Genomic DNA, 72,089 nt, shown 5'->3' on the forward strand with positions numbered 1-72,089 from the left:
ACTGTTCTGCTATTATTTTTGTAAATAATTTGTAGTCTACGTTCAGTAGCGATATTGTGCGAAAAGAAGCAGGCAAGGTTGAATCTCTATCCGGTTTAGGTAGTACTTTTATGATAGCATCCTTGAAATAGGCAGGCTGGGGATTGCCAGAAAGAATGGAGTTGTAGAGATTTGTTAAGGGGATGATTACCAAAGATTGGAGAATTTTGTAAAATTCTCCAGAATAGCCATCAGGGCCCGGAGATTTACTTTTTTTAAGACCCTTCATGGCTGTAGTTACTTCTAATTCAGTTATGGGTTGGGTTAGAATTAATCGATGATCGTCTGTCAGTTGCGGAAGGACAATTTTGTCCCAAAAAGCCTGTTTATTTGCCATATCAATATGCTCCTGAGTATACAGCTTAGAGTAAAAAGTGTGAAGTATGTTCAAAATGGCTGGACCCTCAGTGTGCAAGGAACCCTAGTCATCAGTTAGGGCCAAAATGGCAGAACTAGTTCTCTCTCCACAAAGTCGGTTAGATAAATGTCTGCCATTTTTGTTGCCATGCATGTTAAATGTGTATTTGTTAGTATGAACTTTTCGATCACCTACCTGCTGCATTAGCGCATCAAAGATCACCTTACATTCCTCAAACTGCCGTCTATTTGGGGGTCGAGGGAGTTTGTTGAAAAGTTATAAAGGCCTGGGTCAAAGCAGCCTGAGCCGACTGAGTTTTCTCCGACTGGTTCCTGTTGTGAGAGACAAAAGACAGAATCCTCCCCCTGAGCACCGCTTTCGCGGATTGCCAATATAGAGAGGGGTCATCAAGATGTTGAGAATTAGAAAAGCATAATCATTCCAAGCAGTCTGCAGTATATCTTTGAATTTATTAGATGAGGCTAAAAAGGAGGGGAATCGCCATAGTCTGCAATTGCCTGAGGATACCATAGGCCAAAGCGTAAACCATATCAAGGCGTAGTCAGTCAGACTTAGCGTTTCAATAACAGAGGTGGGAATTCTAGATGCCAAAAGGGCGGAGGTTAAAAAATAATCTATTCTAGAGAATGTGGGGCTGAAAAAAATTTAAAGTTTTTGTCAATAGGGTGTTGAAGACGCCAAATATCAACCAATTGTAAGTGTTGCATAATATAGTGAATACCTATTTTTCGTTGTCTATAGGGATTGGTGGTGCTAGATTGGCGGTCCATAAGATGTGAGGCAAGAAGGTTAAAATCTCCTCCTAATATAAGTTGTGTCTAAATAGGGATATAACAAATTGACTAGAGAGGTAATAAATGAGCTATTATAGACAGTTGGGGCATATATATTACAGAAGGTATATGACATTCCATATAGTTCAGCTGTGACTAAGACATACCGCCCGCTTGGGTCCGACCTCTGCTGAGCAAGCTTAATAGGGGTAATTTTCCGCACTAGAATGGTGACTCCGCGTGACTTTGAGTTAAACAAGTCAAAAGCCACTATGTGTTGTCCCAACATAGTAAGCTTCTGATGTTCAGAATCAGTCAAATGCGTTTCCTGTAAAAAGGTGATGTCTGCATTTTGAATATTTAAATAAGAAATAAGTTTGCATCTTTTTGCTGGTGAGTTAACGCCCTGAACATTCCAGGAACAGATTTTAATATCAGGCATAGAGCCAAGGTAAACAAGAATGTTAGATTGAAACACTTAACTTGAGCGACAATAAAAGACATCCAATATACATGATGGGGTGTGGAGGACATGTGAGTAGGAAGGGATTGTGGGAAGGGAAATAGGATAAGATAGAAAAAAAAGAATAAGAAAACCTGTACAAAAAAAGGGAAAAAATATAGATAGGGTTAAGAGTCCCCAAAAACCATTTGGGAAAAAATTTGTCCATGATGCAGACATTTCGCACCAAAACTAAATAGATTGAGATCAATAATAGTAAGAGTTGGCTATTATACAAACAGGAGAACATAATATATAACAAATCTAATGATAAAAATGAAACACTTCCAGAGAAATAAATCATTTTCCATCAGAATAATAAATCGCAATAGATATACAAACAGTTAAAGGATATGTAAATATATCGAGTTGCTGCACTCTCCATCGCCTCTTTCTCCAAGAATGAAGTTGCGTCTTCAGCATTGAGAAAGTCTTTATATTCTTTACCCTGAAAAATTCTCAGCCTAGCTGAGAACAGTAGTGCAAATTTCCTCTGTGCCTGAATTAATTTGGAGCAGACTGGTGACATTCTCCTTATAGGCCCGGGACACCTCTGCCAAGTATTCCTGAAAAAGTAATAATCGGCAGTTCTGCCATTCAGTGCGTCCCATCTTACGGGTGCTGTCCAGATTGTCGCTTTGTAAGCAGAATTGAGGCAGCGAAAAATTACAGTGCGGGGTCGTTTGGAATCGCTGAACGGACCCAGCCTATGCGTCCTTTCTATGGCAAAGTTAGGAAGTTCGTCAGCCAAACCGAGAATCTGTAGCAGGTCAGTAAGGAGGGATTTGGTTAAGTCAGGGCCTTTTAAACTTTCAGGCAGTCCAACTATTCTCAAATTATTTCTGCTAGAGCGATTCTCTAGGTCGTCTACCTTACTTAAGAGTTGGTAATTTTGCTTCTGTATTATTTGCATCTGCTGTTGTAGATCGTATAAAGCTTGCTCATGCTCCCCAATTTTTGTTTAATTAGTGACCACTTGTAGGTCTGTGGAGGCCAAATGTGCGTTAATATCTTTAAGTGCTTCGGCGAATTTGTTCGCTTGTTGTTCCATGATAGGGACCCTAATTGCTCGAACCATGTCATAATACAATAATGGATATGCTGGTGTAGCAACGGAATTGCCTTTCATTGAAGAGGAAGTGGAACCTGACGAAATGGGTGTGATAGAACAGGCAGAGTCTGTTGACTCTGTCTCCGAGTGATCAGGCACTGCAGAGTTATCCCATTTCTTGCAAGCCTTTACACGTTGAGATCTTGCTGGGGTGGATGGCATGACAAATTTATCCATGTCACCACTAGGTGGTGTAAAAGTATTAGAAATGGAGCCGAACAAGCTAGAAAAAATAAAAATGTTGACTATATGATAGACAATGGTGAGCCATATAGTGCCATATCCCCCATAAGAGAACCACACACTGAAAACAGCAGAATAGGTGTCAATAGATTTACAGTGATTTAGTAGCCAGCTTCATGAAGATAATATGGTAATAGAGTCGGGGATTTTCAAAAAGTCATTCCATCCCTCTTTGATTCTCCGGGGGACAGAGAAGATAAAACGAGTGTTAGGCATAGAGAGGAGAGGGAGAGGCTTGCCTGTGTAGTAGGAGCAGGCAGGCTGTAGTATTGTACTTCAATTCCACTGGACATCTGCTTCCCAAGAAGGTCGCCGGTGTCTCCCCCAGCATGGATTGAGGAGGAAGAAGCATGTCACTTCAGCCGGGAGCCGTCCAGTACAGAAGCTGGAGGTCAGTGCAGAAGGAGCAGACAGCCGGTAAGGTGAGTGTGTGTCCCAGCGTCTTAGCGGGTAAGCGATTCAGCGCTCCCCACTCAGTAAGAGACTCCTGCGCAGGGGGACAATGGTGGCCAGGAGCCTGGGAGAGGTCTGATGGACTAAGGCTCATTTCTTTTTAAAGTGACCATATATATTAGTCAGTCCTCTGTGTTTGCATGCAAGGGCATAACTAGAAATTTGGGGGCCACATAGCAACATCTTAAAAGGGCCAACCCAGAGGTAAACACATACATTCGACCCCACACAGAGCCATTCAAGTTATGCCACACAGTAGTACCCCTTATACATTATGCCACAAAGTAATGCCCTTTAGAGATTATGCCACATGTTAGTAGTGCCCCATATAACACATTATTCCACACAATAGTACCCCTTAAACATTATGCCACCGTAATGTCCCTTAAAACATTATGCCACACAGTAATGCCTCTTACACATTATTCCCCCTCCCCAGCAACTCACCTTCCTGTGTCCTTCCAGCAGCCTCTTGCTGCCCCATGTGTGTCATCAACAGCCAGCAGGTGTGGATTTTGTGCCGGGATGCCAGCTAATTACAGCTGGCACACTGGCAGGTAGCGTCAGACATGGAAAGAGAGCACCAGCGCAGTTTGAATCTGGCGCCGGTCGGGAACCAATCAGAGCTCACGGACCGGCAGACAATTAGGAGCCTCCACTGCTGATTGGCTGCCAGTCCACGAGCTGATTGCCTTGCAACAGGCAGCGAGTGTCTCTCCATCTCTGCCAGCTGTAATCAGATGGTGGGCCAACACCAAATCAACACCGCTGCCACCCGGGCCCCCATCGGCACCTCTGACTGGACAAGCCTACCTTGTGTGCGTAACTAGGTGCAGGAGGAGTGGTGGGCCACAGGGGCAGCTCGGGCATTATAGCAGCCGCACGCCTTGCACCCATGGTAGTAACGCCACTGTTTACATGCATGTTAGCAAACAGTGGGGTTCTTTTCAGGATCAATGGAATGGTGTTATAGGCGAGGACAGTGTAAACAAATAAAGGCTGCAGGTGTACTTCAGGGTTCAATCTATAATTCAGGCAACACCGAGTATCCCAGCAAGTAATAAATAATAAAATATCTGTATAAAAATAAATCAGTCAAAAATCCAAGTATAATATCCTTTGTGGAAAAGACAAGTGTCATCATAGATTAAAACATATATTATGCCCAAAAAATAAGTAAAATAAATTTTAAACCCCAACTGTAACGGACAATATTGAAAATAAATATTGCTATGTACTTTGAATTAAAGACTGCGGGCCTGATTCAGAGCCGGATGCAATTAGCGCTTGCTCATCAAGAAAATAGGGGTGGCTATTCTAATGAACCGTTCGCTCTTTGCGGTCTGTTCACGCCTCTAGGTCTGAACGAGCGTACAAAACTTGCGGTCGTTTTTTGGAAAACTACGCCCCCTGGCCGCTCGCATCCTACATCATGTCCGCTATTTATTAGATTAATCAAGTACATCGACCAGGGTATGAACTGCTCGCTATTCTTGTGGTTGGTTTTTGCTACCACAATCTTGCGAGCAGTTCTGGCTCTAGAATAACCCAGTGACGTGGTCAATGACGCTGCTGTTTTAATTATGCACACCCATAAAACGCCCGTTTTGACCTTTAAGCACGCCTGCGTTCGGATCTCCACTCCCCGTTTTCATCCACCTACCCCTGTTACTACCCACATTCGCCTCTTTCTGTCACTCAAATTTTCAGGCATTCGCTATTTTGCGAGCACATGAATTTCGACCGAACTGACTGGTTTGCGCATGCGTATAACGATCCGTACGCATGCGCAGTTGGGCAAACATCGCTCGGAGCGAACGAGCGGCTCTGAATCAGGCCCTGCATTCAGTAGCAGGTTGATTGTAGTTTCTCTGTTGTCAAGGTAGGGATAAAAAAAAATTGTGTGTGAAAGAAAAGTTTATTTAAAAAAACCTGAACAGTTTTGTGAGTAGTCAGGCCTAAAGGGACAGTATCTCTTTAATAAACAACATCATAGTATGTAGGCTTTTGCAACTCTGCCCACTTAAATAATTGTACAAAGCCTTGACACAAGTAGTTTTTATTGTATGGGGACAGGCATTGTTCCCACTGACCCAGGAATACAGAAAAGCTGCTATCACCAATTGCTTAACTTTCAGCCAACTTCTTGCTGAGCCCACAAAAGAGCCTCTGTCCCTAACTACTATGTGGAGGAGAGTACTGTTTATTGTTTCTCTAAGACATGCAATGGAATTAGTTGAAGCACTGAACAAGAAAATGGTCAGATTGCTGCCAAATAGATCAAGGAAATGCTTTAAACAGCACAAGAGATGCAAAGAAAAATGGATGTAAATATAGCTATTTGACACATAACATAGTTTGATTTCCATTGTCCCTGGAACATTTAATAAATTATGATTTTTTTTCTTTTTCTGGAACATTATGGACTTGCACAAGGAATAGGTAGGTCTTGCAATATTAATACTTCTAAAATTCTTCCATTAGGAGGCAAATCTATGTTGGAAATTATTATTTAGCCATCCCTCAGATGCTAAGAAATAACAAGTAATTAGGTGTCTGCTCCCTCTGATTCACATATTTACTAATGCACCCAATTTATAAATAATACACACATGCACACACCCATATGCAGAGACACACACATAAGCAAGGACAGAGATAGGGCTATTTCACAAATGCCGGTTTTGACCAGGCAGCAAAAAGCCGCCCGGTATTTAACTGGCTGTGAAATATAGTACTGCAGGGAAAGGACAGGCTCTTTTCACACAGCACGGTCGCCGTGATATGGCCTGAAAAAACTACTATGCAGGACCGTGCCGTGCCGTCCCTGCACGCCAGTAGTATGACGGACACAATGTTTCCTTTCACACACACTGGCTTCTGCCGGCCGGGTTGTGCAGCAGTAGCTGCTGCTGCACATGCCCAATAGGAAAAAAAAACCCTGACATAAAAAGAGGCTCAAAGCCGCTGCTTATGAAAGGCACTGAGTGCCTGAAAAAAACCGGCCGGCTACCGCCCGCTTCTTGCCTGGCCGGCCAAAACCGGCATGTGTGAAATAGCCCATACACAGAATCATACCATGTTAAAGAAAAGAACAGATAGGTGCGCTAACTGTTCAGCTGCTGTCTAATATAAAAACCTGCAGCTGACACCAGAGGGACTTCTGCAATATGCCCTCAAAATAAAGTAGAAAAAAAGGAGAAAAGGTATCTGTGCTTGTAATTATATATATATATGACACATTAATAGTAAAACAAATGTAAATTGAATTTATTCATAAATATGAACTGCAGTTCAATAAAACATACACACATGTAACAAATAATTGTTAAAAAACGCTACCATGAGTGATACACATGAACAGATGTATTAAGTGGCTACTTGAGAAAAATTATCTCCAAATGTTCCCAGCAGCTAACTAGTATCCAATGCAGCAAAAGTCTAGAATGGGCAATTGCCAATAATGTTGGTTCAAAAAGGGCTGCCCAATATTTAGTATATGGATATGCGGCTTGTCAGTGTCATAAGTCACTCTCACATCCCAAAATGTAAAGTCCGTAGACTAAGACTCCTTACCCCATATTGTTCAATTTTACGAATATTGAGATTTTTTGTCTGTATCTAATACTCCTGGTCAGTTAGGGATACTCTTTATACCTTCTCCATACTTATCGTATAGATTAGTTGCTATATTTATATACATCTATGCTTGCAGTCATGCTTATAGTCCGGTTTTTATACAGGTCCTTAAGTGATATTTATTAATGAATATGTTTTTTTGTTAAGTAGCAGAGTAGTTTACATATTTTACAGGTGAGGGACCCCGTGTGAGATATATATATATATTTTCTCTTTCTCTAGGATGTGTCTTTAGGTCTTTATATATGCAAATATCTGTAGATCTACTTTATTTATTTATCCATCTCATTATTTAATGGTTATCATTTTTAATTGTCTCCTTTTGTGTCTACACAATAAATAATTGTGTCTATGTAATAAAACGATCTATTTTTTGTGGTGAGCGGACTGTGTCTATCAGTATTGGAGGGCTGTATTAAGTCAGCCCCACAGATGGACACAATGATCACTAATTGCATAATTAGATTGAGTTTAAAAGGTTTTCCTCACAGAGGATTGACATGCCATTTGCCTTTTGAGAAAACCCCTGTATAGGGGAGAAACGCGTCAAGGATTCAGTGAACTGCCGACCAAATCATACACTCCTGCCTTATATTTTGCAAAAGTGTGCAAGCTACCTGGGTTCCCCATGTGCACAGCTCCCGGCAGCCGCCAATACAGCACCTAGTGGCTATCTGACTCCATCTCCATCAACCACCGGGCCCTTACGTCTGTTGGGACGGACATGTGCTTACCTATTGCTGCTGGTTTCAGCCTCTCCTTTGGGGCCCGTATGCCGTGTTGTGCTTTTTGTGCGGGTGCCCTCCCGCCTGTGGTGTGGACAGGAGCCGCTCTACTGGTACCATCCAGCTTCACATCAATACCATTTGTGCATTACGTTGCACCCTTCACCAACGGATCTCTGTCTATCCACCCACAGTGCGGATAGGAGTTGCTTGAGTGGCGCGACTCAGCTGAACACCACTGTCGGTATATTTTCTCCTGTGAGCCTTATGGGGTAAGGAGTTTTAGTCTACGGACTTTACATTTTGGGATGTGAGAGTGACTTATGACACTGACAAGCCGCATATTCATATACTAAATATTGGGCAGCCCTTTTTGAACCAACATTATTGGCAATTGCCCATTCTAGACTTTTGCCGCATTGGATACTAGTTAGCTGCTGGGAACATTTGGAGATAATTTTTCTCAAGTAGCCACTTAATACATCTGTTCATGTGTATCACTCATGGTAGCGTTTTTTAACAATTATTTGTTACATGTGTGTATGTTTTATTGAACTGCAGTTCATATTTATGAATAAATTCAATTTACATTTGTTTTACTATTAATGTGTCATATATATATATATATATATATATATATATATATATAATTACCAGCGCAGATACCTTTTCCCCTTTTTTTCTACAGGATCATACCATACCTTCCATCTGTTACAAATCAAGGAGACTGCATGCAGATCATACTTGCCTACTTTTAAAAAAGCATTTCAGGGAGAAAGCAACACCTATGAGCGCAGCGGTAAAGTGTGCGTGTACTGCTACATCTGAGAGGCGTGTCATAAAATTGACTTACATCCTAATGTAAATGAGCCCCAAAGCAGTCAGTAAGATCTACATCAGTGGTCTCCAACCTGTAGCTCGCAGTTTTAATTTTGGTAGCTCACCTAGCTGCAGTACTGCAGAGTCAGCTAGGAGTCAACTAGGTGGAAGTGACCTCTGATGCACTCTCCCCTGTGGCATCAACGCCATGGTGGGAGTCACGGGGAAGCGCATTAAGTGATTGCCATAGCCGCTGCGGCAATCATCTGATGTGCTTCCCCGTGTTTCCACCCATGGCGTCTATGCCATGGAGGAGCGGCACAATACCTGACAAACACCACAAGTGACCCCTGCCCTGCCCTTCCTACATCTTGTGCTCCTCTACTGCACTTACCTCCTTGGAGATGGTAATTAACAGTGAAATGTGCCTGTTCTTAAACTTTATTTACAAATTGCAACAATATCACTAATAATTAAATGCATTGTTGTTTTCTATGAAACATTTTTTTCATTTTCATTAAATGACCTTAAATTGTTCGGTTATTAGCTAGATTTTTTTTTCTATAATTTAAGTAGCTCTTCAGGAGGTTTAATTTTTCTCGAGTAGCTCACTCCCCAGTTAAGACTGGCGACCACTGATCTACATGTATTGTGTTTTACAAGTAGTTCCATATAAGTAGCCACAGGAAATCTTATATGAAAATGCATGTACAGTAGCCATAGGGTTTATTGTGCAAGAAAATGTCAGTGATTATACCATTTGAATGCATATATCTCTATAATTCCAAGTAAATGATAGCTACATAATGGTGGTAAGGTGCAACTAGTGAGATTACTAGATATTTCAGGGAGTCAGGGAGATTGCTAGTATTTCAGGGAGTCTCCCTGACGATGAGGGAGAGTTTGCAAGTATGATTCAGATGTGTCCTAGCTCCAGTCAGCCATTTGCAATGGCGAGGGTGTGATGTGTGCACCTACCTCTGATGCATGCAGCGATTCAAGGTGGTGTTTTCATGTCCCGTTAATCTGGTTCTAGAGCACAGGTTCTCAAACTCGGTCCTCAAGACCCCACACAGTGAATGTTTTCCAGGTCTCCTCACAATCACACGTCAAATAATTAACTCCACCTGTGGATCTTTTAAAATGTGTCAGTGAGTAATGGGAAATGTGAACTATGTGGGGTCCTGAGGACTGAGTTTGAGAACGACTGTTCTAGAGCATGCCCAAGTGCTGTCCAGTATACAGTCCCCTCATGCACATCTCTCCCCTCCAGTAAACAAACCAACACCTAAACCCACAAAAGCCCCACCCTTAAAGCAGGCCTGTCATGTACACCAGAGATGACCAAACCGGTACTCAAGGACCCCTAACAGTTCATGTTTCCAGGCCACCTGTGGATTTCTAAAATGTGACTGTTAGTAATGACTACACCTATGCTCCAGCCAGGAGGTCTGGAAAACTTGAACTGTTAGGACTTGAAGGACCAGTTTGGCCACCCCTGTTCTTCACATAGGGTTGCTAGAATATCCCTTTAATCAGGGACACATGATTCTGTGGATGATTAATACCAGGTGAAATGCCAGACTTGAAGTCAGCCAGTCACAGAACCTGTCTAATTCATGTGTTCCTGCTTAAAGGGATAGTATAGCAACACTTTCTACAACACTATCTGCACTTTAACTAGATCTGAGCATATTGCATAACAAAAGATTTGTTTACATTTTCTGTGTGTTATGGTGGGTACACACTGGGCGATATTAGTGAGCGACTGTACGATTACGACATCGTAATCGTGCAGTCGCTCAGTAATCGTGCACAAATCGTGCACTTTTATGTCGGAAACGACCAGCGATGCGCACTCCCTCTGGTCGTTTCCGACATTGTCCATCGCCTGAACATGCAGCACAACCTGACGACCTCGTCAGGTTGCTGCATGTCAGGGAATGGGGGAGAGAGCCCGGCGCTGAACGATATCGTTAATGATATCGTTCAGCGGCTGTGCTCAATGTCATGAACGACATTGAGCACACCCTGCCGGGGACACACTACACGATATCGCTCAGGGAGCATATCGTGTAGTGTGTACGCACCTTTACACTCATATAACTTCTTCAGTATGTTACCTTTATAAAGGCCTGTGTAAAGGCAGCCATCTTCTGGGCAGGTGTAAATCTTCATGAATATTTAAGAATGTCAATATTTTAAGGGTGGATGGGCCATAAGCTGTTCCGGGACTTTTTCTGTCTTCCCCTGACTTCATTTTAATTTCTTTCAAGCAATGGGGGATACTTTGGCTGTCCGATATCATCAGGGCCTGAAGAAAGCATCCCCATCAGAGCGTGCCATAAGAGACAGCCATGCAGTCAGGCTGTCATCATTGCAGAGCGAGGCCGTGGATCTGCAGAGCTGTCTCACAAGATGATCAGGAATCATTCACTCTGATATATGTCTGTGGTGCTTAGTTAGCAGTTGATGTGATTGCTCCGCAAATGACTTTTAGAGAGTGGCACAGCTTTAATTAGATAATTAAGTAAGAGTACAGCACTGGGGTGGATGTTATCCAAAAGAAAACACATCCACTGCACCCGATGTAGAAAATAGTCTGGATTACATATCCACCAGAACTGCCTTGGAAAAAAAACAAATCTGCAGAGATTTGATTGATAGCCTTGCTTAGAATTACTGCCTCAGCTGTACTGGGCAGTGTGAAGGTAGATAAGGCCCCGATTCATCTGCAATGCATTGGGGCAATTCCCCCGTTGTGTAGATGATTGGGGGGAAATCAATATATGGGGTACACCAATTGCCGATTCAAACCCACAGTGATCAGAATCTGTAAATCAAGATGTCCAACATGTTGTATTTCATTGACCAATCAAGGCTGTAGACTGCTAGCGTATGGTAATGATCAGCCAATTTGTCGAACGTCACTAGTAAAATTATGAACCTTTCAAGATTGCAGATCATTTTCAGGAGAGAAAGATCTACTAAATCACTGAAAAATATCTGTAATGAGTGGGCACAGATTGGCGAATTGGGGAATCTTTAAAATTGAGGGGGAAAAAAAAAATCTGAATCTGTGAATAGTTTTTTTTGTGATTGCAGATGTATGGGCCCCTTCACTCGCTGAACCCTACAGGTCTGCTGTGACAGTTTAGCTGTCTTTCTAGTTGGTTAATCTGTTAAGTGTTTTCAGGGGCGTAGGGAGGGTGGTTCCACTGGAGCGTGAGCTCCAAGCGCCTTACTTACCAGAGGGCGCCCTGAAGTCGGACTTCGGAGCAGCTGTCAAGTTGCTGACAGCCTGTGCCGGGTCCACAGCAGTGTCCTGTCCTGCCTTCCTGTTCTAGTGAGAAACTCCTGGTCACTAGAGGAGCTTGTGCTGAACCCTGATTGGTGGAGCTCAGCACATGTTCATCTGACCCCAGCAGGGGGTGGGGCTACAGCAGCATGTCAAGGAAGAAGCTGCAGGATCCACACAAAGGTAAGAGAGAGGTTATACCCCAGTACTTATGTCTATCACCCTCCCTCCCTGTATGTACTGTATGTGTGAACCTTCCTGCCTGTATGTACTGTATGTGTGACCCTTCCTGCCTGTATGTATTGTATGTGTGACCCTTTCTGTGTGTATGTATGTATGTATGTGTGATCCTTCCTGTCTGTATGTGTGTGTATATATGTATGTGACCCTGTATGTCTATGAATGTGTGACCCAGCCTGCATGTGTATGTATGAATGAATGTGACCCTGCCTGTATGTATGTATGTGACACCATTCCTGTGTGTGTATATGTTTGTATGTATGTGTGACCCTGTATGTATGTATGACCCTGCCATGTAAGTATGTGGCGGTTATATTATGTAGCACACGCTTTGTTTTGTGGAGGGGGGGGCGCGGTAGCACGCTCGTGCTCCGGGCACCCTGGCCACATGCTACACCTCTGAGTGATTTAAATATGGCCAGGGGCTGATTTAGACATTGCAACTTGTCTTCTACAGTACATAAACATCCAGCCCAAGATGTGTAGGGGTGGGGGTTGGGGGGGGGGGGGTGTTTGTGTCAATACTGAGGCCCTTCCAGGTGGAAGGTGGAGACTGAGGTGACCCAGGTCCGTTATTTTTAGATGTTATAACAACAATCCTTTGCTTTTGGCTTCTCAAATTTAATTGGTGTAAAAATAAAGCTGTCCAGCATTTGTGGGCTTCATTAAAAAATATAAAATGTATTTGCACCCCTTGCATTGCAAAATGGTTTGTCCGGTGCACAGAATGAGACCCTTAAGCTTCTCCTGTCATTCTGAATTCAGCTCAACATTGTAAAATTTTAATTAGATGTTGACATTCTTCTCTCACAGAATTTAGGAAGGAGGGGGGAGATTCAATTAGTTGCAATAACCCGTTTACACAGGTTAAATGCAGGTACATCCAACTTAGTCACAAATTTTGCTATTCAATTAGCTGCATTAAGTTTCTATACATAGCATAGGTTCCAAAACTCTGTCATTACAGTCCAGGGTTTAAGGATATCCATGCTTGATCCAGATGGTTAAATCAAATTGACTGAGGTACTAATTAAGTTCCCTGTGTTTAAGCATGGATATCCTTAAAACATGGACTGTAATGGCGGAGTTTGGAACCTCTCGACCAGAGGTTCCCAAACTTGTCATTACATTCCAATACAATTGTTGCATTGGGGAATTTAATTGTTTAGCGCTGCCGTAGCTCCCGTCTAAAGTGACGGTGAGCAGTTCACTGACTCATAAGAAAACACATTCAAAGAAAGATAAAAGTAAGTTTAGCCCCAAGGAGACCTGTTCAGGTGTCATTCCCCCATTCCCTGGGATTGTCTGTACCAGACATGATAGTGCTCGGAGCAAGCACAAAACCCCTGCCCGTAACTGGCAAAATACCTCTGTCTGTAGCCGGCAGCATAAAGGTACCAGCTTTCAGTATGTGGGGTCACCTGCCAGACAGTTGCACATTTCCCCTATGGAACGCGGTCAGTCTACCTCCGTGGACTGGGAATCAGAGTAAATTACCAGAACCTCTGTCTCATCCCAGCGTGGGACATTTAGCGAGATTCAGATGGCCAGGGTGGCTTTAGCGGGCAAAACCCCTCCAACTAAATTATACGCCATACACTGGGCTTATTCTGAGGTCCAAAAATTTGCGCAGTTGGCATTTAAAGCAACCATCATCAAAGAAGATGAATTGGTGTTACCAGACGTACCCGCACTATTCGCCCCCAATATTGACCCAACCTAGCCTCCATAGTGGGAGAAAAGAGGCACAACGATTCCACAGACCGTACTCTGAGGAAGATTCAATACAAAATAGATAAAGCAGAGAGGGGAGTTGAGCATTTCTTAGGACTCTCTGGTGGTGTCCAAGCTTGCTCTCCTTAAGGCCATTAGCAGAGCAACTATATCACCAACACCAGCAGGTCTAGAAGGTAGCGCAGGACTTGCAGATCTAGTCCCCAAATCCTTACAATTTCCTAACCTTATGGATGCTGACCTCTTTGGTCAGTTCATAGAAGAGATCAAAACGAGACATAAGGCATGAAAATCCTTCTGAGGCCTCAAAAAAAGTAAATGAGCCCTTCATGAGACTCTTTCTTCAAGGGGGTCGGACTTCGCAAGCCACAGGTCCAACCCAAGACTTCCAAGGCAAGCCCAGAGGGGTGGTTTCACGCACAGATCCAATGATGCCCCAAGAGGATCATCCTCAAACACTTGGAACAGTGCCAAAAGAGGCCGCAAGTACGGTAAGTTCACCCACATACCCTTCCCCTCCACAAAACTCTCAATCCTACTTAGAGTGGTGCAAGATTACTACAGACAGGTGGTTGCTGAATGCAATCCAGTCTGGGTTAAACCTCCACACAAACCTCCGCACAAGGGAATGCTTCTGTATAAAGATAGCTTCTTTTTGGGCTTTCCATTCCATATCGGTTTATCCAATTCACAGGCGTCTCCTCAGATTCTTTTGGAAAGACACCTTATTTTAGTGGACAGTTATGATGTTTGGCCTTTCTTCCGCTCCTTACACTTTTACACAGGTCATGAAAGCTGTAGTGTACCATTTGCGCCAGCAGAGCCTCAAATACATTATTTACCTAGATGACATACTACTGGTAAACTCAGACCACAATATCCTTCTGAGACACAGAGAATCAACCCTTTTCGTGTTAAACCTTTCTAGACACAGAGACACAATCATTTCCCTGTTACCAGACCTGGGATTCATAGTGAACACTCAAGGCAGTTTTAACACCGTCCAAAACCCTAACATTTCTTTGTTTTGACTTAGATACCCATTGTTTCTCTCTGGCAGTCCCACTAGAAAATGGCTAGATAGATACAAAGGAATACATACAAAGAACTTCTCAGAAGCACAGATTATCCCTTCGAACTTTAGCAAGGATTATTGGAAAGATGATTGCAATGTCTCATGGTTTCCGACACATGCCTGTCATGCAGAGAGTTGCAAGGTCTCCTAAGAACTCTGCTTCATGCCCACTATTCCTGAACAGACACTATTTTTCTCTCAAAAAGAGTAAAAACAGAACTGTCCAAATGGAAGTCTCCTTGTACCTCCTCCTCACCCCTTTCTAGACCCCAACTCCCTGTATGACAATTACTACAGATGCATCGCTAACAGGTTGGGGATGTTTCTCTCAGGAAAAGCAGTAGGGGGCACCTAGTCACCCGAAGAAACCAAGTTATTCATAAATGTACTAGAATTACGTGCAGCAAAACGGTCTCTAAAAGCCCTAGTTCCCAAGCACACAAGAGGGGTCTGTATCCAGCTATGCTTGGACAATACGACCGCAGTGTTATATATAAACAGAATGGGGGACACCAAGTCAATATCCCTATGCAAAGAAGCATTACAGGTCTGGGATTGGGCAGTCCATAGAGACATAATCTTAATTGCAAACCTCCATCCCAGGAGATCTCAACAAACACACAGACTCCCTGTCCCAAAAAGAATCTCCCTAGAATCTGCGGTGTTGAGAAGCCAGGTCTTCCTAAAAATACTCCAAACCTTCAGAAACCTAGAAACAGACCTCTTTGCCTGCCCCATGAATGCTCAAGTTCCATGTTGTGTCCAGTATATGAATGAAAGGGGTATGGAGAATGCATTCAATATCCTTCCTTTGGACAGCCCTGGCTTGCCCCTACGCCTTCCCTCCCCCTGCCCTCCTCCTAAATGTCCTACAGAAAATCAGGGAGGACATAGTACCCCATATTGTGATAGTACACCCGGTATGGCCATCCAGGGTATGGTTCCCTCTCATCAAATACGCGGACCCAAGATGCCTCTGGGGTTATCCGTGGAATGCTTCCAGGGAACCCCAGACATACTGGAAACACTTCCCCATTGCATGTGAATGGCAACATTACTAGGCTGCTAACATCCAGCCCTAGCATACTCCAAAAAAGCAAAAATCAATGCTTCCTTAAGACCCTGGATTAGAGCCAGGTACACAGCGATGACATCCATGAAAGAAGCTGGGATAGATACTGACCACTTCAAGAGCCATTCCCTACGAAGAGTAGCAACGACAAGAGCGGCAGCTAAAGGCATACCTTTACAGTTGATCATACTAACAGCAAGGTGATCCTCTGCTCGTACCTTCGCAAAACACTTTTGGAAACCAATCGATCTACAAAAGCAACTTTCTCAGAGCAACCACCTGGTATGTGGTTGTCTGCCCACCTGCTGTTGCTAGGTGCAAGCCTCCCGAAGAACAAAACACTAATTTGCAGGAATCTATGACCTGCAAACTGATTTATTCTAGGGAACAGGATTGCCACCTAGCAACAACTCCCACCCTACCCACCCTTCTTCTGCATGGTCTCTATTGTTTCCTCTGGAGATCCTTTCTTTAGTGCTAATAACCTTAACCTCATCATCCCTCAAGGCACAGTAAGGGACCCAAAGAAGCCTCAAGCAGCCACTAATAAGGAACAGAAGTAACCTACTACCCAGCACCAGATTCCCAGCCTAAAGTTCAGAGCCGTCATTACCTGTCCAGTTCGGATTCCAACATACAAATCGTTTTTTCCTTCCGAAAAGTTATCAGTTACAGTTCAATAAAATTCTTCTTTATAAGATAGGGATTAAACCGTGAATGCTTCACAACAATCAAAGGCGACAGGGCTCATCCGGTATAAAGGTTTATTTTCCCTTCCATCATTACTCTCTGGGGTTTCTAGGTGGCAATCCTGTTCCATTGAAGCCATAATGGATAAAGCTTTACTCAAAGAAAATCATGAGCAAAGCACTTTGACACGCTTTCAGCAGTAGGTTCTCTGGTCACAGACTTTCCCAGGAAAATAATCATAACATGTACCTGCTTACCCTAGTACACTGTTCTTCGGAAGGCTTGCCACCTAGCAGCAGCAGGTGGGTTAGACAGCAAGCCTCCCGAAAACGCTGAGACAGAGGAGAGTGAAAGAATTTTCACTACCTCTGCCTCTATACAGTGCAGCTTGCGGGCACAGGGAGGCTTGCTACCTAACCCACCTGCTGTTGCTAGGTGGTAGTTCTGTTCCCTAGAACAAATCCAGTTTGCAGGTCACAGATTTCTGCAAACTCAGTCCTCATGGCCCACACACTGCATGATCACAGGTGGCTTAATTATTACCTCAGACAGTTATATTTACCCACCTATGCTGAAGCATTAGGAAATCACTGTCTGCATTGTGAGTGGGCAATTAGGACCGGGTTTAGGAAACATTTCCCTAGCACAGCAGGGTATATATAAACAGATAACATCTAAGGCAGGGGTTCCCAACCACGGTCCTCAAGGCACACTAACAGTCCAGGTTTTAGGGATAGCCATCCTTGAGCACAAGTGACTTAATTAATACCTCAGTTATTTTGATTTAACCATCTGTGCACAATCATGGATATCACTAAAACCAGGACTGTTAGTGTGCCTTGAGGACCAAGGTTGGGAATCACTGATCTAAGGGGTATATTTGCTTAAATGCAGTTTTTAGAAATTGAGATGTTACCCATAGCAACGAATCAGATTCTACTTAACATTTATCTAGCACCTTCTAGAAGATAATAGCTAGAATCTGATTGGTTGCTATTGGCAACATCGCCATGTCTAAAAACCCCTTTAGTAAATATACCCCTAAATATCTAAATTTAAGTGTCCCTGAAGTAATGTGTCAAATTTAGGGGCCTTGGTTAAGTCAAAAATCAAGGAACAAATAGCTAGTGCAACACTGGAATGTTAGTTCTGTAATTAGGGCTCTAGTTTCAACTGAAAGATAATTTCTGACCACTGGAACATACAAACTGCCTGTCACGACCAGGGTTTCCCGGCATAGGGGACGACGGGTATTACCTGTGAGAGCGCTGTGGCGTGGTCCTTTCGGCGGAGGAGCTGGTGTCTGGCGGCAGGCGTTGGCTGTGTGAGGTGTTCCACAGGAACTGTATCATTCTGTCTAGGGTAAGCCTGGTGGTGTTTCCTTTCCGTTCTAATATGGGCGCCGCCATCTTGCTTCTGGTCATGTGACTTAGTTGCTCCAATCCTGGCGTGTCACATGCTCTCTCCGACCATTCACGATCCTGCACTGAGTACTTAAAGGAGTTCAGAGCTCCCCATAGTTGCCAGTGCAATGCGTTTCTGTGCTCCTGAGACCTGCCTGTTCCGTGCTCACCTGTGCTCTTGCTGGATCCCAGCTTCCAAGCAGCCTGCATTGCTCTGCCTGCTCCCAGTCTCCTGCTGGAACCACCCTGCACCTTCCATTAACCCTCTCCCTACCTAAAGACCGGAGTGTGCAGTTAACCCTGTCCCTACACTGCCTCCAGTTACCTAGCTCTCTGCAGCTATCCTGTTTCTACACTGAGCCATCTCAGTGCTACTCATCAGTTATTCAACTACTGCAGAACCTCTCTGGATTTCATCACACCTGTATCAATTTGTAACCTGATATCCTGTCTGCAGCCTCGCAGTAACCATTTGGATTACAAATACTTTTATTATTTCTGTCACTACCTGGACATTACCCACTCTTGATTCACTTCAGTTTCAAGTCATCACCTCTCCATCTATATTCTGGACTTTATATTATCAGTGTACATGTCAAGTTCACCCATTTAAAAAAATGGGATTTTGGTACCTACCCGTAAATCCTTTTCTCTGATTCCACAGGGGACACTGGAGGTGCTTACGCTGGGGGTATAGAGACGAGGATAACTGGAGCTGGCACTTTAAATAATTTAGACGTGTGAAGCTCCTCCCCCTCTATGCCCCATCAGCCCTCAGTTTAGAAAATGAAGACCGAGAGGAGATGGAGAACAAGCGGAGTAAAAAAAAAGGGAGAAAACATGCAGATATGCCCAGCTATATCCTTGACGCTGATTCGACAAATCGCGCCACGCATAGTGCAAGACGCATACCCGCGAGTGGATACGTGCATTTCGTACGCGACTGCGCCTCCATAAGAATGCATGGTGCGATCGCCATAGCATACCGTAGCGTATACAGGCGTGGGGAATTGCATGGCACGATGGGTGCGCACGTTTGTGTTGCGACCAGCCACAGTGTAACTGGGCGCATCTGTACAACAAACTGAACAGGCAGGCGGAGAACGCTGTGTGGGTGTCCAGTGTCCCCTGTGGAATCAGAGAAAAGGATTTACCGGTAGGTATCAAAATCCCATTTTCTCTTTCATCCACTAGGGGACACTGGAGGTGCTTACGCTGGGGACGTTCCAAAGTTTTCCCCACAGGCGGGAGCGCTCTGCGGCACCTGCAGAACAAGGCGACCGAAACGGGATGCCGAAACAGCGAATGTATCAAATTTGTAAAACGACAAACGTGTGAACTGAAAACCAAGTAGCTGCACGGCACAATTGTGACGTGGAGGCTCCCTTACCGGCTGCCCATGACGCACCCACTGAACGTGTGGAATGAGCCGTAATGGACGAAGGAGCCCGGCGATCGGCACTAACATAAGCCTGATGAATAGTCAGCCGGATCCAACGTGCCAAAGTCTGCTTAGACGTTAGCCAACCCCTCTGAACCGCATCATAGAGGACAAAAAGCGACTCAGATTTACGGAGAGAAGCAGTCCTGTCAACATAGATGCGAAGAGCTCTAACCACATCCAAGGTAGAGGAACCAGTGTCCTCCAGCAAAGACGGTACCACAATAGGCTGATTAATATGAAAAGCCGATACTACCTTGGGAAGGAAGGCGGCTACTGTCCGGATTTCCGCCCTATCAGCATGAAACACAAGGTGGCTTATAGGACAGAGCACCCAATTCCGAAACTCTACGAGCCGAAGCTAGCGCCAGGAGGAGGACAGTCTTCCAAGACAAGTACTTAATATCAACCTCTTCCAAAGGTTCAAATATGGGTGACTGAAGAAACCGAAGTACTAAGTTAAAGTCCCAGGGAGCTATCGGAGGTACAAAAGGAGGCTGCACATGCAAGACCCCCTGAAGAAACGTCTGCACCTCAGGAATGAGGGCCGATTTCCGTTGAAAGAAAATGGAAAGGGCAGAAACCTGCACCTTCAAAGTTCCAAGACGAAGGCCAGAATCCAGACCCGTCTGAAGAAAAAGCAGAAACCGGGACAACCGAAAAGTCCTAGAGGGAAGATCGCGACTGGAACATCACGAGATAGAAGAATGCCAGATGCGATCATAATGCGCAGCCGAAACGGGTTTCCTGGCACATAGCATGGTGGGAATAACAGAGTCTGGGATTCCTCTGTGTCTTAGGATATCGGTTTCAGGAGCCACCCCGTTAAACGGAGTTGCGCTAGGTTGGGGTGAACGAAAAGACCCTGCTGTAGCAGATCTGGGCGCAGAGGAAGGGGCCATGGATTGTCTGACAATAGGGACCGAAGGTCCGAGAACCAACTTCTCCGAGGCCAGTTCGGAGCCACGAGAATGACAGAGGCTGACTCGTGTTTTATCCTTTTTAGCAGTCGAGGAAGAAGTGGAATCGGAGGAAAGAGGTAAACGAAGTCGTAGATCCACGGAACTGTCATAGCATCTACTGCCTCTGCCTGTGGAGCTCGAGTTCTTGACACGTATAACGGAAGCTGACGATTCAATCGTGACGCCATGAGGTCCTCCTGAGGACACCCCCATTGACGTATTGAACACCTCTGGATGAAGCTTCCATTTTCCGGGATGGATATCCTGGCGTCTTAGGTAATCTGCATCCCAGTTGTCCACACCCGGGATGAATACCACCGACAGGATTACCGACTGGCTCTCGGCCCACCAGAGGATCTGAGTTACTTCTCGCATGGCCATGCGACTCAGAGTCCCTCCTTGGCGGTTGATGTACGCGACAGCCGTCGCGTTGTCGGACTGCACTCTTACCGGACGAGTCCTCAGAAACTCTGTTGCTTCTATCAGAGCATTGTAAATCGCTCTGAGTTCCAACACATTTATGGGCCACCTTTGTTCTAAAGGGGACCATCAACCCTGAAAGGGATAGTCGAGGACTACTGCTCCCCATCCTCGAAGGCTGGCATCCGTTGTTACAATGATCCAGTCCCACACTCCGAATCTCCGGCCCGCTAAAAGATTGTTGGATTGAGTCCACCAGAGATGGGCCACTCCGGTAGCTGGGCTCAGACGGATCTGTCGATGTAGAAGCAGATGAGACCCTGATCCCTGTGTTAGTAGGTCCAGCTGAAACACCCTGGAGTGAAACCGGCCAAACTGTAGTGCCTCGAAGGCAGCTACCATCTTCCCCAGGAGACGCAGACAAAGAAGCAAGGACACCTTCCTTGGTCTGAGGACCAGCTGAACTAACAAACGGATATCCTGGGCTTTGTCTATTGGAAGAAAGATCTTCTGTGATGCCGTATCTAAGATCATGCCCAGAAACAGCAGCTTCTGGGATGATTGAGATTTGATTTCTTGAAGTTGATAATCCAACCGTGTTGTATCAGAGTCTGATATGTCAGTAAGGCATGACTTGTTAGAAGGGATACCAATTGCGCCTTGAGTAACAGGTCGTCCAAGTAAGGGATTATGTTCACTCCTGATGACCGAAGAGCAATCATGACTGACATGAGTTTGGTGAAGATGCGGGGAGCCGACGATAACCCGAACGGCAATGCCCGAAACTGATAATGATCCTTCAATATGGCGAAACGCAGAAAAGCTTGGTGTGGTTCCCAGATGGGAACATGGAGATAGGCATCCTTGATATCCAGGGATAATAGGAACTCTCCTGGTTCCAAGCTTGCAATAACAGACTGCAGAGACTCCATTTTGAACCGATACATCTTCAGATACAGGTTCAATTACTTGAGGTTCAAGATGGGCCTGACCGATCCATCCGGTTTGGGTACTACAAAACAGGTTTGAGTAAAACCCCATACCCCGTTGATGTTCTGGAACTATCACAGATGATACTACTAGAGACTGGATAGCCTCCTGAAGAACCCTGGCCTTGTCTGCAGGAATTGGCAAACTTGTAGTGAAGAACCGATGTGGAGGGGGGATCTCGAAATCGATACGATACCCCAGTGAAATTACTTTGTGGATCCACGGTTCTGGAGAGGTCTGGTTCCAAACTTATTTATATCCTTGCAGGCGGGCTCCCACTGTAGGAGGTCCCAGGTGGGCCGGAAGACCGTCATGCCACCTGTTTCTCAGCTGGTTTAGGTTCCTGTCTACGTGCAACCGTGTGTGGGCGACCTCTACCTCTGCCGCCTCTTGCTTGGGAGGGAGCACCTCTGGCTCAACCACGAAATGGAATGTGGCGCACGAAAGGAATGAAAGGAAGGTCCAGTGTAAGAACTTCTGGGAGCCGATGCAGTTGACGGGAGGAAGGAAGATTTACCCCCCGTGGCCTGGGATATCCATTTGTCTAATTCCGGGCCAAACAGCATGTCACCATTGAATGGCAAACCCTCCGCCGCACGCTTGGATTCAGCGTCCACATGCCAGGCGCGCAACCAGAGGGCTCTGTGGCCCGAAATAGCAGAAGCAGATATGCGAGCACTAATTTGACTGATATCTTTTGACGCTTCTCCCAGGTAAACTGCAGACTCACGGATGTGTTCTCTTAGTAGGCGTAACTCTGCTCTGGAAGTACCGGAGCCCAAACCTGTAATCAATTGGTCAGCCCAGCAAACCACCGCCTTGTTAACCCAAGCAGTAACAAGAGTGAGCCTAAGTTGAGCACCCGCTGCAGTATAAATAGATTTTAGCTTTGTCTTCAATTTACGATCCGAAAGATCTTTTAGTACTGTAGCTCCCGGTACAGGGAGTGCAGTCTTCTTAGAGAGACGGGAGCATCTACTGGAGGAGGCATTTCCCACTTCTCCATCATGGAGAAGGGTAGCTAGAAAAGGGTAGCTAGACGGAAACCGGTGCTGTATTTGGAACAGTTTATCCAGAGGAGTGTCGTCCTGTAATGCCTCCTCCAATTCCCCTTCCTCAGTATCCTCCGTAGCGAGGAATTCCTCGTCAGATTCTTCTGACTGGAGAACAGTCGATAAAGGACGCTTTTGTGTTGGTCCCTGTAAGGAAGTGGAGGGTGCAGACACAGCTGTACCCATTACCTGTACCAGGGTATCAAGAGACTTGGTTATCCCAGCAACCCAGGGAGGCTGAGACTTACGTGCCTCAGCTAACTCTGACATTAAATCCGTCATTACTCCTACCATGTCAGCAGCCCATGTTGGCGCAAGCGAAGGATTAGCCAGAGATGGTTCAATTGCTATACAAGCATCACATAACTTGGACCCAGCAGCATGCGGCTTGGTTAGTTTGCCGTTATACCTAGAACAGACAAACATCTTTTGAGAAGTCGTCGTTCTGTTTGACATGGATACACACAGTCACCACACAGAGAGGGACATAGGGCCTGATTCAGAGCCAGACGCTATTTGCAGACGGCCGTTCCAAAAAAGGGGCTGGCTATTTAAATTGAGAGCTCGCTCTTTGCGGTTTGTTGACGCCTCTATGTCTGAGCGAGCGAACGAAAAATGCGCTCGCTATTTTGTAAAGACGCCCCTTTGCCGTTCGCAACACACGTCATCTCCGGTATTTTTATATTCCTACCGCAATCACTGCGAGCAGTTCAGGCTCAAAGACAACCAAGTGACGTGGTCGATGACGCTCCTTTACTAATTATGCACTCCCATTAAACGCCCTTTTGACCGTTTGGCACGCCTGCGTTCGGATCTCCACTCCCCCGTTTTCAAGCACCTTCCCGTTACCACCCACAAACGGTACATTCTGTCAATCACATTAGCAGCCCCTCGCTGTTTTACGAGTGCACGATTTCCGACCGCAATGACTGGTTTGCGCATGCGCATTACGACCCATACGCATGCGCAGTTGTGCGAACATCGCTCAGAGCGAACGAGCGGCCATTACGAGCGGCTCTGAATCAGGCCCAGAGTACAAACAGAAGTAATGAATAAAACAGAAGGGTGGCTTGGGACACAGAGGAGGAGAAACACCCCACTCCCTTCCCACAGATTGGATTCCCTGCACTTACAACCCCAGTGTATTATGCACAGCCTCTGTACCAGAGTCTTCTGTGCTTATCACTTGTTCTGTAGCCGGGAATGGGGAGCAAGAGAATCCAGCCTTCTGTATGTCTGCAGCACTCTTCCTGTATAAGGGAGAGATGCAGGCATTTTACAGTTAAAAACGGCAGCCACGCTGTTACTACAGCCACTTGCCGCCTAGAGTAGAGAGAGCGCGGGAGAGCCCGTGCTGATTAGGCTCCGCCCCCTTCATGCCCTAAGGGCTCAGATTATGGCTGCTATGTGGCCATTACCTCCCCCTCCGCGTGTATCAGCGGGGAGAGGGGAGAAGCAGGGAGCTGGTTGTAGCGCTGTTTCAACAGCGCTATGATAAACAACACAGCGCAGCCTGTGCTAGCGCTGGTCAGCGGGGAGAAGCAGGGAGCCCCGTGTAGTGATTACACACAGCTTCCCTGACACAGCGGGACATGAGCGACATGGGTAGGAGCCGGGGGATGCGCAGCATGTTACTCACTGCATGTCCCCTGTAGTCTCTCTCTCTCTGCAGTACAGCACAGTCTTCTCTTCTTCTGTGTGAAGACTTGCTCTGGCTGTAAGGAGCTGTCAGGAGCTCTTTGGTAAGGAGCCCTGTGCACTCCTTCCTGGTATTTGCTAAAACACCAGGGCGCCAGGTACCCGGACCCCACCTTTTAGATAGGTGGCAAAGGGTACCTATAGGAATGTAAAAGATGCTTTAAAAAGATAAAATAAATGTATTTGCTGGAGCACAGCATAATGTGACCAGCTCCTAGAGGCACATTTTCTAAACTAAACTGAGGGCTGATGGTGCATAGAGGGGGAGGAGCTTCACATGTCTAAATTATTTTAAGTGCCAGCTCCAGTTATCCACGCCTCTATACCCCCAGTGTAAGCACCTCCAGTGTCCCCTAGTGGATGAAAGAGAAAACCCACTTTTCAGTTTAAGTCAGTTCAGATGTCTGCTCCTGTTACTACCCTGGGTCCACAACAAACTCAGATCCTAACACTGCCACTCTATGATCAACTTTTCACACTGCATTAGATGTGTAACTATGATAAAAGGTACTGTATTTTATTACAGCATTTTGTTTCATGCACATTATTTAATACCAGTTAATTATATAGAGCACATATTCCACAATGCTTTACAGAGCATATTCAGTCATTCACATCAGTCCCTATATTCCTTATTGCATAGACACACACATACACAATAGGGTTAACTTTTGTCGAGAGCCAATGTATACCACTTTTCCACCAAAGTCCCGGGTCTGAGCTGGGATTTGGAACACAGCTACCCCGGGACAGACCCATTTTCTACGGCAGTACCAATCCAGGTTATTCCCAGATCAGCAACTTCACATGGCACATTTGTGCAGCACTGTCGCTTGGAGAGGACACCTCCTTGCACCAGAATGCGGCTCTCCCCGTGCTGTAAACAGGACCCAGTTCCAACTACCCGAGTTACCCGTTTACACTGCAGCTCACCCAGGTCCTCCCGTGAAAAAACACAGCTAGGGACCCAGGTGGAGCAGTTTCCACTGACAAAAATCCTGGGTTGTTGTGCGTTCATGTGCAATAACCTGGGAATTTCAAGTCAGTAGAAAAGGGGAATAACCTATCAGTATATTTTGGATTGTGGGAGGAAACTGGAGTATCTGGAGGAAACCCATGCAAGCACAGGTAGAATATACAAACTCCACACAGTTAGGGCCCTGTTGGGAATCAAATCCAAGTAATGTTAACCATTGCACTAACCAACATCTTTACATAGATGTGAGTATTTGATTAATATAAGAGGATAGTCTTATGTATTCAAAGAGTAGGTAAATGGACAGTTCAAGACAGCTTTAACTTTTCAAATTGGGTCTGCACAATTCAAAGGCTATTGACAAAATAATCAAGACTGTAAGCAGCAGCCAAGGAAATTTGTGTTTGATTGGTAGCAGTCCAACTTTAGGTGGCAATGCAGTTTTAATATTTAAAGATTATTTGGAGGCTCACTTTCCCTGAAACTCATGAAAATTTAACATTAGTTCTAGACACTGACACACACATGGACAAGTCCTAAAAAAAATAAAATAAACCATAACAATAGAGCTGTGTGGAAGATAAAATTCCAAGTTTCAAGCTTCTACAAATTCATACGTAGCTGCAGAGGCCAGATGTGTAGCTGGCGATCCGACAGCCAACATATCGGGCGGTCCCCACACGGAGCAATCTGCTGCCGCACTGGCTGATATGTGGGATCCCCCCCCCCTGCATGGGATCATACAGCGCATCTCCAGGTCGCTTGTGCAGCTCGAAAGATCTGGAGGAGCGCGCACTGGCCGATATCATACCCACACACGGAACGATATAGCAGTGATATTGTTCCAATCCGTGGTTCGGCCACTATATTGCTCCGTGTGTGAGGCCATTTAGACGTACATTCTGACACAGCATAGGGTTGCTCATATGTACGATGTGCAAACAGTGTGTTTATTGTCTTTTGTACGTAAGTGTGGAGTCTCTGTGCACAAGACAAAGCTAAATCATATGCATATATTTTGCACAACCACTGCATACGGAATCGCTGTCGCAACAGGATTTGCATGCAACTCAGAAACAGGCCCTTTGTACCTCGACAAACCATGTTACAATACAAGGGCTGCAAATAAATGTATTTTTTTTGCATGCAGGGAAAATACTGGCTGATTTTGCATGTAACGAACAAATACTGGGAGCGATTCAATTGTTTTAACGCGCCCAATCTCCCATCTAAGTAGGCAGAGATCTGGGGCCATATTCAATTGTTTTTGGCGCCCATTCCCAAATTGACCAGGTTTAACCGTGTAAACCAGCTAAACTCGTCTAAAGTCCTGGTAAGCACACCCAAACAGAAGTTTGGGCACCCAAAACCAGGACTTTTTGCTGACTTCTGTTCGCCAGATCAGGAGGATGCGAGCAGAAATCTGTGTGCCCGATAGAAGCAACAATTGAATTGCTTTGTCAGGCGCCCATTAGTAACAGCCGCAGGCGCAAATAATTGAATCGCCCCCTTACACTACAATTTAGATTTGAGTTTGCACACACATCTCCAAATTTAAATCTCTGCACATTTTCCACCCCCTGCATGTACAAAGTCACTTGCTATTTTTTGCTTTACTCCCAACTCACAATCAGGCTGTCAGTGAATTTACTAATTTCTTGAATTTCATTCTATATGTAGAATACATTTTGTCATAATCGAAACAACATTGCTTGGTTTTGGGGTGACAGAATTTAATATTCCGGAAATGTAAAATAATACGGTGCTATACATAATGTGGACTATTTTACGGAGAGCATTGGGGCTCAAACCTTCAACACTGAATATGATTCAACAACCTAGACATACGTACATTACAGCCACCCATACCATTTTTTTTATTTGTTAAATAACACACATTTTGCTTTTCCACCCCTTTATTGAACACAATGAAGTAACATCTGTTGTCTTTGTTGAACAAAATGAGATGTGCTGTCCACCTCAAGATGGTCAGCGACTACCTAAGAGACCCAGGTTACTGAAACATTTCTGTACAAATATAAGACTGAAGTTGAAGAAAACATAAATTAAATGTGCTATGTTTGAAGAGAACAAAAACCCTGCACATCAATAAATAAACTTCCTCCCAACCATAAATAACGGCAGTGGGAGCACCGTGATCTAGGCCGGCTTTACAGCACAAGGACCCGGAGTCTGGACGCCCAATAAGTAACACAAATCTGTTACAGTCATTTTAAGGAGATATTGCAAATGTTGAAAAAATAGTTACTCCATAATTAGTACTCACATTTAGCTGTGGACAAAAATGTATCACTCATCTATTTCAGTGAATGGAGAATATTAAACTGTCACCGGTCAGAGGTGAAAACTTGATTCTTTAGATCAAAGTTGGGCAGCTTATATTTGCTGAAACAATTACAGTAAATACCAAACTCCAATGTTCATACTGTAGAGGGACCAAAGCAGTAAATGTACAGGGACTTCCCAAAGACTATTACATTTTAAACACTTTTATGTTGTAACAGATCATTGTAAACTTGAGTTACAGAGAAGGATATAAAGAGGATGCAAAGTGGTAGTTTGCTTTAATTAGACATGTCATCTTTTCTATAATCCAGGGCAGTATACAATTGTTTTAGCCTGCCAGTCTAAAGTGACGGGAGATCACTGGACGCTATTCAATTGATGCCGATTATCGCAGTGATCGCACCCATAGAGGTCAGGTTTAGCCGCGTAAAACAGCTACACCCGACCAAAGTGCTGGGCGCAATTGCAAAAAGTACCGTTTAGGCGCCCAAATGGGTCACACTTCACGCATTTCAGGTCGCACCCCCCTGAAATAATGGGGCAGGCAGGTGATCGCGCCCGACAAGGACAAAAATTGAATAGCTCCGTTGGGCGCGAAGGGGAGCTCAAAACCATTTAGGTGTTATTTCGCGAAGCTGGACGTGTCACGAGACTTTAGTGGTAAAGGACACAAGCTATATAAATATGTTGAGAATATGTCATAGCAATGATCTATGAACTGTATTTGAATGCCAAAGTGTACATCCAATTTGTATCTTTATTTTCAGGACTCTGGTTTAAATTATTAAAGTATTCTAAAACCGGGGTCTCGAATTAATCAAATGGCATTTATGTTGGAATGTATCAGAGCACCAAAAAAGGTTGGGAACCATTAATTTAGCCAATGAATCTCATCTATCAGAAAATTACTGCATATTGAGGCCACAAATTAGGAATTATTGGACCAACAGAATACAAGGAAATATATCTTCCTCTAAAATACTGTAATAAGATTACATTACGGGATGGGAGACCAGAACGTAAATTATTAATATCATGTACTTTAGAACATAAAATACATTTACTAATAAAATGGTTTATATATTTGTTATATACCTTTGCAGATATTTTAATTATTGTTTTTTAAAAGCCAATAATAAAAATGTAGAAGACATAATTTAGTAGGAGAGAAAATAAAGGGCAAATAGAACATATGATGCAGTAAAACACTCGTAGGTTCCCTTAAATAACCCTAAAAAATAAAAAACACTTTCTGCTTCAAGCTCAGTTGTTTCCTTTTGTAAGTGAAAAGCGAGCCAGTTTTATAAAAACAAACAGAAAACCAAAATTTTATGCAAAATGCCATTTTAAATATTGAACAACAAATTCCATTTGTTGCTCAGTATATACAGTTCTTCAGTCAAAGTTTCATCATCCTAGTGATACTAGGTATAAAAGTTTCTCTTTCAGGCCTTGTAGCTGTGTATAGGAGCAGAAAGTGCCAGCTGGCCATTCGGGGCGATTTCATTTCCATTGTCTTCCAGAAGTCCAGAGACATCAGCATTGGGAATGCTATCATGGTAACTGCTGAAACTGATGTTGTCCTCTTTCAGTTCAATGGTCCAAAATGGAGCATTAAGTTTCCGACTTTGATATCCCCTATACATGTACACAGCTCCCACAAATCCCATTAAGAGCACCACTACAATTATAATGACAGCCAGGATGATGATATTGAATTGAGTCCAAGACATATCCGCTACGGAAGATGTACTATTATCAGAGGAGCTGGTTATATAAAATGTCTGCAATGTTGTAGATATTATACTTTTACTTGAGAGAAGAATTTCCACCGTTGTAACTGTAGCCGTTGTACTTGTGACATTTTCATCCAAAGTAGCAGTTGCAGAACTGTCTGAAATTATAAATTAAAAAAAAAAATTACAATGTCAGTTGAAGGACATAACATATTAATTATAAACAGGTTAATAGAATCTATTGACTCAAATCACTATGGGGCTGCCACAGTTAGCCACGGAAGACACCAGGCTTCGTGCGTTACGTCTCAAAAAGCAGATTTTGGAGGTGCGACAGAATCAGCCTGCAATAACCTGAGCTGTTGATAGCAGCTCACATGTAATTGAATTGGCCCTATATGTTTTTACACTGAGAAGAATAACATTACAGATGAGCGTCCATCTGCAAATATTACTAATGCAATCAAGCACAGAAGTAGTAGAATTAAATGCACCACATTCATTTCCTCTGCCTACTCTCTTGAGCATTGCAACTAGCACATAGGGCGCATACTGGAAAAAACACAACATTTAAAGAAGCATAATCTGTATTATCTCATAAAACAGAAATAGAAACAGTAAACACATACCAAGGGCTAATACAGAAAATAACAGACAGATTTTTCAAGGCTCAAATAGTTTCTTGGTGAAGAAAAAAACCCATCAAGAAATATACAGAGAAGTGTGTACACAAGAACAGTGCATCACACATTCACTACACATCAGGTCTAATTTCTCCAAGATAAATCAAAGACTGAATGACACGTAAATTAAAGCAACCGGAAATTTGTTTTAGTTGTTTAAGCAGACATAATAAGTCATTACCTTTTTCGGATAACTATAATAAGCATTGTGGTAGCAATGGAAATAACACAAAATATGAAGGCTCCTACCACAGAATGCAAAAGAGGCAACCTCACTTGTGATATTACTAGGCTGCCTTTAGACGGTATACTATATGAACTGAATGCTACAGTATTAAGCAGTTAGGTTAATTGAACTGTATCGGGCTCTTCCTTATTTAAAATAAGAGTGTTATTTACTAGCAATGTTTAAATATAAAATAATATAGCAATTCATTTTACTTGACATAGGTGCTAGTTAGTCAATGAGGTTAACACTCTGCGTCAGTGGATTTGTATGGTTAGTAAATAACGTGCAATGAAATAATTCAGTTATATATAATGTATCAAGCAACAAATGGAATGCATGAACTTCCTTTCATATAGTGGACTTCCCATACCAGTTTGATGGGACTCTCACATTACTAGGTGTAAATTTACTAAAGTGAGACTTTTTAGAAGTGAGTTTTAAAAGTGATCTTGCCAATAGCAACCAATCAGATTCTAGCTATTATCTTCTAGGAGGTGCTAGTTAAATGTTAAGTAGAATCTGATTGGTTGCTATGGGCAACATCACGTTTAAAACTTTCACTTCTAAAAACTCTCACTTTAGTAACTTTACCCCCTAGTCTGTGCCGTTACAGGAGTTTGCATTCGCCACCATCTCACACTGTGTCCTACCTTGTTTACAGTAAATGCCTTACATAACATCAGCAAAAGGGAATCTCTACATCAACTACTGAGATCTTTCAGAATTGACAGCTTAGTTTTTTATTTCACCCATAATAGACATAATATTCTGATGCATTCATATAAAAGTTATTTAAAATCGCCCAAAAATCAATGTGAGCACCAAGGTATTCAGGAGGACGGCTTTCATTCACTTGTTCCTCACATAAATAATGGCCAGTGTTCTTGTACCCACTTTATTACACAGGCAATACCTAGGGGGGAATTCAACTAGACTCAATATTTTGGTTTTTCGGGTGTGAAAAAGGGGTGTTCTTTTGTTAACACCCAATTCAATTGGTTCCAGTTCTATTACCCACATTTTTTTCCGGTTGCGAAAACACATGGATCCATCTTAATGGACCTATGAGTATTCATGGTCCCCCTTTGATTTGCCCCTGGCTGAGGGGCTCACAGCACCCCCGTCCCCTCCTCTCATCCCCCTCAGCGTGCTGCGCAGCTTCTTTTTCTCTTTATTTATAGAAACTGCTGCTCCATACGTACACAAGGATTTTCTCTGGGAATTTCTCAGCATGTGTCTGGATATAGAGGGGAATTTTCTGTGTGTGTAGTTTTCTATATTTGCACCTGGTTTTTTGTTTGCAAGATTTTTTTTTGTTGTGAATCAATGGCAGCCCAACCCCAATAATATCTAATGCTTTCTCACTTTGTAGTGTTCTCGGTGGAACAAGATTAGATTCTTGGATACAAAGAAATCAAGCCAAACAAATCTCAGTTAAAAAGATATATTTATTACAAAGTATATTATTAAATATCACTTAACTTGCTGGTTAGCGCCACTGCTTAGAATATAAATGGTTCATTTCCAGGAGCCCCCTCCAACATCTGTGCAGCTGGAATCTCGCACTGTCTGCAGGTCAGCATCGAGAGAAAGGCTGATGAATTTGCTTTGTCTTGAACTCTTCTACCAGCCTGCCATCAGGCTCCAAACACCACTCACAAATATGGGTATAACTCTGTTTCCAACTACACTATTGGTTAAATACGGATAAGAATGCTTTAACAAACTAGCGCATGTGTGGACAGTAAAAGACAACGCCTTGGAGATATAGGACGTGTCTAATTTTAAGTCTTTTGTACCACCTTGTGCATGACCACTTAATGCCTGATACATTCATATAAGCATAGCGTTCCCACTAGGCTATTTTAGCGGGGCACTGCGCCCTGCCCTCCTTCTGGAGGGCAATAAGCGCCCTGCCCTCACCGCCCTGCTAAGACAGCCTGTGGGTGCCGTCTTCACCCACGGGTCACAGTGTCCCGCGAGTTGGAAAATGTGCGGTGACCCGGTCAGCTCGCGGGTGAATAGAAGGTGGGCGCATACGCCCGGCATCTATTCTACCTGTCAGCAGCGCTTGGGGGTTGCCCGGCTTGTCCGTAAGTGCCAGACACGCCCCAAGAGTGACGAAAAGGGGACGCGTCTTATAGACACGCCCCTTTTCAATGACCACGGCCCTATGCGGATGTGCACCTTAGGCACTCGCGGAAGTGCCCTCTCTAGCTCCGGCGCCCTGCTTGCCGCCGAAGCTAGAGTGAACACTATAAGCACAGAATAAAACATGTCTTTCAGCAGTCATTTTTGCTCTCCCATTACAATAGTCCAGGCTACATAAACCTACATTTATCAGCAATTTCGCCAACTCCACACTAAAACTTTCTGACATAGCAAGATTACTGGGTTTTTGTTGGGGCTCGGACAAACTACCTGGGTCTCGCCTATGTCTGAAAGGCACCAACCCGGGAACACCTGAGCCCTGGTGAAAGACCACATAGCATATGAGTAAAATAATAAAGCCAACCAAGAATCACCTGAGCCCTGGTGAAAGACCGCCTAGCATATGAGTAAAATAATACAGCGAGTTATGAGATTACAAGAAACTCATACCACCCCCGGGAGAACATACAAACACCACAAGGATTAGGAACATTTGTCCCCATGAGAAATATTATATTATATATATATTTTTTTTTATTTAATTTTATTTTTTTACACACACGCATAAGAAGCCTTCAGAATACGAAGGCTTACTGAAAGGAGCATGAGTCCCAGCGGGATGTATGGAGAATTGCAGACTCAGAGCTAAGTAGCTGCTTGTAGCTCTGAGAACTAAGCCCTGTCTGAAAAAATAGTACATATAACTATACTCTCTGTATAGGAGGCTGTAGCTACAAAGAGTATTTCATGCTTTAGAATGCAGAGTTGTGCGCAGGCAAAGAGGGTTAACGGCTCTAGGCAGTCCACATACATATACACACATTCCCACTAAGGACTGCAATGTATTGCTGGCATTAGTATTACCGCCTCAGTCAGGGGGAGGAAGCATCCTCCCGAGACCGCTGACAGAAGGGAAGCTCATGTACCGCGCGAGGACGGCTGTCATTTTGCCGCGCTGATGTAAGCCCCCCCCCCCCCCCCCCCATGTTCCTGCTGGCCGCGGCCGTTAGTCCCTTTGCCGGCAAGGTGTACAACTAACACACTAAATTGACGCCATATGGCTATGTCTGGTGGGTCTGGGGCAAGAGCTGTCTGCCGCAGACAATAAGAGGCAGAGTCTGGGCAGAAAAGCATCTCCATACTTACTAGTCAGCGCATCCACCAGAACACCATTCAGCTGACCTCCCCCACTCACTGTCGGGTGGGAATGTCACTCCCGGTCCACACGATAAGCCGGAAGTCCGGGGACTATGCTGGTCGTAACTATGTGTAATTCCCCAACTGTACAGCTGGTACTAATGTACTGGGCCCGCAGCAGTGTCAATTAATAAATTGAGCACTGTAGACACACAGGATTAGATCCCGGGTCTACATGCTGTTAAACAAATGCTCATATTACCTAACAAGCCCACAGGTGCAGGGAATTCCCTGGGACCCCCACACTATATCACCCACCCCGTTTGCTAATAAGGGAGTTGGGGCATAGTTACTAGTTCTGCCGCCGATGCGTGGGTGGTAACGGAGACCCGGACACGAGCGAGTGCGCTGTGGCGGGTCTCCACTCTGATAGTGGCCAGTGGTGTGGCCCGGGACCTGGACACGAGCTTGTGCACTGTGGCGGGTCCTCAGAGTCTGGTGGCTTCCAACGTTGCAGGCAGACTGTGGTCATACAGGCTGCCTGTAGAATAGAATAAATAGAAAGAAAGCTAAAATAAACTAAAAGTAAAAAGGGCTGGAGCCCTCTGTGCACCCGCTCCTCTCGGGCACATAATCTAAACCGAAATCAGGGGAGGAGCCAACTATACTTCTGAAATATTTAAAGTGCCAGGCTCCACTCTCACACCCATCTATACCCCACTGTATATGCTCCAGTGTCCCCTAGTGGATGAAGGAGAAAGTGCACTTTAGAAACAAATATATGCTAGCACCCATTTTCTAGTACCCCAAATTTGACTGCACTATTTATTTTCCCCAAAAAATACTGTTTTATATCATTTTTCACCATGTGTCTAGAAAGGTTTAACACAAATTAAGGACACAAAGTACTTTTATTAGGGCTAATAGTACACTTCTGTAATGATTTCCAGTGTCCGTGCGTCTTATTTTGGGGTACAGACTGATTTCCCCAATCTATTCAGTACTTTCCGCCTGTTATGCATTCGCCTGTTCTGCAATTGAATACGATGAATCGCGGGGACGTGCATGCTGCGAATTCGCGTCTCAAACAGGCGAATGCGGCGGAAAGTACATCTAATTGGATACGGGCCTAAGTATCCTAGTCCTGACGGAGCCATGTTTATAAACGTATTCGATCCAGTTAATTTATCAACAGTCAAATTTATTAAGCAAACAAATACAAATAAAGGTCAGACAGAAGGGTTACAAATTATGTTCATTTTTTTTTTAATGGACTTAAGTTGATATTAAGATTTTTGTATCTTTCATAAGTCAAAAGAATTAATGAAAGAATGGGGAGAGAAATACAATTTCCTTCAAAATATATTAACACTAGAGCTTTCTGTAGGATTTCCAGTGTTCAGAGAGAACTGAAAGTCAGGTGGTCAGCAGGAAGAACCAAGGAGGGTAAGAGATGGGCCTAACCAAGGGGGACAGTGGGGGGGCTACCTGGCCAAAACAAGTAGGCATATGTAGTATAAAGTATGCAGAGTCACTGTTAAAGAAAGCTCTCACCGAAATAATGCGTAATGTAAGTGGTGAAATTGTGATTAATCATCCTTCCACTCCAGAAAGCAGAACAATAATAGGAAGAATATGTGGCTCAGCCTTGTTACCCTATTTGGTCCTCTCTGATGAGGCAGTATTGTGACAGGGAGAGAGCAATAACTGTGCAATGAATAATTGAAATTGGGAGTTACTGTATATGCAACATACCCTGCAAGAGAAGGTGGAGTGAGCACAGCAATCACGTCACTTATGCTCGCTGACGTACATCTAGAAGGTATTGAAACAATGCATTTTTTTAATGGACTTTGATCTGCTAGCAAGTTTTCTGTATAAGTCATGTGGTTTATATTTAGATTTACCTTTCATCACTACACAGTTTCAAGCTATGCAACTCAGAGTTGGGCACAAGACCAAATGGAAGCACAGAATGTGGTTTTCTGTAATGTGTACGCACAGAAATAAGGAGCATTCTCAATATCTGCCAATAGAACCTATCTACACGTAGAGGTGGAACACAGAACGGAAGGAGCAGCTTGCATAGTCCATATGCATGCTCCTTACATAGTATGTAGGTTTGGAAACAAGTGTATACATGCCTCTGAGGCATTCCTGTTGCACCTTCTTTACCCTTGTGCAAGATGAAGATGATCATCAGCACATATTTTATATTGGCTGTTACACAAGTAATAGCAGCGGTCGTGCTGCCAGCCCAGGCCGGTACTAGCAAAACTGAGGGGACAAAAAGCGTGTGTTCCCCCTAAAACATACACTAATGTCATCCAGGGCTGGTGGCACTATAGAAGGACAACCCACAGTGTGACGTCCCCCTTCCATAGTATTAACCTGCCCCGGGGCTACTCAGCACATTTCTGCATTCTCTAGACGGATGGGGCCAGCAAAAAATGTAGTCCCCACCCAGGACAAGCCAGCTGATAACCCACCACACCCCTGGGTGTGGGTTAAAAAATTAGATTAATGTTGATGTTGTTAACTACAAATTCAGCAAGTCCTTTTATTAGAAATAAAGACACCACCCCAAAAACACTTGTCCACTAATTTATAGCACTTTCTGAGGCCGTTGAAACACGCAACTAACCTTTAGTGCAATTTATGACAAATTATTTTGGTTTTTTTACATATTATGCAGCCATAGGCATCTCAAGATACATATGGCTCTGCATATTGTGCAAATTGCTTATTTTCAATGGAAGCTATTTATGCCTATATTTTCTGATGTATATTGCATTAAATACTACATCAGACCCTGTAAAAAGTATCGTCATCAGTGACTGTAAAAAGGCATTTTCAGATTTTCTATTCTTACATCATAGGATCAAAATTCTGAAATCATTACCACAAAATGCTCTCCAATATCAAATACAAAGAAAACAAACTTTTAACGGTTAGATTTACAAAGCAGCAGTTCTAGCCGCAGGATTTAAAAGGGAAATAATATTAGATGTAAAATCAGGATTGTTTTGCATTTAATATTATTGTCCTTTTAATCCTGCAGCCTGGATCACCGACAAGCAGCGTCTGTGAAAAGCATCAGCTTAGTAAATATAAGAAGTATTCACCTCCCTTACTGTAATACTTTGTAGATGCACATATCTGTCATTATTTACAGCTATGAGCCTATTTCGGAAAATATCTAACATTTTCAGATACTGCAAATTATTTTTCTTTTGCATAGTACTGGAATTCAATCACGTTGGATGCATAGTGCTAGTGAACTGAAATTTCTAAGCCATTTCACAAATTCTAGATAAGACTGGGGTCTGGACTTTGACTGAGCAAACCACTCCAGGACATAGATTTTTTTGGTATTTAAGCCACTCCTGTATGCTATGAGTCATTGTACTGCTGGGATATAATGTCCAAGTGCTTGGTTACTTGCATACTGCAGCATTACTTCAAAATCTATTTCTAAAGGGGCCTATCCATTACACGACTTTTAGAACGATGCGACCAAAACCAGGTCGCATTGTTCACAAAGTCGTGTAATGGCTAGCCGGCAGGGACCAGCAATGCGTGTGCACGCTGGGTCCTTGCCGACCCCAACTATGTACGGAACATGCCAGTCAACCTGACGACGCTCGTCAGGTTCGGCATGTTCAGAGATAGGAGGTCAGACTCCTGCACTGAATGACGTTCAGTGAACGCCGTTCCGTGCGGGCATCGCACCTCGGCGACCTGAAGGTCTGAACTCTAGTCGTTCAGTCTTTCAGTTCGCCTAGTGGATAGGCCCCTTAACTTAATCAAATGTACTCTTTATTTTGTAATTTTTTCAATCACTAAAATCAGAGCAACATGGCATTATGCCCCCGCCACTATGATTCACGGTAGGGACAAGATCATTAGGTTAATATGCAGTGATAGGTTTGTGCCTAAGATTGAAGGCAAAAAGAATTGTCTTCCACTTCCCCCGCCATCAGTCTCTCAAATGTATCCTGTAAAACTGTAGGCAAGGCTTCATGCGAGTGCTCTTCAACAAATAAAAAAGGAAATTAAATTCTGGGCATCTTAAATAGTGTTGGGAGGGAGCTCCCGGAGCTATTCAATTCAGTGCGCTATTTAGCCGGCCGAGAGGTTGTTTTCCGGCTTAGCGCAGAGCTAACAGCCTCACAGCCAGTACTTTAATCGGAAAACGCCCAGGTTAATTCACGAGAACCTGCATTCTCCGACGTAACTACTACCCGTCTGAGTAAACACTGCAGTGAATTGAATAGATCCGGGAGCTTCTTCCCGGCGCTATTCAACTCCTGCTAAATTGAATTTCCCCCAAATCATGCTACACAGAGTATACAGGCCTTCTTCAACCAGCACAGCCCCACCCTAGTACATTTAAAGAAAGACAAACCAGTGGTGTCAATAGAGAGGATGTAAGCGTTGATAAAAAAATAAAGATGTTGTTTCAAATAGAAACTGTTAAAAATATATAAGATTAATGTCATCAGTTTTAATAAAGAATACTGGCTGGAAAAATACAATACAAGCATTTAGGCTGCAACACCAAACACCAACAGGAACAAGCCAGCATATGGCAGCACCTTAGGATGATCACACAGGAGTTATTCTTGCCAGTTCCAATCATCCCCTCTCCCAGCATTAATACAACAAATGGTTACCTAATGGAGCTCAGTGGCTGCATCTTCCCCAATGTGTTACTTTGCCTCATGCAAATTACTTTTCAACTATTTCATTTGTGAAATTATACCTTTGGAGCTCTGGTTACATATTACTAACCCTTCCGTATTTATAATAATTGTCCTTCTATTTGCCTTTCTACACAGTTTGTCCGTTCAGTGACCTTCACATTATTCAACACTGATTGATGCTTCGACTAGAACCTATGCAAATATACATGCCGTTCAGTTGAGATATAGGCTCATAGGGGGAAATTGAATTGTTTGCACTGGCATCAGTCAGTGAGGGGTGCCCAACAGAGCAATTTAATTCTTTCTTCATTCGGGTGTAAGAGCCGCCAGCATTTCTGCTCGCACCCTCCTGAAGATTAGAGCAGAAATGTGCAAAAAGTCCATAGATTGGGTGCCCTAACCAGGACTGTAGGACTGTAGATGGGTTTAGCCGCTATACCCTGTCTATTTTGGCACGACAAGAGCAATAATTAATGGGCATCCAAATAACCTGAATTGCTCTGATGCACGCCCACTACTTATGGCACCTAAAACGATTGAGATCACCCATAAAGCTTCTTATTGCCACAATAACACATGCTTTAGTGTGTATGTGTGTGTGTGTGTGTGTATATATATATATATATATATATATATATATATATATATTAGGGATGTGCAGGCTCGGTTCTACATGCACACACACACACAATACTGTGCAAAAGTTTTAGGCAGGTGTGGAAAAAATGCTGCAAAGTAAGAATACTTTAAAAAACAGAAGTGTTAAAAAATATATTATTATCAATTAACAAAATGCAAAGTGAATGAACAGAAGAGAGATCTAAATCAAATCAATATTTGGTGTGACCACCCTTTGCCTTCAAAACAGCATCAATTCTTCCAGGTACACTTGCACAAAGTCAGGAATTTTGTAGGATTATCGTCGGGTGTATGATTTACCAATCATACTAAACAGGTGATAATGAACATAATTTTCATATGCAAGTTGAAACAAAACTGGATGAGGAACAGCCAAACTCTGCAACAAAGGTGATGTTGTGGAAGACCGTTTCACGTCATAGGTCATATACAGCACCATGGCAAGACACAAGGTAGTTATACTGCATCAGCAAGGTCTCCCCAGGCAAAGATTTCAAAGCAGACTGGGGTTTCAATATGTACTGTTCAAGCTTTTTTTTGAAGAAGCACAAAGAAACTGGCAACGCTGAGAACCATAGATGCAGTGGTCGGCCAAGGAAACTTAGTGCATCAGATGACACATCATGCTTACTTCCCTTCAAAATCGGAAGATGTCCAGCAGTGCCCTCAGCTCAGAACTAGCAGAAATCAGTGGGTACCAAGTACACCCATCTACCAGAAGTGGTCTTCATGGAAGAATTGTGGCCAAAAAGCCATACCTTCGACGTGGAAACAAGGCCAAGCGACTCAACTATGCACGTAAACATAAGAACTGGGGTGCAGAAAAATGACAGCAGGTGCTCTGGACTAATGAGTCAAAATTTTAAATATTTGGCTGTAACAGTAGGCAGTTTGTTTGCCGAAGGGCTGGAAATGGAGAGCGGTACAATAATTAGTATCTGCAGTCAACAGTGAAGCATGGTGGAGGTTCCTTGCAAGTTTGGGGCTGCATTTCAGCAAATTAAGTTTCAGATTTGGTCAATATTAATGGTGTCCTCAATGCTGAGAAATATAGGCAGATACTTATCCATCATGCAATTCCATCAGGGAAGCGTCTGATTGGCTCCAAATTTATTCTGCAGCAGGACAACGACACCACACATACAGCCAATGTCTTTAAGAACTACCTTCAGCGTAAAGAACAAGGAGTCCTGGAACTGATAATATGGCCCCCACAGAGCCCTGATCTCAACATTATCGAGTCTGTCTGGGATTACATGAAGAGAGAGAAGGATTTAAGCAAGCCTACATCCACAGAAGATCTGAGGTTAGTTCTCCAAGATGTTTGGAACAACCTCTCTTCCGAGTTCCTTCAAAAACTGTGTGCAAGTGTACCTAGAAGAATTGAAGAATTGATGCTGTTTTGAAGGCAAAGGGTGGTCACACCACATATTGATTTGATTTAGATTTCTCTTCTGTTCATTCACTTTGGTTAACTGATAAAAAATAAACTATTAACACTTCTATTTTTTAAATCATTCTTACTTTGCAGCATTTTTTCTACACCTGCCTAAAACCAAGCACCCTTAATGGGTGCATGATGGCACTTGCTCCACAAATGCCATCATGCTGGGGCAGGCTTGCTGGGACTTGTAGTCCGTCTGTAAACATTTTTTTATATTACTAACTCTTTAAATACCATTGTCCCTATAAGACCCTATGCTTATCGAAGGGATTTCAACCCTGGGTTGATCAGTTTGAAACTGGTTAACGGTATGGCAGGGGGACCCCAAGCTGTGCATCATAACGTTATTGCACCGGCTGGTTCAGCCCAGCGCTGGTTATTGTAAAATAGGGGGAACCCCACGCTACTTTTCGCACCTATTTTCCAATACCAGCCCAGGCTCAGAGGTCCAGGACTGGTTACTAATTTAGGAGCAGTGCATCACAAAGCATTTTTTTTAAACATTTATCTATTTCGCTGCTCGTAGCAGCTTTTAAACTGCCGGGTCTCAGACACCGACTTACAGCAGCATCTGAGCCGGCAACTTATAGCAGTATCTGAGCTGTAAGCTGGCTTTTGGCAGCAGCTGTATCATAGCAGCTACACAATATTTCATTATGCACGCCCACAAAGGCGGCGCCGCTGCAGGAGGGACGTTGGCAGAAGCATCAGGCAGAACGGTCGATAGGGAGTTCACTTCAGTTTTTGTGCAATTATTGAACAAGCTGGCAAATATAGAACAAAACACCTATAAAAATATACTAATAAAGCATAAATGCCATCATGCACATGAAACTCTGCCTTAATACTGGACCTATTCAAATCAGTGCGCTGTTAGTCCAACTAAAGGATTTCTTCTCGCAACCTCCTGAAGGTGCGAGCATCAATCTGTCTAAAGTGCTCGGGCCGCGAGGCTGTTTTCCGGCTCAGCATGGCTTTGACAGCCTCGCAGCCGACACTTTAGTAGGAGAATACCGGTTAGCGAGACTAAACACCCAGCTTTAGTTGCGCTAATTGGCATTCTCCAATTTAAGCTGCTATAAACCAGGCGCTACATTGAATCGCCCCAATGAAATAATTATATTACAAGTCACTTAATATATACTCACAATTACTAAATTCTAATCAGTAGTACAATTACATTGTTCTCCAATATGCTTAAAATTCCTATAAAGCTGGTATAAAGCATGCATATATCTACATTTATAAATGCAATAGGATCCAGATCTCCCTAAATTCAATAAAATTAATTGGTCTGACATGTCTATAACAAGTTTCCAAATGCTCATACCTTGCACAATGTGTTGATTTAGGTCTCTAATGTCACAAGCTACAGTTCCAATTATGAGTGCAGGGTAATTATACAAAGTATCAATAGCCATTAAGAAATAGCTGGGAACAATATTTTCCTCTAACAAGTAGCTGTGAACAATGTGAAATTATGTCATAGCTTATTTATGAGGATCAGCAAGTTCTGACGTGCCAAAAAAGCAGTGTCCAACTATAGTTTCTAAGTTTAGCATCTTCCACACACAGTCAGATGTTTCTACTTTCTATTTGGTTGTTGCATAAACAAATATAATCTAAAAAGGCCCATCCCTTCAGTCTTGGAAGAAACATTTCTTTCCGGAAATCAGTGTCCTTAAAGTGGATGGACATCAACACAGTTTAGGGGCTTGTACCTCTGTGTGGTAGTCTGGATATGCATTGCAAAGCTATTACTAACTTGTCTCTTTGTTATACTGTGGATTAATAAGTTTTGTTGAGTGCACAGAAGCTTTTGACACCAAAGCACAGCTAGCTCTCAGCCTGCCCATAGTAGGAACTTGGCTGACATTTATGACCAATTCCACTTCCTATTCATTGTTTAAGTATTCGTTTATATTTGATAAATTAATATAACATTTTTATATGTGTTGTATTGTTCTCCATACAAGTTTATGAGATGTATATAACTTTCTGCAACCAGCGCACTACTCCACTTAGTGTACAATGGCTGCTTCTTGTTCTACTACTGTCAGAAACTTACCAAGCTGAGTTACATGTATGACATGAAAACGAGTAAGTGGGTCAGGCAAGGGAGCTGGATAAGAAGAAAAGGAGGAGGAGGCGTTAGCTTCTGATCAGGAATAGAGGAGGTGGACATGCATGGAGGGAACCAACAGGTGGAAGAGTGGTGGGATTGATGCTGGCCACACACATAGCGATATTTTACCCGATCTGCCCGATTCCGACACATTGGAACGACAGATCGTGTAAAATATGGCCAAATCGTGAGAAAATCGTGAGTCCCCACTCACGATGCGATGTGCGTCCCCGTTGGTCGCACGTCGCATCTTCAGATCTGCCGTGCTGTAGGGCAGATCTGCCAATCTGGGATACAAATGCACTGCAGAAATGTCTGGCTGCACGATAGATCGTTTGAAGATTGGACACTGCAAACACCAAATCGTGTGCAGAGCTGCCGAGGAGTTTTCAAGGGAAATCGTGCACAATGTCGGATCGTGGACACATCGCTATGTCTGTGGCCAGCTTGACAACACTGATCAATACTCATTTTATTGCCTATTACCTTAGAGCGATTTTGGGGTAACTTTGTGGTGCCGTTCAGAATATGACATTGGTGCACTACAACTTAATAATCAGAAACACCAAAAGAAAAACAGTATGATGCACATTCTAGTATTTAATGTGTGAACATAGAGTGAGATCAACGTGATTAAATTATTGTGTAAGTATCACTGTGGCCTTCTGTCCTCTTCTTTTTGAGAAGGAATAGAGGAACAAACCTATATATTATCAACATAGATACAGAATATCTAGAGGGCCATTCCGTCAGAACCACACAGTTTTTGTTAAAATTTTACCTCACCAGCTCAGATTTTAGATGGTAGATGACATAAAGTAACTTTCATATGTAAAATTTTAGCCCTCAGTGAAACACAGTGTTCATGCTACAGGATTGCAAACATGACAAAAAAAAAAAAGTCAAATTTATGCTTGCAAGGTCAACTAAAACGAATCATAACTTTGCTTCTAATTGTGGTAGAACTTTAATGTTGGTCTTGTTTTGAAGCTAAGGGACCAGAGTTTTCATTAAAAAATAGTTTTATATTTAAATATTGACTTTTACATTTCAAGGTCACATTATGTATTTTTTGACCTTTAATAGCTAAAAAATTGTATGTTTCATTTTTTTGTATATAAAGTAAGTTATACACTTAAATACAATCTCTCTTCGGTATAAGTTTCATTTTGGGAAGCCTTTGGGAACAGGAGTAAATAAAATTATTAACTACGGCAGTTGAACCCTTCTTGCACTAACCGTGCAACTGGCAAGTTCAGACTTGTCTTGTAGTGTGTCTCTCTGTGTTCTAGAGACAGCCATCGGTGGGTTTCCATCAATGGTCACCATTGATGGCACAATCGGTGATAACCATCGATGGTACAATAACAATCTATGGTAAACCATCAGTGGTTTGCACCACTCGATCGCTGCCGGGTGTCTGGCAAGCCACGGGCTAATAAAAAGATACAGGAGGTGGGGCTTAGGTGGCGGGGCTTACGAGACAGCAAGGGGGTGGGGCTTAGTTTTGTATAATGAGTACAAAAAAAACACTGCGTTCCACTTTGCCATCAATGCAAGAAAACAATTGGCTCTCTGCCATCAATGGCAAACCCATCAACCATCGGTAGTAAACTATCGATGTTTGTAAATTATTGATGGTCATCCCTACTGTGTGCACCGACGCTTCCCATCCAACCTGATGGAGCTTGAGAGGTGCTGCAAAGAGGAATAGGCAAAAATGCCCGAAGATAGGTGTGCCAAGCTTGTGGCATCATATTCTAAAAGACTCGAGGCTGTAATTGCTGCCAAAGGTGCATCAACAAAGTATTGAGCAAAGGCTGTGAATACTTATGTACATGTGATTTCTTATTTTTTTTTATTTTTATTAAATTTGTAAAAATCTCAAAAAAACTTTTTACACATTGTCATTATGGGGTATTGTGTGTAGAATTGTGAGGACAAAAATGATTTTTTTTAATTTTGGAATATGGCTGTAACACAACAAAATGTGGAAAAAGTGAACCGCTGTGAATACTTTCCGGATGCACTGTATGTGATATACAATAAAATAGGCTTTGTGAGGAAACACTTTTTCCAAATTCAAACTGAAATTTTTGATCATGATTATCTCAAAAAGTGCGTCGACAAAAAAGTTCAAACAATTTCTGGAAATAGTCTATACTAATGTTAAATGTTTTTCAAAATTTAAAAGTGGGAGGATAATGGGTTTACAGTTAAAAATTATATTAAACAGGAGTAGGCGCTACGTTTTAAAAAAATCAGGGCCTACTTTTAAATCCAATTATATAATGGAACAACTAAAATTAGCTCAACACTCAATATTTGAATTAAATGTAAATTATCTTAATTACTTTTTGTCAATATCTACATGTGAGAATAAATAATATAGATATTATATATTCTCACATGTAGAGATTGTCAAAAAGTAATTAATGGTGGGTACACACTGGGCGATATTACTGAGCGACTGCACGATTACAACATCGTAATCGTGCAATCGCTCAGTAATCGTGCACAAATCGTGCACTTTTATGTCGGAAACGACCAGCGATGCGCACTCCCGCTGGTCGTTTACGACATTGTCCATCGCCTGAACCTTTTCTTATTGGGCGTACACACTGGGCGATAAAGTGGACGACTGAACGATAACGATATCGTTATCGTTCAGTCGTTGTTGACTGACTAATACAATGTCAAGTATTTCTAATCAACTTGATTTATATAATTAAACTAATGAAGTCATCAAATCTATTATTACCTATTACTACTTGTAATACACCCAGCTTTTTTGAATAAACTGCCTTGCTTAAAAATAATTTTTAACTATGAACCCATTATCCTCCCACTTTTACATTTTGACAAACATTTAACATTAGTATAGACTATTTGCAGAATTTTTTTTTTTACTTTTTTGTCAATGCACTTTTTGAGATAATCATGATCAAAAGTTTCAGTTTGATTTGGAAAAAGTTTTTCCTCACAAAGCCTATTGTGTTGTATAAAAAACACAGTAAAATTACATCACTCCCACCTCTCTAGCTTAATTAGGAGAGCTGCTATGGCAATTTGAAAATATGATGGTTGTGCGTTTTTGACAGGTTCTTGAGAACTTTACATATTTTGGAAATTGCATTATATATTTAAATAATATTTTGTATTTTTCTTAAGATTACATATATACTATCCATATACCAAATTTGAACAAAATCTGAGCTAGTGAGGTAAAATCAGTGTGTTTGATGCGGAATGACCCTAGAGCAGTGGTTCTCAAACTCGGTCCTCAGGACCCCACACAGGTCACGTTTTCCAGGTCACCCAGCAGGGGCACAGGTGTATTCATTACTCACTGACACATTTTAAAAGATTCACAGGTGGAGCTAATTATTTCACTGATTCTATGAGGAGACCTGCAAAACATGTACTGTTTGGGAGGTCCTGAGGACCGAGTTTGAGAACCTGTGCCCTAGAGTATCCCAGTTACTAACAGCACTTATGGATCACTAATTTGTTATTCTGTTATCGGTTTTGCTAGATTGGCTCTAATTTGTTAAAATACATTAATGAGAAACAAGAAAAACAGCATAGAATATTTGCGTCTCACCTCTTAGAATGTTCCGATATATATGCCAAAATGTACACGTTATGACAACGTTTCCTATTATTTGAGGATATTCCATCTCAAGAACCAATTTAAAAAATCTACTTTCATTTTTGAATTTAGCAACCCAATAATACCCTAAATTTCCTCAAATATCCTTGGCAACTAAACATTTTCTTTGGGCTGTGCAATCAGTGCTGATTAATAATGTAATAAACTATATGCAGTCACCTAGTTGACAATCACTATGTCAACATTTGTATTGTTGACATTACGTCGACGTGGTTAAAATGTCGACATCACACATTGACATTTGGGGAAATGACGACATGGTGAAAATGTCAACGGTGAAAATGTCAACACTAGGATTAGATTACAAATAGATTGTCAACATTATTTATATCATTGTTGTCATGATGAGCATGTCAACATTATGAATGTCGACATGATCACTGTCAGCATAATATAAACAAACCTGTAATAAATATTGTATATATTAAAATGCAAAGCAAGATAACATTATAGGGGGGAATTCAATTGTTTTGTGCAGCCTCAGCTCCTATATAAAGTGACAGGACCTATTCAATTGTTTGTGCCGCAGGGCATAGTTGCGGCGGGTTCCCATTATTTTTGCTTGCACAATAGTAAGTAGTTTGCACGGTTTTAGACGTTTTATGTGGCTCAAACCTGGTGCATTTGGGCGAGACAAGTATTTGTCAACAGCAACACTCGTGTCCATCAGCAAAACAATTGAATACTGCCCGTGGGGCACCCAAAAAACAATTGTATTCGTAGAGCAATTCAATTGGTCCGGGGCCCATAGTGGGCGAGTGACACATGTATGCGCCGAGAAGCATCAGGTTTAGCCGTGCTAAGAGGCTAAACCCATCTAAACTACTGCTTTCGGCACAACAGGTTCCCAACTTATCGCACATTTCTGCTAACCACCTCAGGAGGGGACACGCAGAAACGACCGAAAGGAGCAACATCGGCCTCTCATTAGTCAGAGCCGCCGGGGAATACAATTGAATCGCCCCCATAAAAGTGAAGAATTCATTACAAATTGTCTGCTGTCTTAATTTTCAGTCTAGGCGCCCATTACATTTGGACGCCGACAAAACAATTTCCCCCTTCCAGAGTTCTCCTGTCATCTGTATTGGGGAACACTAGTGCTACACATTTCTTTATACTGTATAACCCAGGCCTGCTTCACTACATCAACCATACACTAGATGCATTGTGACGTCACCGGAACAAAGACATTCTAATGATAAGAGCAAGCACCAAAGCTACAGTACCAGTCCACAAGCGGCAGCCATTTTCCCGGAGCACAAATAAGACCTTTGAGAGACTCGCTAAGCACAGGGACTAATAAGGCAGACACAGGCTTCTGTGGAAAGAAACAGGATGCCGAGCAGCCAGCAAACGTTCATTCATATGAGAGTTACATTATAATAACGTGTATGCGGAAGATGCTGAAGGTTACAGACCTAAAAGCCGCACTCACCTATAGGCGTGCTAATCGTAGGCTGCACAGTCGGTTCTTTGGTGACGGAGAATGTGGGTATCTGTGTAAGTGGGGCCGCGGTTTCCTGGGCTGCTGTGGTTGGGGAAACGAGTTCCCTGTGATTAGGTGCTGACCCTGGATCCTCCGTTATCCACAGGCCAGTCGCGTTTCCTAATGGTGTCTGCTCCGTTCCCGGTGAACTCGCCGCTCCGGTCGTCTCTGTCCCGGAGGTTTTGATCGGCGTCGTAGCGATTGCTGTCGAATTGAGAGGTTCCTGATAAATTGTCGTCTCATTAGACTCGTTGCTCCGGCAGCTACGTACTAGCACACAGGCAGCCACGAATAACGCAATCCCTACCCGTACAGCCATCTCCCATTTTCCTGCTCAGGGGTCTGGGCCTCGCCTAAACCGCAGCGACTTCTCCCAGAACATCACCCAGACCGACAGCGACAGGGAGGGCATCCGAGGCACATCAGTGCCCGATAATGCGGCGGCACGGTAACACCTGCGTGTAACTGGCAGTAGTTGCATCCAATGACAGTGTGAGATTTCCCACCCGTTCATGGAGATTAGCCAATCGCTGACTGGCTCTAAAGCAGTGACGTAAATGCCAGAGACACAGACAGCAGGCTGGTGTATAGAGTCTCGGCAGCAGAAGGGTAGTGCCAGTATCACTATGACACTGTCACCGCGGGCAGGTCACCTGGATACGGAGATCACATGAGCTATAGGATATAAAATTATTTATAGTGATATAGCTAAAACCACCTAATTTATAGTGTCACAGAACAGTGATGGTTAATATTTGTCTCTTATTTACTATGACAGTCTCAGAGTTTTCTTTAATGTGTGTGTGTTGGGGAGTTTGTGACTGATCAAATGAATCAGCAATACTCAGGCTATATACTACATATCTGTCTCTGTCCTTTGGTATTTGTAAGTGAACAATTATTGAAGTTGACAATTTTTTTAAATTATCTTTCTATGGGATCACAAGCAGTGGCATTTGGAGGCCAGGGCAAGATGAAAAATGGAGCCCCCCTATGTGCGCCCGCCAAAGGTGCGCATGCCGAAAGCTGGGCGTGGACACTGAAAAATGGGGGCGTGTCAACATGACACCCCCTGGCTTCTTGTCACTGGGAACATTCCATTCCATATGCACCTTAATGCCACTAGGAGTAGTGCCCCTCTTGCAATGTCCACTGTAGCAGTGCCTCCAGTAGTGCACCCTTATACAGTCCCCTCTATGCAGTGCCCCCAGTAGTGGTCCCTCTTATACAGTACCCCCCAGTAGTGGTACCCCTTATGCAGGCCACCAGTAGTGGTCCACCCTATTCAGTGCCCCCAGTAGTGATACAGTGCCCCTGGACAGTAGTGCCCCTTACATAACACCCAGACATACATACACCGCTGAGGTGCACCAAGACGGAACCATGAGGACCTGAGTCTAGTCGACTTAACTCTTCTTTATGTTGGAGCCTCGGCTCCCTCTGACTGTCACTAACCGCGGCCACCAAGGAGCTTCCTACAGTCAGAGTCTCGCGAGATGATGACGTCAAATCTCGCGAGACTGACTGTAGGAAGCTCCTTGGCGGCTGCTGTTAGTGAATAGCTGAGCCGCCGGCAAGGACAACAGCGGCGCCGGAGACAGCGAAATGCTGTTAGTAGCAGCGGCGACTCTGGGCAGTGTGTGGGGGCCCCGGGACGATCGCCCCCTTCGCCCTTCCAATAATCCGGCCCTGTAAACATTGGTGCAACAGCGGTCTTATCACTCAAATAAATAGGGTGGCATAAAAGGGGAATCGGACTATCCAGCACCCCCCTTTTACCTTGCTCTGCCCAAATAATTGAGTTCACACACATTTTTGGCCAAAATCGGTCACAGTTTTACATATGTTAATACAAACACCAGAGATCGCAGGGCAAGGAAGAATTGGTGTGCAAGGCTCTTCGACAAGGGGGGGGAAGGGGGACACACATGCTCAGCTGACCTTGCAGACATGTAACAACCGCCCTCCCCCCTTTGCACCATGTGGATGAGGGCATGCTTGGTCAACCTTGCACCTTGTGGATACGCAACCGCCCCCCCTTTTCCAACTTGGGGACCAGATACCATGCGCAAAATATCAACCTTACTTGGCATGCAGCCCGTATGGACCAACCGTCACAAGCTGGAGCCAGGCTGCCCTTGCAGACACGCATCAGCTGTCCACCCCCCTTCGCACCATGGGGGTGAGGGCATGCTTGGCCAACCTTGCGGATACGCAGCAACCACCCACCCTTCTCCCCATGTGGGTGAGGTCGTGTTCGTCCGACCTTGTGGAAACGCAGCAACTCTACCCTTCATATCATGCTGGTGAGAGTGTGCTCGGCCGACCTGGCGGACATGCAGCAACCATCCCCCTTTTCCAACTTGAGGATCAGCTATCATGCGCAATATCACCCTTACTTGGCACACAGCCCGTATGGGCCGACCGTCACAAGCTGGAGTCAGGTGTGCGGCCTATCTTCTGGTGAATATGCCTAGCCTTCTGAAATCCCCCTACATACCATATCATGCCTTGTTCACCACTTTCCCCCGCCACATGAGGTTTACAGCGTGCTGGGGACCGAAGCCCCATCCTGCCTAACACCACCATCGCTCTAGGGCATTGCTGAATAACTCCAGCCCTGTGTTGACTAGGGGCACTCCGTCACCCCTGCATACCTCCCTGCATTGTACCGTAATGTCATTTGGCTGAACGATGGTTCCCTCACTGGCATAGACTAGCTTCCCCATGGCTGCATTGACTTTCCTCCCAGCTCTCTTGATACAAGACCCCTCCTGCCCCTCCCTATAATGCTGGCCCATATAATGTGAGCCCGGCTCCACAGCCTCTCTTTTCTATCTAATCTTTACACACGCAACTGAGCAGGTCAAGAGGTTTCAGCTTACCTGGTCATTGCCTCGTAGGGGCAACGCAACTATGTCTGTGCTCACTTGAGTCTGCATGATGTAGGCTTGATACAAAGTTAAACTAAATGACCTCCTGGTCTGTTACACAATGATTAAACTCCACTTGACTAAGGGTTAAATAGGAGCTCTTAAGTTTTACTGAAGCTTCACTACCCGATTATTATTTAAACAATACTCTGCTGTTGGTCATGCTTTCCGAAGCTGCTCCTTCAGCCCTCTACGTCCCATGTAGCCTTCTGCTGCCTTGTAGCTGCGTTTATCCCCACTATGTACGTATTGCCCCTAACTTGTGTACAGCAAACATTACTTTTTATTAAATAAAATTGACATTATTTATCTCACCATACCTGTGTGATTAAAAGGTGTACTTATGGGCCCCGCTGGAGAAGGCGATAACCATAGGCAAGATTGCCCTTGCTGTGCTGGACGTGAAATCAGCATAAGGCGTGATTGCGTTGGGTGTGGCGTTAGCAATAGGCGTGATTGTTCTTCGCTGTGCTGGACCTGGTTACTGCCTGTTATGAAGTCCCTCATGTACGGCCTGGACAATGCTGCCCTACTCCTGCACACCGGCTTTGCGGACGAAACTGCCACCTCGGCCTCATGTGCATCGGAACGTTACACGCTGTGTCCAATGCTTGGTCCGGAGACACCGTAACCTTCTGAGAGCTGACCAACCAAGCAGCCCCCACTATAGAAGTCTCGTTATGTTTCTGTACACCTGATCCAACCAACTAAGCCATGGTTGCGCTTGCGTCAGAGACTCCATATCATCCTGGAATGATCTGACCAGCAATGCATCCTGTGCCTTCGCAGCCTGTAAACTGATAAAGGGTTAGGTATGAATATGAATGCGTAGTGAACCTGTATACTCATTGATATCCAACCAGTCTATCCGAGAGAAACATGTTAAAACATTTTATTTATACACCATTGACTACAGCTAGTCGGGAGATTTAATACAGCTTGGAGAGAGAGAAAATTGGAGATAAATAGCACCAACCAATCAGCTCCTAACTGTCATTTTTCAAACAACCTGTAAGGTGACAGGAGCTGATTGGTTGGTGCTATTTATCTCCAATTTAATCTCTCTCCAAGCTTTATTAAATCTCATTAGTGTAGTCATTTGTGGGAGTGGCAATTTAATTCAGGGGTTTCCTACAACCCTGTCAAAGTCCAGGCAATGGGTATGTGAACAACAGACTAGTGCAAAGGTGTAGTGCTTTACCAAGTTAATTTATTGATGTATGTTGCCATTATACACTGTAATATATCCACAGTGCAATGTAATCAATGATCTGTACTATACCACACATTGTATTGCTATCACACCTCATACACTGTAATATATACACACTTCAATGTAATTAATGAAACATACTCTACTGCACACTATATTACTATCACACTTCAAAGCTGTAATGCATACACCCAACAATTAAATCACTGATCTGTATTATGCTGCATATTGTATCCCTACTATACCGCCTGCACTGCTGCTATACGTCATATCTTGCATCATATACACACAGCAATGTACTACTCCTGATCGGTGAAATGTAATTACTGAGCTGCATTATACTGTATATTATTTCACTGTTAAAATTCATACACTTAATATACATATACACACCACAAGGCGGCCATTAGTCACATGGTTGAAAATGGCCACAACTGCTATGGGGGCGTGGTCTCTTCTCTACTGAAACTGGCCTACCTGCCGCAGCTGGTGACAGACCGGTTGCAGAAAGATCCCCTTCAGTAGATGTACCCTGACGTCATCAGTTGCTATCCGATGTCACCAGTTATTATCCACATGGACTTATGGTGGGTACGCACTACACGATATGCTCCCTGAGCGATATCGTGTAGTGTGTCCCCGGCAGGCTGTCCTCAATGCCGTTCATGACATTGAGCACAGCCGCTGAACGAGATCATTAACGATATCGTTCAGCGCCGGGCTCTTTCCCCCATTCTCCAACATGCAGCAACCTGACGAGATCGTCAGGTTGGCCTGCATGTCAGCCCGATGAACGATAATGACGAACGACCCGCGGGATCGCGCGTCGTCGTTATCGTTCATCTTTTTGGGGTTAAAAATGGACGATAAAGTGGACGACAGAACGATAATGATATCGTTGTCGTTCAGTTGTCCACTTTATCGCCCAGTGTGTACGCACCATTAGAGTGGGGACAGTAACCTGTGGCGAACGAAGCGTGCCACCGTGTCCGAAGCGTGGCGGGCGAAGTGAGCCACACGATGGTACAAATTTCTCCTTTTGATGGCCTTTAAGGACATGGAACTGCACTTCCTCCCTCACTCCACATCACTTCCAGGTACATCTACTGAAGGGGAACTGTGACAGCCCCGGGGATGTAGTCGGAGGCCTGCGGCATCACCCTGGGAGCTAATCTTGCAGGACCGACGGGGAAGCCAGGGTCGAGTCGCAATCTCAACCCCCTAACAACACTGTGGACTGCTGGGAGCACCTTGCTTTGTCACACCACCCAGCATTTTCAGGAGACTGGCATTCCCTAGAGGAGTGATTACTGGGCTGTATGACTCCTTGTATTACTGGGGGTCGGGGGTCATTCCCATCCTAGGCATAATTAATAGCATAGGTGTAGTGGTTACAGTTGAAATGCTGAGGGTTGCAATGTGATAGTAATGTGGGGAGGGTGTGGATGACAGACTGTGCAGCATTGGGGAGAATACAGTAACAACAAGGAACAGAGGGGTATAGGAAGGATTAATAGTGGAATGTGAAAAGGGGCAGAGGGGCACCATTAATCTTAACAGGATAGCAAGGAGGCAAGAAAATCAACACTGGGGAAATGTATCAAAGGGAGAGGCAGCTGGAAAAGAGTAAAAGTATTGAGAGAAGAAATATAGCAGAAGACACACAGCCTGAACTTCGCAATGATACTTATCTTGTCCGCTGCATCGCTTAGCCTAGTTATGGTAAATTGGGCTGCTGTATGCAGCTTTAAGTGAGAGCAGCAGGAAGGAGGATAGGACATGCAGCAGGATGTTCTGCATGAGAGTACTACCCCCATTCCTTCCTGCTGCTCTTTATAACTGTTTCCCTACTTCTTACCCCTCCAGCTCAGCCACACTGTCACACTGGCCATCGGGTTGCTTGAGGTGTTAAAACGGGAGGGCAAGGATCTCCTTGCCTATCCCCCCTACACAATTTTGCGCAGCCCCCTCCCCCAATCCGGACGTCTGCGCCAATTTAGCTTCCTTTGTCCCCAGAAGTCAAGGGTTAGGTGCTGTTGTAGGGAGTATAGAGTAGAAAATAGTTTAAGTAAGGGAATGAAAAGCACATGGGGGAAAAGGGCCCTGCTAGTGAGCACTTACATTCTAAAGGGGAGAGACAGACAGGAGTGACATGGATGGGGTAGACAGCATGGGACAGAGGGTTAGGATGAGAGATGGCTTTGATGAAAAAGTGGGTTGTCACAAGTCGCCATAGAGACCCCAGAATCAGACCCCGGCACTTACCTCTCAGGACGCTGCGGCACGGCTCTCTGCTTCCCCGCCGGTCCATTCCTGCGGGCGCTCTCTCCCTCTGCTCCCCGGCGGCTTCTGCATCATGTACTCACCCTGCGGCCCGGCGTCTCACGTGGATCTGTCGCGGGTCTCCGGTCCATGAGCGCGGCCATCTTGGATCGCCCATGTGACGCGATCTCCTCCAATGAACATGCTTCTCCTCTCCCAGCCAGTCAGCATCCAGCACTCCCTATAAAAGGATCTCCACTTCTCCCAGCAAGTTGCCAGTGCAACAAGTCCCCTAGTTTAACTAGTGAGCCTCACCACTGCGCTCCCTAGGTGTTGTCACTGCTCCAAGTAGCTTCCACGCTACCACCATCTCCATACGGCTACCCAGCCACTCAAAGTAGCTTCCACGCTACCTCCATCTACATACGGCTACCCAGCCGCTTCAAGTAGCTTCCATGCTACCACCATCTCCATACGCCTACCCAGCCGCTCCAAGTAGCTTCCACGCTACTACCATCTCCATACGGCTACCCAGCCGCTCCAAGTAGCTTTCCCGCTACCACCAACTCCATACGGCTAACCAGCCGCTCCAAGTAGCTTCCACATTACAACCATCTCCATTCGGCTACTCAGCCGTTCCAAGTAGCGCCCGAGCTACCACCGTCACTCTACGGCTCCTTAGCCACACCTAGCAGTCCGTGCTTCCACCATCCATTACACGGCTTTCCAGCTGCATCAAGCAACTCCCGTGCTATATCAATCCTCTACCAGTCTTCTGCATCCTCTCATGCGGAGGAACTTCATCAAACCTAGTCTCCTCCAGCGAGCATCTGAACTGAGTAATACAGGACCAAGGCCCAGCCTGGGAACACAGGGCCTGATTCAGACCCGCTCGCGAGCGCTGAGCGCTCGCAAGCGGGTCGATGATGCCCTAGTGCGCATGCACACGACGGAGGGAGCTCCGTCGTGCGCATACGCGAGACCTGCATAGCGACGGCCAAGCCGTCGCTATGGGTCTCGCACCAAAGGGGGCGTGCTGTCGATGGTGAGTGACAGCACGCCCCCTTTGGTGGGCGTGCCGGGGGCGTTGCTGCCCAGACAGAGGCGTTCCCATGGGAACGCCTACCGTCTGGGGCTGGCCCCACTGACATCACTGGTGACTAGACATGATGCAGTGTCTCAGTCGCAACTATGGCTAGGACCTGCCACCAAGATGATCTGCCCTTGAGGGTGGACTCCAGACACTCCAATGTCACTAAGGGAGCAAGAAATCTTAGTATGAACAGACAATGATCAATGTCTCCGACAATGTTAATTTTTCTTTCCCTCATGTTTAGGCTTAACAATGGGGATCATAAAAATGTTACTATCGTCCACAGGAAGTTCCTTCAGGGATCTTTCATCTGCTGCTGAGTTATAGTCAGAACTAGAGTCGTCATCTAATGGCAGAACCCTTTTTATTAGGAATGGTATGCTTCACAGATTAAGCAGCTGATGCTTTCCCCATTTTCTAATTTGCATGAGATCCATTCTAAGGGAAAGATAATAACATGTATCCTGAGGTGATATGTAGGTAGAGTCTCCTGTGAAGATGAGGAGATGCTACAATCTTGAGGAGGTCGAGACTTGCTGGCAAGCTGGTCCTTTATGTAGATCTTGATTTTGATGGTCTTTTAGAAGCAAGAGTAGGACTTCCAGAAGGCTCAACAATTGATATGTATGGACCTCCTAAGGACAGCACAGACAAATAAATCTATATTATAGAGAATTGCATCATTGGATCGAATGTAGGGCTCAGCCCATTTCTTAGTTTCTCCTTTAAATGCCAAAAGCAAGAACAGAATTTTCTCAGATTGAGAAAGGACTGAAGGAAGCTCCCGGCATTGAAGCATTAGATCCCGAAATTGATCCAATTTTCCACCAAAGATAAGGCAATCAGGCTTCTGGTCAGACACGACAGATTGAGGACCCACAGCTAGGGTCGGTATATCGAACACCTCACTGGATGTCGGTACTTCAGACACCTCTTCTGAGGTCAGCACATCGGACACCTTTTCTGAGGTTGGTATATCGGACTTCCCTCCTGGGGTCTGGACGAATGAGACATCAGGAACCCCATCAGGAGTTGGTACCTCGGACACCTCACTTGAGGTCGGTACATCAGACTCCCCTGCTGGGGTCTGGACAACTGGGACTTCGGTAACTGCTTCAGGAGTTAGTACATTGGTCAAATTTCTGTACCTACAATCGAGGTCAAGACATTGATTTCAATATCAGAAGTTCTTCCTGCAAAAGAAAAAATTGAACGCTTGCTGGTATGAAGAGAGTTTTAATTTAAATGGTTCACAAATTTGAGATTTGGTCCTCTGGTAATGGGACCCCAATTATAAATAATTGGTTCCTTTTGAAGAACCTCGGCACCTTTTTCTGGAATTATGGAGTCTGCGGCAAAAACAAGCTTACAAGGTGAATTGCTGACTTGAAATCTAGGACTTTGAGGCTGGTCATCTTTCCTAGGCTTACCTAAGAACAGTCTCCAATAAAATGATCAGCACTCCCACAGTACAATCAGAGGCGATTTTTCCTACGCCGTTGCTGCTCAGCTTCAGAGAGCCTGAGTTGTAAGTAACTCCGATATCAATCTTCCTTCTGCATAGAGGATGGCATTGCTGAAGTAGTGAGAACGGAGTCTGGGTCTGATTCAGAGCCGGACGCTATTTGCGCTCTCTTGTTCATAAAAAGGGGCAGGCTATTTAAATTGACCATTCGCTCTTTGCGGTCTGTTGATGCCTCCATGTCTGAACAAGCGAACAAAACTTGCGGTCGTAATTTTGAAAAAACGCCCCCTGGCCGCTCGCATCATACGTCATCTCTGCTATTTATTTGATTAATCGAGTACATCGAAAGGCGAATGAACTGCTCGCTATTCTTGTGGTTGCATTTTCCTACCGCAAACATGCGAGCAGTTCAGGCTATAAGACACCCAACTGACGTGGTCAATGACGCTGCTTTGTTAATTATGCACACCCTTAAAACGCCCGTTTTGACCTTTTGGCACGCCTGCGTTCTGATTTCCACTCCCCGTTTTCAAGCACCTTCCCTGTTACCACCCACAAACGCCTCACTCTGTCACTCAAATTATCAGGCATTCGCTATTTTGCGAGCACACGATTTTCGGCCGCACTGACTGGTTCGCGCATGCGTACGAAAACCCATATGCATGCGCAGTTGTGCAAACATCGCTCGGAGCGAACGAGCGACCGCTTACGAGCGGCTCTGAATCAGGCCCTCTGTCACCAATGTAGTTTCTGCTGGGAAAGATAAAATGTTTTCAAAGTCAAGTAAATTCCCCAAAAATGTTTGTACTAATAATTTTGTGCTGTGCAACAAATTTTGCAACTGTTCAGTCTTTGAATGAAATTTTTGTAAAAACTCCGGATTCATAAATTCAAGAGACTGAGATGTTCTTGAACAGTTTCCAGTTGGAGTGGCGTTCAGTTTTTCCCCCTAGATGGACTTTTGCAATGACTAGTTGCGTCCAATGAATTCTGGGAGGCTTGAATTGTCTGCTGCTGCAGCATATCCACACGAGATGACAATCCAAGGAAGGCATGTAGCAGCAACGTTTGCATACGCTCTAGGTTCATGATTTTATTAGTTAGTCCCAAATCAGGATTCACGCCTGAGGTCTGGACCGTATTAGGACAGAGACCATATTGAGAACACTCCAGTAGGCAAAGATTTCAATGGGGTTTCAATATGTGCTGTTCAAGTTCTTTTAAAGAAGCACAAAGAAACAGGCACCGTAGATGCAGTGGTCAGCCAAGGAACTTAGTGCATCAGATTAAAGACACATCTTGCTTACTTCCCTTTGAAATCGGGACCCAAGTACACCCATCTACTGTTTGGAGAAGTCTGGCCAGAAGTGGTCTTCATGGAAGAATTGCGGCCAAACAGCCATACCTTCAACGTGGAAACTGTTAGGAATCTGAGGTTTAGTCAAGGAGGTTTATGCTGTTACAGCCTTGGGGCAGGTGACCTTGGCTGACTGTGGCCTGTGGGCTGTAAGCAAGATGCGGCCTTTGAGCCGTGAAGCAGCCTTGAGGGCTGAAAACCTTAGCTGGTTATGGCTTGTGGGCCGTGAGCAAGATGCGGTATTTGGGCCGGGTAGCAACCTTGGCAGGCTGTGGCCTGTGCTGCCGGGTTGACACAAGCGGTGATATGCTGGATGCTGGAGTGCGGCCTGTGCCGCCTGGATGACACAAGCGATGATACGCTGGAGTGCAGCCTGTGCCACCTGGATGACACAAGTGGTGGCACGCTGGACTGCGTATGCTGGACGCTGGTGTGCGGCCTGTGCTGCCTGGATGACACAAGCGGTGATACGCTGGAGTGCATACACTGGACACAGGAGTGTGGACTGTGTCGCCTGGATGACACAAGCGGTGGCACGCTGAACTGCATACACTGGATGCTGGAGTGCGGCCTGTGCCGCCTAGATGACACAAACGGCAGATAGCAAAAGATGACAAAACTGGGTACTCGACTGGATACAGGAGCCAACACCAAACCGGAAACACGTGAAAGCTATCACCGGCGTCGGAGCAGCATTCACACCGGGAGGAAATAGAAGCAGGAGCCAATCCAGATCAATCCCGGCATAATGGACAGGAGGTAGGAGGAGTTTCAGCGAACGCTTGCCCGGCATTCGTCTCGCCCTGCATTCGCAGTGCGGCGGCTTGTGACAAAAACAAGGCCAAGTGACTCAACTATGCACAAAAACATAAGAACTGGGGTGTAGGAAAATGGCAGCAATTGCTCTGGATTGATGAATAAAAATTTTAGATATTTGGCTGTAACAAAAGGCAGTTTCTGCAGGCAACATTTCAAAACAGACTGGGGTTTCAAGTTGTACTGTTCGAGCTCTTTTGAAGAAGAATAAAGAAACTAGCAACATGTAAGACCGTAGACGCAGAGGTCAGCCAGCAGTGCCATCAGGTCAGAACTGGCAGAAATCAGTGGGTACCAAGTACATCCATCTACTGTTCGGAGAAGTCTGGTCAGAAGTGGTCTTCATGGAAGAATTGCGGCCAAAAAGCCATACCTTCGACATGGAAACAAGTGACTCAATTTCACACGAAAACATAAGAACTGGGGTGTAGAAAAATTACAGCATGTGCTCTGGACTGATGAGTCAAAATGTTAAATATTTGGCTGTAACAGAAGGCAGTTTGTTTGCTGAAGGGCTGGAGATGGAGAGCAGTACAATAATGAGTATCTGCAGTCAACAGTGAAGCATGGTGGAGGTTCCTTGCAAGTTTGGGGCTGCTTTTTAGCAAATGGAGTTGGGGATTTGGTCAGGATTAATGGTGTCCTCAATGCTGAGAAATACAGGCAGGTACTTATCCATCATACAGTACCATCAGGAGGCGTCTGATTGGCTCCAAATGTATTCTGCAGCAGGACAACGACACCACACATACAGCCAATGTCATTAAGAACTATCTTCAGCGTAAAGAAGAACAAGGAGTCCCGGAAGTGATTATATGGCCAACACAGATTTCAACAACAAGTCTGTCTGGGATTACATGAAGAGACAGAAGGATTTCAGCAAGCCTACATCCACAGAAGATCTGTGGATAGTTCTCCAAAATGTTTGGAACAACCATCCTGCCGAGTTCCTTAAAAAACGGTGTGCAAGTGTACCTAGAAGAATTGATGCTGTTTTGAAGGCAAAGGGTGGTCACACCAAATATTAATTTGACTGAGATTTCTCTTCTGTTCATTCACTTTGTATTTTGTTAATTGATAATAATAAACTATTAACACTTCTATTTTTGAAAGCATTCTTACTTTGCAGTAGTTTTTCCACATCTGCCTAAAACTTTTGCACAGTATTGTATACACTGGTGTAACTATCGTAGGTACGGCTGCTATGGGGCCCGGACCAACTCTGGGGCCGTCCACCCCTACATCTCTGGTACCAGGCCAGCCGTGTTCACGTCCTTCTTCAGCAGTGTGCTGCGCTGCGCAGGCACATCTGCCCTCCCGGTCAGCTACGCCTCCGTCTCTCCTCACTGACTGATACTGGGAGGAGGCATGGTCGTGATCCAGGGATGTCCCAGCAGGCTCAGCATGGCTCCTCCTAGCATCAGTCAGTGAGGAGAGATGGAACTGACTGGGAGAAAAGATATGTTGAAGAAGACATGACCACGGAGCAGAGGTAAGACGGGGAGGAAGAAGGGGGGGGTGCTGGGGGTGAGGGGAAGACCATGAAAATGTTGCTATGGGGCCCTCCTAGGTCTAGTTATGCCCCTGACTGTTTGTATGGGTATATTCGCCTGCTCTCAGTCTATCCAGCATCGTGTTACTAGGTAATACCTAGTTGCCTCTCTGTCAGCGGCTGTGACAGACGCCCTGTGAAGACATCTACATCTTCGGTCTCCGGGGGAAGATCAACACGCTGGGCACACTTTCTATGGGGTCCTCCCTTATACATACTGTTATTTAAGGTAAGATTTCACGTTCATTTATTTTATGCACCCTGATGAAAAGACCCATGAGGTCTTGAAACGTCGGCTATTTAAACTGCATATGTTTACATAATACAAATGTTTACTTAAGCCATGGAGTACCACCTCATTTTTGCCTGCACAGAACATTTGGTAAATTATTTATACATATATATAATAATTCCACAAACTTCCAGCACTCCAGCTGTAATGCATGTAATAATGCCCAGGTGTCTTCCCAAGTTCAATAATATATATATTAAATTAATGCAGGCATGCGGCACTCACGGGGCTTCCAGTCAATAAATCACACTAACACAATGTGTGTTTGCCCTACGTTTTGGTTTACTGAACCGCTTAACTGTTCTTAACTGTTCTCAAGGACATTGTGTTAGTGTGATTTATTGACTGGAAGCCCAATGAGTGCCGTCTGCCTGCATTTGTGTGTGTATATATATATATATATATATATATATATATACTGTATAAGCTTGAATAGATTTTGCCGAGATGGGCCACTGTGTAGCCAGTTTAAAACATCAAGCCATTTTTCATATCCCGAAGTTCTTACGTGGAGGGGACATAGGGCCTGATTCAGCAAGGAGCACAGATGCGAATGCAATAGCGATTACGCACTCAGTCTCACTGCGAAAGTTTGCTAATCCACTGCGATCACAATGCAATCTCAGCACAACATAAGGACGCCCACTTTATCTTACACACATTCGTAATGTTTAGCAGGACTGTGAAAACATCGGTACAATCGAGTACCATCGCAGCCCCATACACACTTGGACAAGGTCAGGCCTCAGGCTGTGTAGGGCATTGCAGTGTATAATTTATGCACGCCCATGCAATGGTGTTAAACGCACTGGCATGCCTGCGTTCGGCCAACCAAACCCCCCCCCATCACCACCCAGAAATGGCACTTCCTGTCAATCACTCTGCGATAGGGCTACGTAGCCGATGCGATCGCAGTCCTAATCGCAATGGCTAGTTCGCGCAGCGTATTAGCAACTGCGTTCCTTATTGATTCAGCCCAGAGCTGGTAGAGTACTTCAGGTGGAAGCAAGTTGGATATATAATTTGAACACTATTAGCCCTAATGGACTTAACAAATGTCCTGGAGTGTATTCCATTGATTCATTGTTCCTCTCTCCTAATTAATAGGATCCTAGGATATCGGAATCTACTGATTTTTGTTCCTTTGCACTAATTTGTTTGCGGCACATGTTTTAGTTAAATTGATAGCGAAGTATTACAATTCCTAATTGTGAACAACAGATCATAACTATGGGCCTGATTCAGAGCCACTCGTAAGTGGCAGCTCGTTCGCTCCGAGTGATGTTTGCCCAACTGCGCATGCGTACGGATCGTTATACGCATGCGCAAACCAGTCAGTGCGACCGAAATTCATGTGCTCGCAAAATAGCGAATGCCTGATAATTTGAGTGACAGGATGAGGCGTATGTGGGTGGTAACAGGGGAAGGTGCTTGAAAACGGGGAGTGGAGATCCGATCGCAGGCGTGCTTAAAGGTCAAAACGGGCGTTTTATGGGTGTGCATATTTAAAACAGCAGCGTCATTGACCACGTCACTGGGTTATTTTATAGCCAGAACTGCTCGCAATATTGTGGTAGCAAAAACCAACCACAAGAATAGCGAGCAGCTCATACCCTGTTCGATGTACTCGATTAATCTAATAAATAGCGGACATGACGTAGGATGCGAGCGGACAGGGGGCGTAGTTTCCCAAAAAACGACCGCAAGTTTTGTTCGCTCGTTCAGACCTAGAGGCGTGAACAGACCGCAAACAGCGAACGGTTCATTTGAATAGCCACCCCTATTTTCTGGACGAGCGAGCGCAAATAGCGACCGGCTCTGAATCAGGCCCTATGTTTGAAGACAGTGAACCATTAGCACATATCAGTATTTACTTTATTGTAGATTTACAGGGACGGAGGGCCTGATTCAGACCATGGTGGCCCAGTGCGCATGCGCACGACGGAGCCGGCTCTGTCGTGCGCATGCTCGAGGCCCGGATAACGACGGGCAAACCGTCGCTCCGGGTCTCGTACCAAAGGGGATGTGCTGTCGATGTTGAGTGACAGCACGCCCCCTTTGGTGGGCGGGCTGGGGGAGTGGCTGCCCAAATGGAGGCGTTCCCATGTGAACGCCTCCGTTTGGGGGCGGCCCCACTGACATCACGAGTGATGTCAGTGAGAGAGATTTAGAGCCGAAATCTGTTAGAGCCGAAATCTCTCTGGGGCTTGTGGCAACGAGACCCTACCACAAGTGTCTCGTCGCAAGCCCGATGGTCATGTTGGTCTTGACCATCACAACCATCTTCCTGGCCGCTCGCTATAGCTGTGGGTGGTCCCCCACAGCTATGCGAGCGTCCAGGAGGCCGTTCTGAAAAAAAAAAAATGCCCCGCCCTGATTCAGAGCGAGCGTTCTGTCAGAGCGTCCGGTTCTGAATCAGGCCCAGAGTCAAGTTCCCCTTCATATTAAGATGTCTTTGTATTGATATTTTTGATACATTAATGTAGCTTGAATTCATTCTTCTTAGCTTTGCATATCTGTAGGGACTACACTCCCTAGCTTTTTTTTATTCTTTCCTTACTAGGGGTGTTTCTCTTTTTATACTGGGGTTCTTTTTCTATTAACACGTGGTGTCTCCCTTACAGCTCGTGTTATTCTTTGATTCCGTCACACTGGGACTCGTGACAGTTCGGCAGGAGTCCCCAGCTCTTATGGCAACGGCATGCCCCCGGTGCTGTGATGTCATCTCAGCAGGACGCACTAGGCAAGCTAGCATAGCTGCTCACCTTCCTTCCTGCACACACGGTGGGCTTCTTTATCATTTTCATACCTTTAAATATAAAGATAAGCTCTTTGGCCCTCATTCAGAGCCATACGCTCTGAGCAGAGCGCACGCTCTGAATGAGGGCCGCCCTCCATAATTATGGAGCGTCCTCCTGGACGTTCGTATAGCTGTGGGTCACCACCCACAGCCTATACGAGCGTGCAGTTTGATGGCCGCGATGGTCGTGACCATCGCGACCATCGAAACTGCGAGCCGGAGCCTGCGGTTGAGGTTTTCAACCGCAAGGCCTGGAGTGATTTTGGCTCTATCAGAGCCCAAATCACTCCCACTGACATCACTAGTGATGTCAGTGGGCCGGCTTCTGACGGTAGGCGTTCCCTTGGGAACGCCCCCGTCAGGGAGGCACGCCCCCGGCATGCCCACCAAAGGGGGCGTGCTGTCAATCAACATCGACAGCACGCCCCCTTTGATCAGACACAACGAGCGAAGGAAAGTCCTTCGCTCGTCTCGCCTCTGGCGCATGTGCACGACGGAGCTCCCTCCGTCATGCGCATGCTCAGTGCAGACCATCGACCCACTTGCGAGCTGACAGCCGCTCGCGAGTGGGTCTGAATCAGGCCCTTTGTTTGTATTCTTGTTCATACTTCTTCACCTTGACAAAGGAGCTTGTGTGCCCCGAAACATCGGTCATTATTGATGTAAACTCAATACAGTATTTGCTAATGAAAATCACAGAGTGCCGCTGTTTGTGTCCCTTCAAGCTGATAACTATCATGACCAGAGGGCACTGGTGTATAGTACGTGGTTATGGGAGCAGAACCGTAACTAACTAACTTGGTGCCCTGTGCCAGAGAGAGCATTGGCGCCCCTCCCCCACCCCCATTTTTTTAATGGGGGGGCGCCAAGATGCTGGGGATAAAAGAAGAGGAAGCAACAAGTGAGAATGATAATAAACAGGGAAATTGACAGGCCCAAACAGCACCCCCTGCCCTGTGCCATGGCACAGGTCGCACCAACCTAGTTACGGTCCTGCTTCTACATGTTCCCTTCTTAGCTCAGGTGCCCGCACCATCCCAACACTCTCTTCAACCCTGCATTCCAAATTAATTTCATCTCAATGCTACAGGAACCCTAATTTCTCCCATTACCTCGGCCCCTCACTCCTGTGCCCTCTGGAATGCCAGATCTCTCTGTAATAAACTGGTCCCAACCCATGACCTTTTCATCTCCAACTCCCTGAATCTCCTACCTATTACTGAAACCCAGATTTCCCCCTCTGACACCTCTTCTCCTGCCGCTCTCTCCTCTGGGGGCCTCACAGTCTCTCACCCCCCTGCCCTGGGTGTTGCCATGGTTGTGGTATTGGGGTCCTTCTATCCCCCAGTTACTCCTACAAACTAATTCCCTCTAAACTGTCCATTACATTTTCTACATTTGAGGTTCATGCAATACACCTATTCCTACCAGTGCACCTGCAAGTAGCCATTTACCGTTCCCCTGGCTCTCCTTTCAAATTCCTTGACAACTTTGCTTCCTGGCTCCCTAACTTTCTCTCTTCAGATTTTCCCTCAATTATCTTAGGTGACTTCAATATCAAAATAGATGTCCATACAGATCCTCTGCCTCTAAACTCCTTACCCTTACATCTTCATTTGGTATCTCCCACCTCACCTTCCCATGTGAGTGTCCACTCACTTGATTTGGTTTTCACTCACTGTTGTGATATTACTGATTACTCCAACTCCCCATTCCCCCTCTCAGACCATCACCTTCTCTCTTTAACCTATCACTCTCTCCTTCATATCTGCCTCCAAAAGCTAACAGTACTAAGCATAACATGGACGCTATCAACTCCTCATCCTCCCTAGTCAACTCTCTTGTCTCCCCTATTCTCTGTCTCCTCTGCCCTGAACAAGCTGCTTCCCTATACAGTGCCTACCTTACTTCTGCTCTGAACTCTGTTGCTCCGACGATCACTATTCAGATCCACACCTCCACCCTGGCTTTCCAAATGCACCAGATACCTGCAAAAGTGTTCACGTACCACTGACCAGAGGATATCATGCTCTCAGGCTGACTTCCTCCATTTCAAATTTATGCTCTCATCCTACAGTACTGCCATTTCCCTATCTAAACAGTCAGATTTCAAGAACTTCATCTCCACCCAGTCCTCTAACCCCAGACGTCTGTTTGCCACTTTCAACTACCTCCACACTCTCTGTCCTTGAACTTGCCACCTACTTTACTTCTAAAATTTAATCTATACGTCAGGACAGCATGTTCCACCAAACCCCCAGAACTCCATCCCCTCCCTTCCCTGATAATTTCTCCCCATCCATCTCACCAACTCTGACATCTTTCTCCCCTGTATCAGGAGAGGAAGTCATGACCCTCATCTGGTCCTCCTCCCCTTCCAGCTCCCCCCCTTGACCTTACCCCCTCCCGCCTCCTCCGTTACCTCTCTCCTACCTTTTCCCATCTTGCCCACCTCCTTACTCTCTCCCTCCCATCAGGCACTGGGCCTAATTCGGACCCGCTCGCGAGCATAGGACGCTCGCAAGCGGGTCGATGGTGCCCTAATGCGCATGCGTACGATGGAGGGAGCTCCGTCGTGCGCATGCGTGAGACCCACATAGCGACAGCCAAGTTGTCGCTCCGGGTCTCGCACCAAAGGGGGCGTGCTGTCCATGGTGACTGACAGCACGCCCCCTTTGGTGGGCGTGCCGGGGGCATGGCTGCCAGACGGAGGCGTTCCCATGGGAACGCCTACCGTCTGAGTCCGGCCCCACTGACATCAGTAGTGATGTCAGTGGGAGTGATTTTGGCTCTGATAGAGCCAAAATCACTCCAGGGCTTGCGGCAGCGAGACCCTACCGCAGGGTCTCGTCGCAAGCCCGATGGTCGCTCGCTATAGCTGTGGGTGGTAACCCACAGCTATGCGAGCGTCCATGAGGCCGCTCCAGGAACAGGTAGGAGGTCAGAGCGTCCGGCTCTGAATCAGGCCCACTGTCCCTTCTGCATTCAAGCATGCCCTTGTCACACCATTATTAAAACACCAACCCTTGATCCTAACACTCTCTCCAACTACTGGCCCATCTCTCTCCTCGCTTTTGTCTACAACTGTCTTATCACCTTTCTTTCCTCCCACTCCCTGCTTGACCCAATTCAGCTTCCGCTCTCTCCACTCCACTGAAACTGCCCATACAAAAGTCAGCAATGACCTCCTTGCTGCCAAATCCAAGGGCCACTACTCTCTGCTGCTTTTGACACTGTGGACCACCCTCTCCTCATGCAAATCCTTCACTCCCTTGGTCTACGTGATACTGTCTTCTCCTGGCTATCCTCCTACCTCTGGCCCTGATTCAGACCCACTCGCGAGCGGCTGTCCACTCGCGAGTGGGTCGATGGTCTGCACTGCGCATGCGCACGACGGAGGGAGCTCCGTCGAGCGCATGCGCGAGACGCGACGAGCGAAGGACTTTCCGTCGCTCGTAGTGTCTGATCAAAGGGGGCGTGCTGTCGATGTTGATTGACAGCACGCCCCCTTTGGTAGGCGTGCCGGGGGCATGCCTGCCAGACGGAGGCGTTCCCAAGGGAATGCCTACCGTCAGAAGCCGGCCCCACTGACATCACTAGTGATGTCAGTGGGAGTGATTTTGGCTCTGATAGAGCCAAAATCACTCCGGGCCTTGCGGTTGAGAAACTCAACCACAGGCTTCTGCTCGCAGTGGCGATGGTCGCAATGGTCAAGACCATCGCGACCATCATCCTGCACGCTCGTATATGCTGTGGGTGGTGACCCACAGCTATACGAGCGTCCAGGAGGACGCTCCATATTTATGGAGGTGGGCCCTGATTCAGAGCGAGCGCTCTGGTCAGAGCGTCCGGCTCTGAATCAGGGCCTCTGTCTCCTCTTCCCCCCAGGTCCATTAACGATAGGTGTTCTCCAAGGTTCTGTTGTTGGAGCTTTCCTCTTCTCCATCTATACATCTTATTTAGGTAAACTCATCAGCTCTTTTGGCCTCTAAAATTATCTCTCTGCTGATGAAAGGTTTCCTTCACTGACATCTCCCCCTCTCTCCTCTCTCATATCTCCAAATGTCTCTCTGACTTTGCTACCTACTTCACTTCTAAAATTGACTCCCAATGTCCAGACATCATATCCCACCAGACCCTCAATACCCCACCCCCTCCTTTGCCAGGCTACCCCTCCCCATCCATCTTACCAACTCTGATTTATTTTTCCCCTGTATCTGGAGATTAAGCCATAGTCCTCATCCAGATTTCACTCGTATCTCCAACTATCTCTCTGCTATCTCTTCCTGGATGTCTATGATGATGATACTCAGATCTACCTTACCTCCCCTGACCTCTCCCCCACTCTCCTCACCCACATCTTCAACTGTCTCTCTGCTATCTCTTCCTGAATGTCCCAGCGCTTCTTAAACTTAACATGTCTAAGACTGAGCTGATCATCTTCCCACCCTCCCGCATAACCTCACTTCCTACAATTTCATTATCTATTATTTATGTACAGTATTAACAGTTTCATATATAGCGCAACATATTCCGTTGCGCCTTACAATTGGAAACATTAACAGAACAAAACTGGGTAATAACAGACAGATATATGGGTACGAAGGCCCTGTTCGCAAGTTTACAATTTAAAGCATAACTTTCTCCTCTAGCCCCCAAGTGCGCTGTCTTGGAGTTATCCTTGACTCCTCCCTCTCCTTCAAACCACACATTCAGTACCTCTCACAGCCCTGCTACTTCCATCTCAAAAATATTTTTAGGATCAAACCCTTTCTCACCCTGGAGGCAACTAAGACTCTCACCCACCGGTCATCTCCAGATTGCACTATTGTAACCTCCTCCTATCTGGCCTCCCTGACTCCCACCCCTCTCCACTCCAATCTGTCCTCAATGCTGCTGCACGGCTCATCTTCTCCAAATGTTCTACATTTGCCTCCCCTTCACCTTCAGAGCCCAATTCAAGGTTCTTACACTCACTTACAAAGCCCTCACCCAATCCTCTCCCATTTACATCTCGGATCTCATCTCACTTGACACTCCTGCTTGCCCACTTTGCTCAACAAATGCATGCCGCCTCTCTTGCCAACTGAGTACTTCCACTCCCGCCTCCAAGATTTTGCCAACGCTGCTCCCTATCTCTGGAACTCTCTCCCTCTCCCTATAAGACTCCCCACCTCTCTACAAATGGGCTCTAAAGACCCACTACTTCATCATAGCATTCCAGCTCTCATCCTAACACTCTGTCCCATGCTCATTGTCTACCTCCTCTATGTCACTCCTGTCTCTTTCCCCTTTAAAATGTAAGTGCTCACTAGCAGGGCCCTCTTCCCTCATGTGCTTCTCCTTCCCTCAATTATACGATTGTCTACTCCTAATTCCCCACAAGTGCACCTAACACTTGGTTGCTGACGCTCTGCTGCTTATCTGAGTCTTATGATCGCTATTGCAGAAATGTCTATAAACTATGTCCTTGTCTTGCATTGTTTTGTACTGTAAGTCGCTCACTTCTTGTTTGCTCATTTGTTTATGTACTTTGTAAGGCGCTGTGGAACCCTTGTGGCGTCATATAAATAAAGGGTAATAATAATCAAATATACAGTATACTCAATGGTTTACGTACATCTCCGATGGTGTGAGATCTGCATATGTGCAGATGCCGCACTGCGCATGTGCAGATCTCATTTTGTGAGATCACTCACAGTGCCCCCTAAGCCTCAGCATGCATCTTTGGACGCAGCAGTGGATCACAAAAGCCATCAGGAGGCTTCTATTTACACAAGACGCATCCTGCAGCATGAACGAATTTCAGCACAGCCGCAGAGTACAAAGACTCAGCGGCTTTAGCTACTGCATCCATCTCTGAATCAGACCCTTTGAGGCCACAATAGGTAGCCCATATGGGTAGTCTAGGGCAGTGGTTCTCAATTCCAGTCCTGAAGTACAGGTCATGTTTTGTTGATTTCTTTAATCATGTGCATTTGAGTTTTGCTGGGTCAGTAAAATCCCACCTGCTTCAACAGACAGAAATCCTCAAAACATGGGGCCTGATTCAGACCCACTCGCGAGCGGCTGTCCGCTCGCAAGTGGGTCGATGTTATGGACTGAGCATGCGCACGACGGAGGGAGCTCCGTCGTGCGCATGCGCCAGACGCAACGAGCGAAGGAAAGTCCTTCGCTCGTTGTGTCCGATGAAAGGGGGCGTGCTGTCAATGTTGATTGACAGCACGCCCCCTTTGGTGGGCGTGCCGGGGGCGTGCCTCCCTGACGGGGGCGTTCCCACGGGAACGCCTCCCGTCAGAAGCCGGCCCACTGACATCACTAGTGATGTCAGTGGGAGTGATTTTGGCTCTGATAGAGCCAAAATCACTCCGGAGCTTGCGGTTGAAAACCTCAACCTCAGGCTCCGGCTCACAAATTCGATGGTCGCGATGGTCTCGACCATCGCGACCATCACAATGCACGCTCGTATAGCCTGTGGGTGGTGACCCACAGCTATACGAGCGTCCAGGAGGACGCTCCATGAAAATGGAGCCCGGCCCTCATTCAGAGCGTGCGCTCTGCTCAGAGCGTACGGCTCTGAATGAGGGCCATGATCTGTTGAGAAAACCAGTTATAGGGTGCCCTTTTCAATTGTGTTATATAGGTATCTCCAAAATAAAGTGGTTAATAAAGTTAATGCTAAAGGCGATTACAAACAATGTGCATAGCTGTTTTTGCACTATTTAATGTGTAACACTTGACAATGTTTGTACCTAGCGACGGAATTACGCAATGTAAAGATACAACACGCGTGCCGTACGTACTACACGATCCAGTGTATGACGGTGCAATATATTGTCACATGCTGCATGTAGCAGAATGGTGTCGTTCATTGCATTGTTCCCTCTGCTGTGCAGAACAACAGATGGGGCAATGCAGTGAACAATGGATTGGACGTACACACTGAACAATCTGTATGATATATCTTTCCGATCCACAATGGAAAGATATATTGTACTACAATTTATTTGGGTCCTATCCGTTAACCTATCTATGAATTAGAGTCAGGGCCATAGTGAGCCGTTGCCATGCCCTCTCGAAAAAAAAAAACCTATTTGCCGCACATTGGGGAGGAGGTCTGTGAGTCCCTCATCCCAGCGCAGATCCGGGGGGGCGCAATCAGTTTGATCTCCCCCCCCACCCCACAGGCAGAGGAGACTGTTCGTCTGCCCGATGTGTTGAGCTAGAGAACTCAAATGGGCGGGCATTTAAATTACCCGCCCAGTTGAGCTGTCAATCACCGCCAGGTCCCACAGCATGTTTACGGGCGATTGGCGGGTCGCTCATACACACCAGCAGATGGTCAATATATCTTTCAGATATAACGGCCATCTGCTGCGCTGCACAGCAGATCAGATATGTCTGTGAACGGCGTCGTTCACAGACATATCTGCTGTACACACCTGGTGATTAACTATAGATATATCGCCAGTTTGAACGGGTGATATAATATATCTATCAGTGTGTACCTAGCTTTAGACTGGTTGTGTTATTAGAGTAATCAGGATTTTGTTTTGTTTTGTTAAGCCTTCTTCTCCAAGCATCTGGCAAGTAAAGGTTGTTTATGAAACAGAGTAATATACATACATTTAGTGCATTCAATTATGAGCATGTGTGACATTTGTCTGCCTCACGAATACTAAGGAACATATCCTCATTCCATTGTTTGGAACAGCCAATTAAAAATTAGTTTTGCATTGCAGTAAATCCACATTGTGGAAAGAGTAAATTTGCCTCTACAAAGTCCAGCCTATTGTCGTCAGCCTAGAACTACTATAATTTTCCCATCCCCCTTTTCATTGGTTTTAGCCCAACTCCCATATTAGAACAGGTTTGGTGGAATCATTCACATGAATGCACATGAATAGACCCTGACTATTTTTTGTACAGAGGCTGCAGGAAAATCAAAACAATAGGTCAAAATCCACTTACTGCATAGGGTTCCTCCAACAGTCTTTTATCAAAACAACAAAGATAAATTAAATGGTTGTCTTCACACATACTATAGGTGCTTATTTATTAAACTTGTGTCCCCGCCAGAAAATTATTTGGGAAATCATAGTTTCCACAATATTTTTAGTATCCTTGCAATTTACCAAGAGCTGAACACATCTTATATGGACAAAACATCATATTTCTTGGACATCTGTGCCGAAATGTCTGTGAAAAATGCAGCCAAACCTCCTAATGTGCCCAAGCCTAGCACCCTTATTATGC

The 72,089-nt window shown here is 45.0% G+C and overlaps 1 protein-coding gene across 1 annotated transcript; it reads right to left on the reverse strand.

Moving 5' to 3' along the window:
- Positions 1–27,460: 27,460 nt before the first annotated feature.
- Positions 27,461–48,546, reverse strand: MEGF9 (multiple EGF like domains 9). The gene is made up of 2 exons (XM_088466822.1): positions 48,000–48,546; positions 27,461–29,935 (listed from the first exon to the last, which is right to left on the reverse strand). Exons 1-2 carry the CDS (start codon positions 48,367–48,369, stop codon positions 29,487–29,489), a joined length of 819 nt encoding a protein of 272 aa, XP_088322948.1. The 5' UTR covers positions 48,370–48,546; the 3' UTR covers positions 27,461–29,486.
- Between the last annotated feature and the right edge of the window lie 23,543 nt (positions 48,547–72,089).

Source organism: Taudactylus pleione, unplaced genomic scaffold, assembly GCF_031769625.1.
Source record: "Taudactylus pleione unplaced genomic scaffold, aTauple2 ptg000009l, whole genome shotgun sequence".
NCBI classification, from domain to species: Eukaryota; Metazoa; Chordata; class Amphibia; order Anura; family Myobatrachidae; genus Taudactylus; species Taudactylus pleione.

Excerpts from the sequence above, each read along its gene's own strand:
- MEGF9 (XM_088466822.1), bottom strand. The coding sequence starts at position 48,369 with ATGGCTGTACGGGTAGGGATTGCGTTATTCGTGGCTGCCTGTGTGCTA. Across the intron at positions 29,936-47,999 it reads TACGATTAGCACGCCTATAG|ACAGTTCTGCAACTGCTACT; the intron begins GTGAGTGCGGCT and ends TTATAATTTCAG.